General features: G+C 33.4%; 3 protein-coding genes across 5 annotated transcripts; 1 reads left to right on the forward strand and 2 right to left on the reverse strand.

Moving 5' to 3' along the window:
• Positions 1-8550: 8550 nt before the first annotated feature.
• LOC115699541 (DEAD-box ATP-dependent RNA helicase 14) lies at positions 8551-14227 on the reverse strand. Of its 2 annotated transcripts, XM_030627008.2 has the most exons (9): positions 14069-14227; positions 13013-13404; positions 12325-12507; positions 11928-11996; positions 11072-11341; positions 10324-10674; positions 9938-10215; positions 9364-9732; positions 8551-9240 (listed from the first exon to the last, which is right to left on the reverse strand). In XM_030627008.2, exons 2-9 carry the CDS (start codon positions 13376-13378, stop codon positions 8940-8942), a joined length of 2187 nt encoding a protein of 728 aa, XP_030482868.1. In that variant the 5' UTR covers positions 13379-13404; positions 14069-14227; the 3' UTR covers positions 8551-8939. The 2 variants fall into 2 exon arrangements, with proteins under 2 accessions (XP_030482868.1, XP_060958866.1); XM_061102883.1 differs by having other exon boundaries at positions 8551-9732.
• Positions 14228-24577: 10350 nt separating this feature from the next.
• Positions 24578-29919, reverse strand: LOC115699580 (DNA (cytosine-5)-methyltransferase DRM2). Of its 2 annotated transcripts, none has more exons than XM_030627066.2 (10): positions 29595-29919; positions 29236-29279; positions 28955-29089; positions 28480-28567; positions 28355-28401; positions 27337-27459; positions 27074-27173; positions 26647-26738; positions 25512-26237; positions 24578-25353 (listed from the first exon to the last, which is right to left on the reverse strand). In XM_030627066.2, exons 2-10 carry the CDS (start codon positions 29236-29238, stop codon positions 24919-24921), a joined length of 1749 nt encoding a protein of 582 aa, XP_030482926.1. In that variant the 5' UTR covers positions 29239-29279; positions 29595-29919; the 3' UTR covers positions 24578-24918. The 2 variants fall into 2 exon arrangements, with proteins under 2 accessions (XP_030482926.1, XP_030482925.1); XM_030627065.2 differs by having other exon boundaries at positions 29495-29833.
• Positions 29920-35731: 5812 nt separating this feature from the next.
• Positions 35732-37905, forward strand: LOC133030585 (uncharacterized). The gene is made up of 4 exons (XM_061103377.1): positions 35732-36123; positions 36596-36892; positions 37076-37309; positions 37620-37905. The coding sequence occupies exons 1-4, from the start codon at positions 35732-35734 to the stop codon at positions 37903-37905; spliced, it is 1209 nt and encodes a 402-aa protein (XP_060959360.1).
• The last annotated feature ends 34184 nt before the right edge of the window (positions 37906-72089 follow it).

The following is a 72089-nucleotide window of genomic DNA, read 5'->3' on the forward strand; positions in this document are numbered from 1 at the left end:
AACTTCTTTAAATTCTGGTGTCTTTTATTTTCATTTATTACGAATTCTGGCGTTATTAATTGCATTTATTATTGTGATTTTGGTTTAAATCTCATTTATTACGACTCCGCGTCGGTTGGCTAAAAATCCAGTCAACACTCACATACTGGTGATCTTATTATATATCAATATGACTAATTTTTGTGTAATTGAGTAATAATCCTTTCCAATTGAAATCACTTCTCCCCAAAAATTATTGTATGGTTAAATTACTAGATACTTCATATATATAGTAAATGTTTGGAGCTAAATAAATTATATTCTAATTGAGATATTATAATTAAATAGAGGTACACTACAAAAAAAATAACATAAAAAAATATAAAATATAATAACAATAATAAATAATCTCGTCGTTGTTATGTTTAAAATTTCGTTGATAATGTTTGAGCTTGACTGCTCTTGCCCCATGTTGATCTCTTAGTAACTGGGGTTGAAGCTATCTATTGTGACTGAGATGGAACATTGTTGAGGTGTAGTGGGTTATTTTTTTTTTTTTGTTTTTAGTGCTCAAGCATAAGTTCACTTTATGATCATGAGTGAGACGAATCACTGGCGATAAGTAGTGTAGAAAAACCCACCAGATCCTCTATATAGGGGCGAAATCACAGGTTGTTGGAGAACCTGATTTGATGATTTCAACTCATAGAACATTGTTAAAGAAAAAACTACTCCAATGGAGGAAAAAAAAGATAGATTGGATTAAACCCGTGCTAAGTACAGTGTTCCATACTTAGGAGGAGTATAGCCACTGAAAGAATACCACAACTGGGGCAGCATTCCACTCCCAGAGAGTTTCTTTAATCAATTAGAAAATATCTTCTGGATGTAGCATCCTTCTTCCAGAGAGCTTTCTGTAATTGATGATGCTTTTCTTTTCTTTTTGATTTTGTGGTCCAAGGAAGAACACATGCACTAGCACTTTAGATTTTTAAACTCAATTTTTTATATTCTTATGAGACCTCAAGCATTTAAATCATAAAAATTCTTAACTCTAACATGCAAATAGTTTGTATGTTTGGTTGTTCAACTTAATGAACTTATCAGCACTTGCACTAGCACTTTAGGATTAAAAAACTCGATTACTACGGATAACATTGACATTTAATTAAACTTAAAAAGTACTAACTCAGGTGTGCAAAAATTTTGAATGCCACTGCAACTCTAGCTCTCATATACCAGGGTAACACCCAGCTCCCGTATACCAAGGTGTATGTGACATACATGGCTATTGCGTACCATAATGATTTTTTGTGAATGCTCATGTGATGTGCATAACTCTCGTATACTATGTCTTATGCCCCCCGAGTGATTGAAGAAATGCCTTCATTGGTCACTTGCCATACCGAATCCCCGTTGGGCTTTCTTGATCATGGGTCTCAGGGAGTTGTTACATGTGTTAGCACTCTTCCACTTATTCGAAGATTCGTGGGTTAACAGTGTTTAACTCACTAAAGAAATAACTGTAGTTACCTCAAGACCAACTCTACAAGCTTTGTTCAGTGCTTGAGAGCATCATGTGTGTGAGCTGCAATTGATTAATACTAATGAAGTACCAACAAGATTATTACTCAATACTTTTATTCATTAAACAATAAATTTAATTACATCACTATGAGCTAAGTTGAAAGAAAAAGAATTTGTAGTTGCAAACTTTCGTTTTTCATCAAAGATTAGCTTAAGTGATCCCCACCATACTAATGCCATGTTTGACTAATAGTGTAGGGGCCATACATTAGCAATGGACCTCCTTTGTCGCATCTTGTTGCATCACCTACTCAGGTGAGCCCGTACCTACGCTCGGTACTCATATGTCACTAACGCCCATACCTACGTCTGGTACGTCGCCAGGAAGAAACCCTACTATAGTTTTATTCTATGCCATAATCTGGCAGGAAACCCAACAACATGCAATTTCATTCTATGTCATAACCTAGCAAGAAACCCTACAACTGTTTCAATCTATGCCATAACCTGGCAATTTTCATATCACTGATGCTCGTATTTACATCTCGCCAAGGGTATCGCATCACCTAATCAGGTGAGCCTGTACCTACGCTCGGTACTCATATGTCACTAATGCCCGTACCTACGCACGATACGTCACCAAGAGTATCACATCACCTAATTAGGTGAGCCTGTATCTATGCTCGGTACTCATATGTCACTGATGCCCGTACCTACGCTCGGTACGTCACCAGGAGTATCGCATCACCCATTCATAGTATCATTATGTTATCATTGCTTAACCAATCAATCTTTTCTTTATATAACAATATTAACCATATCTCAATCTCAATATTAATCAATTCATAACATTATTAATTGTATTACAATACAACGTACTATGCAGTACAATATACTTTTCTTACATTTAATCCAAATTCATACATGTCGGCCAACCCCAAGTGGAGAACTATCCCCGATGATCTCAGCCCTATGTCACAACAATAGTAAACCAATAAGTGTTTATCCCAAAATACTGCTTAACACTCGTGTAAGACAATCTAGGGTTTTCTACCAAACTCCACGGTATATATACACTAAAATAAAAATTATATTTTGGCTCTAAAACATACACCATATAGTAGAGCTCGCCGCAAGTTTTGAAACGGTATATTGAACATCCAAAACGGACACCCAAGTGAAAAGTTATGACCATACGATTTCTGATCTCTTAAGAATTTTTTAAAACGGTAGAATATGAAAAATTTCAAATTTCGCACTCACCAAAATGCTACCGAAACCTATCCAAATCACTTCAAACTTCACAGAGCACATATATACCAAATATACTACAGTCCCAACGTAACCAAAATTAAAAGCGAGCCCTTAAATGGAAAACGCCATTAACGTTCGGACTAAGCTTTAAAAAAGTTCCAAACTTGATTTCTAACCCAAAATCACCTCATTCAATTAGTAAACATCGAAATTAGTCCCATAGCTACCAAGGAACAATTCTACAAAGTCGGAATCTTCATAATCACTCTAAATCACAAAGCCACTATATAAAACCAATTATTTTTTACTTAAAACGAAATTAAAGTATACCTTAAGCTTTCGCTCTTCAAAGATTTGCTATCCCGCTACTACCATAGCTTAGATCGCTAGGTTTCGGGTTAAAAATTTAAGAAAATAAATAGAGGAGAATGAGAATTTCATTTAATTGAGAGAACAGAATTTCATTTCATTTCGTACTGTTATGATTTTAAACTTATAAAATATAAATATATAAACTTATCAAAATTGATGTGTTTTAAAATAATAATATAATATTATCAATAATATAATATTAATAAAAACTTTAGTAATAGTTATCCTATTATTTTTTTAGCCACTAAGAAACTTTTACTTCTAAGGTATTTGGTCAACTCTTAGTACCCCAAATTATCCCGGTATTTTTAAAATCAACTTACCTCAATAATCTCATTAATATTTTTAACTAATACCGTTGTGATATTTTTAACCTCCAATCGAGTCTCTAAGATCGCTAAATCTAAAAATATTTTATTTCACAAATAACTTACACTATATCCACATATTTCAAATAAATCTCTGTAATTAATAAATTACGCTTATTTATCCACTTATCGGGTCTTCAGGGTTACCGAATCTGAAAATATTTTTATTCTACATATAGCTCATATTACATTCACACATACTATATAAATCTCTGCAATTTATAAATTACGCTTATTTACTCACTTATAGAAAATTTAAATTTTATGCTAAAATAGATTAGTAGGATCATAATCCCACTTATTACCTGATTAACCCATAATATAATTATAAATCTTAATTATTTACCATTAGGCTTATCGAGATATTACAGCGTGTTCCTAGAAGCTTAGTATAGTTTCCCTTTTTATCAAATCGCACATAATAAGGAATTAACTCTCCTTAAATCTCGGCCAGAAGATCACATCAAGCTAAAAGGGAAAACTACCTAAAATAAAAATTAAGTAATTAATTCACAATTAATTATCCACAATTAAAAAACATGGTAATAACAACTTGATCGTGATTAATCTTCCTAGTCAGCAACTCATCGTCCCATAGGTTGGACCTCACGAATACAATCCTAACTTGTGTGTTTTCCATATAAACCCCCATTAGAGGAAAGGAAAATTAAGTATAATTCATGTATACTCAATAAATACTAACAAAAACCCTTTGAATTAAAGGTTGAACTTGCAATATTTGCTCAAGCGAAAATAGGAAACATATACTCATTGTATTCCAAAAGACTTTTCTAAATAAAGTACATAATAATATTGACTCGTGGACTAAGGCTCTTTAACGCCCCAACTACGTAAAAAACTCTAAGTGTTGTTCAGTTTTCACTTTGAATTATTAACTTCTTCAGTTCTAATTTCTTATAATTAGTTTTCTAAAAATCTCAGTAAATATTTTGGTGCTTTCATTGAGAACTAAAGGAAGCAGTGATACGATCTAAAAAATTACATTCAGTAATCAGGATTGAGATCAAATGATCTATGATCAACTAAGTGATGTTGACTTAAAAAAAGATATAATGGTAAATTTACGATATTTTTCTACTGTTAATATCGGTCCAATCTAATGTATAGGCAATACATTCGATCTTGATTTACTTTACTAATGCCCTGGAAGGTTAGACAGCTGTTCCTGGAAGCTTAGCACAACTTTCCTTTTTATCAAATTGCATAGAATAAGGAACTAACTCAACTTAAATCTCGGCTAGAAAATCATATCAAGTTAAAAGGAGAAGCTACCTAAAATGAAGATCAGGTAATTAATTCACAATTAATTACCTATAATTAAAGGACACGGTAATGACAGTTTCACCGTGTTCAATATGCCTAGTTGGTCCACTGTTAATATCGGTTCATTCTGATGTATAGTTGATACATCCGATCCTGATTTACTTTACTAATATCCTAGAAAGGATATTTTACTTATCCAAGTGTAAGCAAACCTTATCGTTGATTATTACGTTAGTGTAAATCCAGTGCACTGATAAATTGTGGGACTAAATAAATTTGAAACACATAATTATAATTACTTTCCACTGTGATAATATTACTGTAATTGTAAATAACTATTCGGGATTTAATAGAAATTATATACTAAGTATATAATTACGTATAAAATATGTGAACAAAGCATATGACAAAGTAAAGATATGATTTTTGATCTTTATTGGAAGTAACTAAGAGCTTTATTTATTAATGACTCGCTTATCGGATTTGAGGAGATGAGAGCTTTGTCAACCTAAGTCATTCTAAGTGATTCTAGCCTAAATGTGACAAGAAAAGCTCCCTTTATTTCTTTTTTTTTATTTTTCGAATATTCTATAGCTATTTCTCTCACAAAAATCGTTTTCTTAGTGAGTTGAGTACCAACACACACTATTCAATGTAGTACTTAGATCTTTGTAGAAAATTATATAGAACTATTACTTATCGAGTTTGAGGAGCAATCTAGATTTACCACATAGCAATACTCTGCTACAAAACGAGAATCGAGGATAGAATGATTGAACGAAAGGATCATTAATTTCCATTGCCACCAATGTGATATTTTTCAGATATTAATTATAATATATATAATTAAACATACTTGTTAGTAAATAAACGTTATAATAAAATAAATTTCAACATATATACAGTTGAATTTAAAAAGAAAATACATAATATTTTTGTCAAATAAAATAGTAGAAATTACACTACAGGGAAAATTATAAGAGTTTACTTTTTTATGGCATAAGTAAAGCTAAGGAGTCATGGATTTTTTTTTTTGTTTTCTTACATTTATGTGTGTTTTTTTTATGCCATATTTTTGTAAAAAAAATATGGAAATTTCATATTTGTAAAAAATAATACGTTTGTCCGGAAAAGTCACCTGAAAAGTCAAAGTCGTCGGAAAAGTCACTGTCACCGGAAAAAATTACTGAAAAAGTCACCAGAAGTAGATGTCTCAAATATAAACATAAATAGAACCGGTTATAATTGAAATATAACTTGTTCTGTAACACAAAGAATAAAAACAAATAAAAAAAAATAACTCAAACTAATTATAATTAAATTAGAACCGGTTCTATAACATAATGAATGAAAATAAATTACACAAAATAACTCAAACCGGTTATAATTGAAATATAACCGGTTCTGTAACATAAAGAATAAAATAAAATAAAAATAAAATAACTCAAACTAATTATAATTAAAATTAGAACCGGTTTTATAATAATGTTATAATGAATAAAAACAAATAACACGAAATAACTCAAACCGGTTATAACTAAAATAGAACCGGCTATATAGACATAATGAATGAGTATTTTTGAGGTAGATATGGTATAGGTGTAATTATTTGGTGGGTTGGAGCATGTTGAATGGATGTTTTTGTTAAGCTATTTTATTTAACTGATTTTTGTGTGTGAGTTTTTATCTTAGTTACTTTACGGAACCAATTTTTTTGTTTAAAATTTTAACTAGTTGATAAATATAAACTATTTCTTTATATTATATTTGAGTTATTGTGTGTTATTATTTGTATTTATTTATTTTGTTATGTAACTGGTTCTTTTCATATTTATGCCTCAATATTTTTTGAAATTGATCTCTATTTTTTAAAAAAAAATTATAATCGATTTTATGAGATATGATGTGTTATGAGGTTTTTTATTGTAGAACTAGTTTTGTTTTTAATTTATGTTTCAGTGTTTTAGGAACTGATTTCTCTTTTATTTTTTAATTGTAATCGGTTTGAATTATTGTGTGTTACGTGTTTGTATTCATTATGTTATATAACCGGTTCTATTTTAGTTATAACTGGTTTTGAGTTATTTCATGTTATTGGGTTTTATTCACTATAAAACTGTTATGAAACCGGTTCTATTTTAATTATAACTGGTTTAATTTATTTTGTGTCATTTACTTTTATTCATTATGTTACAGAACTGGTTACATTTTAATTATAACCAGTTTGCGTTATTTTGTGTTATTTATTTTTATTCATTATGTTATAGAACCGTTTCTATTTTTATTATATCCGAGATATTTGATCCCCACTTTTTTAAAAAAAAAAATATTATAACAAGTTTTATGAGGTATTATGTGTTATGAAGTATTTTATTGTGAAACTAGTTATGTTTTTAATTTATATTTTAGTGTTTTAAGAACTGATTTCTTCTTTATTTTTAATTGTAATCGGTTTGAATTATTGCGCGTTACTTGTTTGTATTAATTATGTTATATAATCGGTTCTATTTTAGTTATAACCGGTTTGAGTTATTTCGCGTTATTTGTTTTTATTCATTATAACGCTATTATAGAACCAGTTCTATTTTAATTATAACTGGTTTGAGTTATTTTATGTTATTTATATTTAACTATAATCGATTCTATAACATAATAGAACCGGATATATTTTTAGTTATATCTGAGACATTTAATTCTGGTGACTTTTCCAGTGATTTTTCCGGCGACGGTGACCTTTTCGGTGACTTTTCCAGTGGCGGTGATTTTTCCAGTGACTTTTCCGGTACTGATGACTTTTCCGGTAAAACTTATTGTTATTTTACAAATATGGAATTTTTATTTTTTTTACAAAAATATGGCATAAGAAAAACTCATATAAATGTTTAAAAAAAAAAAAAAAACTCATAACCCATAGTGTTATTTATTTTATGCAATAAAAAAGTAAACTATACCCTCAAAATTCTCATATTTATGAAAATTCCCCAATAAAATATACTAAAAATAAAATTAACAAAAATTTGATGTTGGTTAAAAATTCAATCAAGGAGCTACTCATTTAATTTAGAAATCAAATAACAAGGAGCCACTCATTAAATATAGAAATCAAATCAACTCTTGAAGGCTTGCACCATTTTGTTAAATGTTGTCCAAGAAACTTCACTCCAAGCCTTCTTTAAGGATTGTTAAAAGAACAACTAAGAGAAAATTTTAAAAATTAATTTAAATTGATTAAAAGGGTAGTTTCTTTTTATATCAATTAAAAGGGGTAGCTTTCAGAATATTATTTTTAACTAATTTACAAAATGTGGACTCTTCAAAACTAAAATAAAGACGATCTTAAATAAAAAGGAAGAGGAATCAACCTAGAATTTTCATGAAAATATAAATTAATTTTCTAACTGGTTTCGTGCCTTGGTTGAAGGAAACTACAGAATTTGGGAGCTGCTTCATAATTTTTCATCACCAAAGCTTGAACATCATTCGAATCGTGATTGAAAATTAATCACTTTAGCTATAATAGATTTTTTTGCATATATACATGGAAAGCCATAAATAGATAGATAACTTTATTGCAAGTCTTTTTATGATAATGAAACGTTATTACATGTCCCGAATGCAACAGCAAGCAGAATAACAGAATTTGTAAGAATAAGATGACTGGTCCAATGAAAATGAAAGAACGGAAGAAAAAATAAGGAGATAACTTCCATATCCATGTAGTTTTTGCACATCTAATAAATAATAAACAAATATTATGGTTAACAGGTTTTGGAAAGAAAAAATATATATATAAATTTAGTAACCAAAGTCTGCAAAGTCACAGAGGAACTACTACGTACGTACACAGGGATTAAATACATCCACGTGATTAGGCTAACTATGTTTGCTTCCTTCCCCGAATCCTTTTCTCTAGGGAAGAGAGTTAAGAGGAGGTGGTCTTGGTCTCTAGGAAAACCTATTGGCTAAATAAGTAAATAGTGTCCCCCAAAATCTAGTAACAAAAAATTTCATCTTCCAACACCACTGTAGGGGTCAAATCCACAAACCAATGTTTACCCTTGTAACAGGCAGTCCTCCCTACTTCCACTTACAGCATTACGAAAAGAAACAGACAAAAAATGCGGTGTAATGAAAGCTACCCCTTTTACCAGTTTTTTACTCGTCTTGGGGTATCATGCCTTCCTCTGCTTCTTCCCCGTAGTTAGCACACTGAGCCCCTCCTCCGTTAACATGTCCTGCTCCAGGAGGTCCTCCAAAAGTTTCCTTTTCGAAACCCGGTTTTAGAGCAGGTGAAGATAACTTAGCTTTTTGCATCATTGTTTCATGGAAACTCCGTACTGGTCGTGAAGCCCTGTCTGGGCTACGACTGCGTTCACGATTGCGACTACTCCAGCCTACTGGGCTTCGACTGCGACTACGGGCCCGATCATACCCATTCTGGTAACCACGATCAACCCTGGCCAGCCAAAAAAAGGATAAACCATCAGTCTTTATAACACAAAGCATCACACATTTCATGAAGCACACATACGAGACAACAAGAAATCTCAGGTGAGCAAAAAAATAAAACCTCATATACCTGTCACGTGAACCACTGTCAAACCCACGCCCTCCACTATTGTTAGAAGAGTATCCAAATCCACCTCCCCTTCCTCCATCTCTTCCACCATAGCTGGAATCACTGCGTCCCCCACGCCCACCATCCCGACCACCAGAACCCCACCGTCTAAACCTGTTCATCCCACCACCACGTGAGGCCAAGTCACGAATTTCTGGAGGGACTCTCTGGTTGGCCCCTTCCAACACTTTGATGAGATCTGAAGCATACTTGGCATCTTGGTCACCAAAGAATGTATAGGCCAGTCCACTAGCACCTGCCCTTCCAGTCCTTCCAATCCTATGAACATAATCCTCCACTCCCGTTGGGAAGTCATAGTTAATAACCACCCTGGAGAGAAAAAAGAAACAAACAATGTAGTGAGTGACACCATCTTCCCCTTTCTGGATAAAAAGGTATGGCTAAAGGAAGGTGTGATGTGAAAAAAATAACAGCACTGTTTTATTTCCATCTGTGTCAATGAGAGAGGACAAAGAGAAACATGCATGAAGCATTTTCTAACATAAATACGGGTTATAACCCAAGAAAGCCAAACCTGATGTCCTTAATGTCTAATCCTCTAGCTGCAACATCAGTGGCTACAAGCACTGGAGTCCTACCACTTCTAAATTGATTCAAGACAAAATCCCTCTCGCTCTGAGATTTGTCCCCGTGAATGGCAGCAGCTCCAAACTGGCGTGTAAGGTTACGAGAAAGTTGATCGCACATCTTTTTGGTTGAGCAAAAAATAATGACCTTTGATCCTGGGTCTTGAGAGCGCAGTATCTGTTCCAATCTTCTGTGTTTATCAAGCGGTGCCAGTAATTCAATATGCTGCAATTTCAAAAAAATAGAAGAATTCATTGAAAGGATCCAGCCAAAAATTACATTATATATGTGTGTATAAAAGGGAAGAAGTACAGCATGTTCAAGAGTCAACACCTGTGTGATTGACTTGTTTGCAACAAGCTCATCAACATTGCCAATGTTAACTTGTACAGGATTAACAAGTAGATCTGCTGCAATCTTCCGAACCTCTTTCGGCCATGTTGCGGTGTACATTAGAGTCTGGCGGCGAGTAGGCACCTCCTTCACAATTTTCCGTATTTGAGGTTCAAAACCCATGTCAAGCATTCGATCAGCCTCATCAAGCACAAGGTAAGAAACTTGATGGAGACTGATCCTTCTCATCTCAAGAATATCATTCAAGCGGCCAGGCGTGGCTACAACTATGTCTGCTCCTCTGTCTATATCTCTCAGTTGGGGACCTTTAGGGGCTCCTCCATACAAACACTAGCAGAGCAAAATATAAGCATGTGAAAATGCAAGTAATGGAACACCAAGACAGCACATGTCATAAGAGCTAAATAAATAACTTGAAGTGAAATATAATGGGAAAACAAAACGAAAACAGAAGATAATCATAATGATGTAAACAAAACTGACAAAAAACATAACTTATTCATCCCTACCAAAAACACATCTAATTTATGTTTGACCTCGTCAGTCAGAAAAGCAAAATGAACACTTAGCAACAGAGAAATGATGCATTGCTCAAAGAATTTATTAAAACTACAGCAGAAAGACATTTTTTAGAAAGAAATAGAAAGTTATCTAATAAAAGCACTGAAGACACTGGTCATATAATTTTTAGATGATACATGCTAAAACTACAACAGAAATTGCATACCACACATGCTATCCTTGATGTCTTTGAAAACTTCACAGCTTCATCTTGTATCTGTGTAGCCAACTCCCTAGTGGGTGATAATATCAGTACAGTAGGACCTAATCGAGCATCATTGTGACAGCGCTTAAGATGCATAAACCCTGGATACAAGTAACCCAAGGTTTTCCCTGATCCAGTTTTAGCAATAGCCACAATATCTCTGCTTTGAAGAGCAACAGGCCATGATTGAGCCTGAATTGGGGTTGGGGCAGAAAACCCTGCGTTGTGTACCTGGAAAAATCAAAAGTCCACCAGCTCCAATAAGCAGTTATACTGGTAGCAAGATGTCTGATCTACTTATTTCTTTTTTTTTTTCGTCTCTCACTCTCTCTTTTTGACTCAGTAAATAATGTCAGAAGAAGCATCATCCCCCATTGGCAGGTCACCATTGCTTGCAGATGCAAGCAGGAGTAGGAGGAAGCCTCTTCTTTCATTGGGACTGTGGGGCAGACTAAATCATCACACCAATGGAAGTCTCCGCCACAAACTTAGGTGATTCGGAAAGCCCTTCAATAGAATTGGTCCACCAAACAAGGGCGCTCCAAATTAAACGTAGGGCCCTCCCAAAAAGGGGGCAGCACAGCGTACGACATTAGCTCCTCCCAGGAGCAAACATCGCACCTGCGACAAAAAAAAAAAAGAGAGGTACAGATCTAAAATGAATTAACAAGTATGAAACTCTACATTGGACCTCTAGCATTGACAGAACTTTCACAAGTAACATTTTGGTTACATACCCTAGCAAACTTACAGGATTTCCTAGCCACCCTTGAAGAATAAAGACAAAATTAACAAATGAAAAACAAAAATCGGATACCTCTCTAAGCATCTCAGATGGAAAACCAGCAGCTTCAAATGATGTAAAAGGTGCTGGCACATTATCACCCTGAAAAAAAAAATAAAAGATAAAAAAAATGAGAGTTACTTGTATATGTATAATATAAACGGCCCAGCACAATACACTTACATAAAGGATTATAAAATATAGCATAGAAAAAGAAAGCATATAAACAGTGCAATCCCTCTCAGCTCCTGCATGGATTGTTAATGGTTCGAGGAAGCACCAAAAAAACATAGATAATCCAACTAATTCACATGTAAATGAAACAATCCACTTATATACACCAGTCACAAGAATTGAAATGGAAGCAAATAATTCAACTGAGAGAAAAAGCATGACATAGATAACTAAAAAGGGTTTTGTTAAAACTCACAGAAACAGATATTTCATGCCGGTGACGATAAGCCTCAGGAGACAAACCACTTCCCCCATCTGATGTTCCCTGTCCTCTAGAAGGTCCTCCAGGTCCAGTACTTAGTGTCCCATTTGGAGTGGTGGCAGAAGATACAGTTCCACCTCTAGCAGCAAATTGAGATGAAGTACTTCCACCGCGTGTCTAATACAAGCAAAATACAACATTTTTTAAAAATAAAAAAGAAACTAAGGAATTTAAAATAGAGAAAGGAAAAAAACCAAGCTTAACACAAGTTCTCAAATCCTTTTGAATAAGTCGCAGTTGTACAACTCAAAAGTTGAAAGACTATCATGTAGCAATCACCTCATGGCTAATACAACTTGTTACAATTGATTGATAAAGAAACACAATTGATTGATTTATTGTAGTTCAAAAAGCAAACTAGAAAACTTTTGAAACAAAGCCTCCAAAGAAAAAACAGACCCAGATTAAAACCATATAGGTGATGTAGCTTAAGTCAGAAGAAGCAGCTTTGACATGCAAATAACATAACATGCACAAACAAAAATAAAAATAAAACCGAGGAAACCGCAGCTGCGACAAAACTGAGTGTGACAGAAACAGGTCACTAAAGCGTGAAATCAAAAGACTCCCATAACTGCATATGGAGCAAATATTGAAGAAACACAAAGAGAATAAGCTATACCTGCTGACTCCTTACATCAAATCTTGACGAATCATTGTTACCCCTATCATAGTTATCCTTGTCCTCATTAGAACTAGCACCCAAACGTGGTCCCTGAGAAGATTGTTGAACGTGCACGGAAGAACTTAAAGGCGTTGAAGCTGACTTCTGAGAAGGAGCGGATCCCACGGAAGAACCTAAAGCCGTTGAAGCTGACTTCTGAGAAGAAGCGGATCCTATTGGCCTGTCATATTGGGTCACATTGGTCTCCGGGTTCCAAAAATAAAGATATCCAGTTTTACCATCAATAAGTCCTTTCCAAGGCTTGGGAAGACTTGGATCTTCCGGAGCATATCTGGGGCCTGAAGAAGCAGCAACAGCAGCCATGGCAACGAAAAACAAACAACAGACTCCTACAGAAAACAAGTACGAAAAAAAAAAAAACTGAATTTATATTTTGCACTAAAAGTCAATCCCAAAGAACCTCCCACCAACCAAAAAGAAAAAAAAAACAAGCATACTTGAATACACTAGCTTGAACAATCGCTTCGCTAGATTGCGCTTACGAATTTGTAGTGAGTAAACTTACTCCTACCTCCAAAAAAAAAAAAAAAAAAACCATGGCTATTGGCTATACAAAAAAAAACAAAACAAAACAAAAACCCTAAAGACAAGCAAAACCGGACAATGAAACCTAATTACCTAACAAGCGAAAAAACAAAAGTGGTAAATGGTAAAGTTGCATAATCCGACCATGAAAATCAATAAGTCTTTTACATAGCAATAAAAAAAAATATAATAAATAAAAAAGGAAACAACTTCAAAGATAGATGCGAAAAATGAAAACAAAGTGAGCCAAAACTAAAGCAACCCAAAATACAGAGCAGTCTGCCAAAATATATACATATATAACACCAAAACATGCAACGAAGAGTCCAACTTTTCCTGATCAACGAGCAAAAAAAACCCTAGATAATAACTTAGGGACAGAGACAATGGAAACTAGCAAGGAATTTGCCGAAAGAATAACAAATAAGATCCAAGTAGATGTAGAAATTGAGAGAATGAAAAGGTTACCTGAGTGAAATTGAGAAAAATGTCGAAGGAGAGAAAGAGAACTCTAAGAAATGGGATCTGAGACCGTACAACCCTTCTGAGAGAAAACTACGCTTCCGAAGGGTGAGAAGCGTAGAGCAAGAGAGAAGAAAAGCGCGTGGGCCTTTTTGGAAATTTATAGCAAAAAGTGGAAACGGGGAGATATTATTTTCGCTTTCGTTAGGTCAGAATTTTCTTTATTTTTTTTATATAAAAAAAAAAAAAAAAAAAAAAAAAAAAAACCTTGCTAACAATTAAAATCAGACCCAGTCGGAGTAATTAAGTTGGCTTTTGTTTATTCTCAAAAAAAAAAAAAAAAAAGTTGGCTTTTGTTTGAGTATAAATGGAAGGATAATTTTATTTGCACGCCAATTGTGCATCTTACTAATAAAAAAACATATAAATTTAAAATAATTTTAAAAATTACACTTCATATTTTTTTAAATTTAAAATCTTTTATAAATTAAATATATTTTTTTATATAAAATAATTAATAAAGTAGAGTATTAATTTTTCGTTTTAATAGAATTCATTCATTCAATAAACATTACATAGGATATGGCAAATCATATTGTATAACATGTCTCGCATAGAAGAGATTAACCTCAATCCATATGATACTAATTTTGTTAATCAAAATTTCATTGGCTAATATATGAGCAACATATATTACATGTCTCTCATGATTATAGAGAACAGAGCTCACGCTATTCTCGCTCTTACCAGTGTTGATACAGCATCAACGTTTAGCTTCAACATCCCATTGTTTGGAGGAGACAATGTAGCTTTATCCCGAGGTGTCCCTATCGTTTTACTGGTGTGGATTCCTTAAAAATCTGCCAGAAAATTGTTGCACTAGTCAAGAATTTCTCTCGCATGCGGATAACTCGTACTCCTTCTGACTCCATAAACAGGACACTCCCATAAGAAAAGTAAGAACATCTTCATGTCCCTGTCTTTGTAATTTTCCATGAAAACCACTCATCTTCGAAACATACTTATTAACCTGACATTTCCATAAAGAGTGAAACACGTTCTCATACGCACCTGATGCACATTAACTGCAATTTGGATTTGTTCGCACTCCTCTGCATGCAAGGGCTGAGTTGGTAGGAATCCAGGAATGAGCTATTTTCTACACAAAGTATTTAACTTTCGGTGGTATCTTTAACTTCCACATCCTCATCCACCACGCCTCCTCCAACTTGAGATCAGATTGCATCTCCTTAACTTGTGAGCTTGCTGCCATTTTATACCCACTACGAACTGAGTACTCTCCATTCTTGCTATAATGCCACATAATTTTATCTTCAATGTTCCATTCCGAAGTAGGGATTGGTAAGATTAATTTAGCATCATTTGGATTGAAGACAACTCTAATGAAATTCTCATCCCAGTCTCCATTACTTTGCTTTAAATCGATGACATACATTTGTTCTAAGAGTGGTGGTTTGTCATAGATCTTAAAAGTCACGGGTCTCAGTAACCAAGAATCCTCATGCAATCTAACTGATTTTTTATTACCTAAATGTCATCTATATCCCTGTTGGATGACTTTTTTCCCCCAAACTAAGCTTCGCCAAACAAACGAAGCATGGTTGCCACATTTCGCCTCCAACACCCCTCCATTTAGGAAATAACACTCCTTCAAAACTTTACTACAAAGTGAGTCTTGGAACCTTATGCACCGCCAAATTTGTTTAGCCAAGAGAGCTTGATTAAACAATCCTAAATCCCAAAAGCCTAGCCTTCTTTTTTTCTTAGGCTTACATAACACTAACTATTTTCACCAATGACTCTTCTTGTCTTTTTCAGACAATCCCCACCAAAATCTTGCCACCATTCTATGTATGCTATTAATAGTACTCTTCGTTAACTGGAAACAGCTCATGATATAAGTGGGGATGGCTTGAATAATAGCTTTAATTAAGACTTTTTTCCGACCGCTGAAAACAAAGTTCCTTTCCAACCTTTTAATTTATTCCACACTTTATTTTTGATTTCAGTGAATAGCTCCTTCTTTGTTCTACCCACAAAAGATGGTAACCCCAAATATTTCCCATAAGTTTCAACAACTTTAACTTCCATTATAGCTGCTACTCTAGCTCTAACAATCGCTGAAACCTGTTTGCCAAAACACATTTCAAATTTATGAAATTCACTACTTGTCCTGAGGCTTTGGAATACTTCTCAAGCAACTCTTTGAAATATCGACATTCAGCTTCAATTGCCTCAAAAAATATAAGGCTATCATCCGCGAAGAAAACATGTGACACAGTCAACCCCGTATTCCAAAAGTGATGCCTCGAATAGTCCTAGTGTCTTCGGCATGTTGAATAAGATTGGAGAAAGCCTCAGCACAAAACAGAAACAAGAAGGGTGATAGCATATCACCTTGTCGGAGTCCCTGCTGTGTTAAAACATTACCTTAAATTTCTCCGTTAAATCAAATAAGAAAAGTGGACTGAAGTAACACAAAGCATTATCTTATGGAATTATTACATTGAAAATATAAATTGACATTTTATTTACAAAAAAACTTCCATAAGGTAAATACAACATTTATACCTTTTATGTGATTTTAATTACCAAAATACCACTTACACTATCATCACTTACACAATCAGACGATGGTTGCAGGGTGGTTACTACGTGATTGCGCGGTGGTTGCATCAAACGAAGGTTTCAATCAAACGATGGTTGCAGGGTGGTTGCTAGGTGGTTGGCCGAAGGTTGCATCAAACAAAGGTTTTAATCAGACGAAAGTTTCTGGGTGGTTGCTAGATAGTTGGCCAAAGGTTGCATCAGACGAAGGTTTCAATCAGACAAAATAACTGTTAACAAAATGTTTATGCAAGTGTAATGCAACTGTTGTGAAACATTAAAAATCAGAGCAGTGTTTTCACGTACGTAACTCTATCTGCATGTCTCTTTATGGTTATTTTTGAACAAATTCACCATTAAAAATTTGGAAAACAACAAAAATACATTAGGATAAACATTTTACTATAGTACTAATGTAATTTTTTTTTTGGATTATACTTGAGTTAGATTGTTTGGGAACTCCAGTTCAACTTTTTGAAATCTGTCTTTCATGGATCTAAAAATTGAAGTCGGGACATTAGTTTTATGCAAATTAAACTGGATTTCCGGTTGAATTTTAGTTTCGTAGTAGTTTTTCTATACTTTTTTTATGAATTCGAAACAGCCCCTATTTTGATTGATTTTGGTCATCTTCTCAAGTGAAGTCACCAGAATTAATGGTGGTTCTTTTTCTAGTTAAATTTTTGTTTCGATTGTGTTGGGTTGCTGCGTAGTTGCACAATAGTTGCCCAGGAAGCATGGATCCTAAGTTAAAGGTGTGTGTAAGTGGTATTTGTGTAATTTTTTCTATTTAGGTTGTATATTTGTTTATTTGGCCAGCTGGAAGTATTTTTGTAATACTGTTACTTTTTTTGGTTAAAACTGAAAAGAGCCCTTATCTTATTAACCCAAGCAACAATGTACCCTAATTTTAACATCATGGCTTGTAAAAAAACACCATTCAACACGGTCACACGCCTTTGCCATATCGAGTTTCAATGCCACTTTTGAACTATTTTGAAATCTATTCTTTCGCATTACATGTAAGCTCTCATAACCAACAATGACATTATCATGAATGAGTCTTTCTTTGACAAAAGCACTTTAAGAATCCGATATAACCAAACGCAAAGACTGTCAAAGTCGATTAGCAAGACATTTCGACACTATCTTGTAAATCACATTACATAGACTAATCGGTCAAAATTCCTCTATACACTTAGGCTTGTCAATTTTCGGAATCAAGGCAATCACCATATCATTAATACAACTCAGATCAACCCTATGATTTAGCATACTTAAGCATATCTCAATGACATCTTTCCTCAGCTTTGACCAGAATTTCTGATAGAATAAGGTCGAGAGACCATCCACTCCTGTGGCTTTAGTCTAATTTATCTCCTTGATCGCTTTAACCACTTCTTCTTATTGAATTTTTACCTCCAAATCTGCATTCATAGCATCTGAAACCTTAGGTTGAACCATATCCAAGACCCCATCTAAAATCACATCACGCGTCTCAGTAGCTGTAAATAACTTCCCAAAATAATCCTTCATAATAGCCTGAACCAACACTTTATCATCTTGCCAAACACCCATATGATCTCGTAGCCCTTTGATGTCATTCTTCTTGAGTCTCGTTGTGGGTTTATAATAGAAATACTTAGTATTAGTATCTCCCATTGCAGCCATAAAGCTCTACTCCTCTGTCACAAATACATCTCATCATTCTCCAATAAATCATTCAGCCAACCTTCCATCCTTTTCACTTCCACTCACACCCCAAGCTGCTGCTTCAAGGTCAACTCGTGAAGATTCTTCTTTACTTTATCAATCTCAATTGTTAAATTTCTCTTTATCTTTTTATTCCATTTTTGTAATGCATTCCCACATCTATTAATCTTTTCACGAAAAGCTACAGTAGTACCTCAACCACTATGATCATTCCATTATCTCCTTACACTCCTCCTTCTCACACCAAGCTTCTTGAAAATGAAACCGGCTATTACGCTTAACGCAACCACACTTATCCCCCTACTCTTGAGTCGGTATACTAACCACTAAAGCTTGATGATCTGACTCCCACCAATCTGAAAGACTAAGATCCGCCCCATCAAACTGACTAACCCACTCCACCGTACATAATCCTCTATCCAACCACTCCATAACATTATTATGTTCATGCTTATTACACCAAGTTAATTCGTGCTTCAACGAGTTGAAATCCATCAATTTGCAGTCATCAATAACCTCTTTGAATTCTTCCATAGCTCTCGCAAAACGATCACGTCCACCCACCTTCTCAGCAAGGCCAATAATCTCATTAAAGCCTCCAACACATAACCACACTCCTCTAATCTCTGAACATAAATTTTGTAACAACTGCTAAGAGAATCTCTATTGGCTAGCATCGGGATTACCATAAAAGCAAGTCAACGTCCAAGGTGCAAACCCTTTACCCACAACAATAGCCAAAATATGGCCAGGAAAACTTGATAAAACCTGAATTTGCATCTCATCACGCCACATCAAAAGCAACCCACCCGCTCAACCCCACTCTGTCAACTGTCCAAAGGTTCTCAAAATGCAACACACTACTCACCCGCTCAGCTTGAGTACGAGTCAATTTACTTTATGCTAGAAAAATAATACTCAACCCAATATCACGAACATGGGATTGTGATGCTCGTAATGTCCAGAAATTCCCAATTCCTTAGACGTTCCACCTAATCATTTTCATTGTGCTCAGTGGCCTTGATCCACAAGGCTCGCCGCTTCATTAGTTACAAAAAGAGATGACAAATCCATATTAGAAGAAATACTTACCTCAACATTGATATTGTTTCTTAACTCCATTTTCTCCATTGCATCAGTAGCTCCAGCAATCATTTCACCTTCTTCCAGTGGCCTTATAGTCCCGTCTACCCCCACCGTAATTTTCCTTCCTTCATTCTCCTATCCTCTCGCAACCTGAGACCCTGACATCCCATTCTTGGCAGCATTTCTTGCTTTATTCTTAATCGAGATTTTTTTCCTTTATTTTTGCTTAGCCAACTCCCCTGGTGATTTTGCAAAATTGGCTCCCTATTACTTATTTGCTAAGATCTCTCTCATAGGATTGTCTTAAATATAGTCTCTCAAAGTTTTGACTCATCAAAGTTTGAAAGTTTTTATGTTTTAAAAAGCTTTAAAGTAGAATACACCTAAAGAGATTAATCTATGCATTCATAATAATATGCAGTCACTTCTTATGTGTATTGGTTCTCGAAGTGACAATTACACAATAAGACTGATATATGATCTTAATTGGTGTACTACATGCTTCTTGGTTTAATGGCTGCTATTATATTTTAATGTCTCCTAGTCTAAATTATGTGTAGTATACATATCTTATCGATATGATATCATACATAATTTATTTGACTGCATATTGCATGATGGAAATTAATAGGGTATTTGTTGATTTATTTGTCCAAATGGGAGAGATATTAGAATCTTGTATGGACTAATATAATCACAAATATAATTCTATATTCACAACCATATTAGGTGTTTTCTAAAGAGACAATATGATATAAGTTTCTTTTTGCAGTGACTCTCAAGATACTAAGATTCAATATCATATTATTTTATTTTGAATAGTCTATGAATATTGTGATTGATTAAGAATTTACATATAAAATTATTTCAAGAGTTCTAATGCAGAGAACAAGAATATAGTTTTTTTTTAAAAAAAAAAAATTATTTTAACATGAAATAAAAAAAAAAAAAACTAAAAATATGGGAAAGGATAATGAATAATAATAATAATAATAATAATAATAATAATAATAATAATAATAATAATAATAATAATAATAATAATAATAATAATAATACCTACTATAAATAAATTCATATAACCACAAGTTTTTTTATTTAATTGTGGCAAAATTTTTTAAAATTTAACTATGTTTGCAACTAACTTCCAATCAAATTTTTTACAATGAAATTCCCAAAACCACACTTATGTTAGCAATTCAACTTTATTTTAAAAAATAAAAAGTATTTTTTTTCTTTCTTCTTCTACTCTTTCAGTTGGCAGAGAACACACTCCCCCATTTTTTTCTTCTAGCTCATATTTGCCCAGGCCATCCCCATCTCTAATCAATAGCCCCAGCTCTAATCGTTGTCTAGCCCAATCTCTCTCTCTCTCTCTCTCTCTCTCTCTCTCTCTCTCTCTCTCTCTCTCTCTCTCTCTCTCTCTCTCTCTCTCTCTCTCTCTTTCTTTTATTCTTTGTTTTTCTCTCTATCACGGTGAGACAGATGTTGTGACGGTGTTAGTTTTTTAAATCTGGGATTTATGGGCACAAATCTAACTGAAGAACTCGATCTCTCGTCCCTCATCTTCTTTATTTACCCATTTTCAAATCTATCGTTTTTTATTATTGATCTCGTTTGTACCATATATTTGATTTCAAATCTGCCACCTTTGATAAAATTACTTCCAAGTTTGATTTGGCAAATGTTATTGAAGATTTTGTAGGAATTTTTCAAGCATCTATCACACTGGTGGCATTGCTCTCTAAGCCACACTCAATTCGATTCCTCTTATGGTTGCACTTGAAATGAATGGTGAGCTTCTAAAGCCTTTTTGTAGGAGCTGAAGTGGAGATGGCTTTGCATTCAATGGGACCAGATAAGTGCTCCCGTGATAGATGGAATGTCGGCTATGTTCTACTAAGAAAATTGGCACATTGTTGGTCAATTGGTTACTAAAGTAGTTTTGAGTGTACTTAATGAGGGAGCCAATCCAACTGTTCTGAACAGCATCCTGATTACCCTTATTCCAAAAATTAAAAAACCACAACAAATGAGAGATTATTGACCTATAAGCCTATGCAATGTCATTTCCAAGTTGGTTTTAAAAGTTTTAGTTACAAGATTCAAGCATGTGCTTCTGTTTGTTATATTTGAAACTCAAAGTGCTTTTCTACCCAATCGACTTATACAAGATAATATCTTAGTGACTTTTAAACTTGTTCATGCCATTAAACATAGGGATAAGGGTCGAAATGGTGTAGTGACTTTAAAGTTAGATATGAGCAAACTTTTGATCGTGTGGAATGGAATTTTTAGACAGCAATTATGAGAAAAATGTGATTTGCTGAACGTTGGATCTCTCTCATCATGAGTTGTTTAACAACAAATAGTTTCTCTTTCTTTTGAATGGAGACGTCACTGGTTTTTACTTCCAACGAGGGGTCTTTGTTAAGGATGCCCACTATCTCCCTACTTGTTCTTGATTACCTCTGAAGGTTTCTCCCAAATTCTTCAACATGAGAAATTGATTGGTAACCATAATGGATTCTCACTCACTAGAAGGGCTGATCTGATTTCACATTTTTTTTATTGCTGATGACATCCTCCTTTTCTGCAAAGCGAATGAAAGCTCATGTTTGGCAATTAAAAGAGTGCTAGATATATATCACCGTGCTTCTAGTCATCTTCTCAATCCTGATAACTTTGTCATGTCTTTCTCCCCAAACACAACCTTGGCTGCCTAGCTTTTTTTCCACAGACAACTTGCTATGCCATTTCAAGAGTATCTTGAAAAGTATCATACACAGGCAGAGATAAAAAAAAATAGCTTTTCAGTGGAATAAAAGAAAAGATTTGGCGTCTCATGCATACTTAGAATGAGAAACTTTTTTCAGCAGGGGAAAAGAAGTACTTTTAAAAGTCGTAGTTCAATCAATTCCCACCTATGTCATGAGTTACTTCCGCTTGACAGTTACTTTTTGTAATCAACATGAATCTATGATGTCAAAGTTTTGGTAGGGGAGCAATGAAAATGGAACTAAAATTAATTGGCACAATTAAAATTTGCTCTGTAAATCTAAACTTTCAGGTGGTATGGGGTTTCGTTCTTTTGAGCATTTTAACCAAGCTTTTTTTAGCAAAGCAAGCTTGGAGAATACTTCAAAACCCACATTTTATTCTCAGTAAATTGTTGAAGAGTAGATCCTACCCAAATAATTATTTTTTTGAAGCACCTCATGGAAAATCACTTTCTCTAACTTGGCAAGGTATTATATGGGATCGTGAGTTGCTAAAAATGGGATTACGCTAGAAAATAGGTGAAAGGAGATCAGTTAAAAGTGGGATAGATCCATGGATTCTGGGACACAACTCTTTTACACATCTTCGTTACTTTGGGCCTACACATGGTATGGTGGCTAATCTAATTATAGAAGAGCAGCAATGAAACTTTTTTTTTTGTTGCAGCAATATTTTTCACCTCTTGATGTTGAAATGATCATGACTTTGCCCTTGAGCTTTTTTCCAACTCCTAATGTACTTATATGGAACCATCACAATTCGGGGCACTATACTGTCAAATCAAGTTACCACTTGGCTGTTTCAATAGAGGATGTTGAAATCTCCTCCTCTAATTCTTTTTCTTCATGATGGTCCTATTTTTGGTCTTTGAATCTCCCCCAAAAAATCAAAATATTTGCTTGGTGTCTTATGCATGATGCTCTATTTATAGCAAAAAATTTGGTTAGAAAGAAAGTTATCACAGATGCAACCTAATTTGTTATCAAGCTTGGTAATCAATTGGGCACACCATGTTTGGTTGTAAGTATGCTCGAATAGTTTGGGGTGTTGCTGGTCAGGTTTTCGATTGGAATCGGTCTTGTTCTATGAGCAAAGGTGACTATCTTATCCACCTTTCAACTACATATACACAGTCAGAGATGGAGTAACTCTTTTGCACACTGTGGTCTATTTAGACAGAGCGAAACCGAGTAATTCATGGAGGTATCGCAAAACCAGCAAACTAGCAAACAAGGTGGCTAGCTTTGTAGCTAATTACTTAGAGAATTTCACAAAGGCTAGGGAAAAATTATGTCTTACTGTTAGTGCAACTCAAAGCTTCTCGACATCAGCTTCAGTTCGAGATCCACGGTTGCCACCAGCACCAGGAAAAACTCCATGGCAACCTCCAGCTCCTAGAACAATTAAATTAAACGTTGATGTTGCATTGGATGCTGACAAAAATATAATTGGCGTTAGTGCAATTATTCAGGATAAAACAAGTTGTGTTATTGCAGCTCTCTCAAAGCCTATTCTTGGAAACTTCGTATCTCATGAAATGGAGGCAAAGGCCATCTTTCATAGCTTAATTTGGATCCTTCAATTGCAATTGTCGATTAACCAAATAGAGATAAACGCATTGATGGTTTCAAATGCTTTGAGAAAACCTCTTAGTGCTCTTTCTTCTTTTAATGATATACTTGTAAATATTTCAAGTCTCTTATCCGCTTTCTTTGAAATTGTTGCTACCCATGTCAAACGTAGTGCCAATATGGATGGATTCTGTTCAACCACCTATATACCTATTGTTGTAAATGCCTCACACTTTTTAATTTATGATAACAAAATATTTCTCTAAAAAAAATCTAGTACCTTTAATCTGCTATTGTGATTAATTTTTGTGTTAGTATTTTGTGGTGGTTGCAGTGGTGTTAAAATTTATATCTGGGTTTTTTGTTTAAATTTGATTTGACTTTTTTTTTATATATGATTTTGATCTGAAAAATGGATTGAGGTGGTGGTGGGGAGTCAAGGTTTCAGTGCTGGTGGAGGATGTTGGTGTTGGTGTATTGTATGATGAAGAAGAAGAATGAAAGAAAAAAGCTGGAAAAAAGAAAAGAAAAAATCTGTAAGAAGGAATTGGGAAAAAATGAAAAAAAAAATAATTAAAAATAATTGTTTTTAAAAAAGTTTTTAGATTTAGCAATGCCAGTAATTTTAGGAGACATGGCAATAGCGTGTTAATCAAGCACTTGATCCATTAGGCCACGTAGTCAAACAACGAGATCAAATGAACGAAAGTAAAATTTAACTACCAGTTTACAAGAGTTTTACCTTAAATTTTAAAGGTTAATTACTAACAAAGTGAAACTATTGAAACCATGCGTTAGAATTATTATTCACATTTTCCGAAAAGAATCAGGAGATATTTAAACATCATAAAACAACTTCAAATCTCCTCCAAAGCTTCAGGTGTCCTTTATGATAAACTCGCAAAGAATTGAAAATTGTTTTCTTTGAATGTTTCAACTGCGAGTGGTGGTTAGTTAAAAAACAAAAAGAAGTTTGAAACAGAGACCTAAAGAAGGAGAACAGTCTATGGACTGTCGTCTGTGAATTAGCAACACCTATCAGAAATCATTTGCCTCTTTGCATAGATAGACACAGAACTATTCATTTCTTGTCATAATACACTTAACCAAGTCTAGAATTCGGAAGTAGTCATAGAAAAGTGAAGACTCCTTACCCTCAAGTCCATCCCTGTGATGTCTGTTACTGCCTGCTAAATTATTGCATGGGCTCCCACCAACTACAAGATCAAACCCACCAAATTTCCTCATATATTCTTCCAAACGATCACTGTTCAGTTGTTGCACGTCATCAAGGTGCTCCAAATACCCTTTCTGACTTGTTTGCTCCCACCAACTTCTCACTATGTTCCTGTTCACTTCTGAGATCTCAACAGAGACAACATTCTTCAGAGGGATACCAAGCCGGTGGAGTGCTACTTCCGCACCACCTATTCCAGAGAAGAGAGAAAGCATATTGATGCCATTCGGGTACAAGTCTTTCAAAGTAGATAAATGGTATGCTACAGTGTCAACCTGAAATGAGAGAAAATATAAGCACCAGATATAATGGCAGAAAGTATTTCTAAAATTAACATTTTCCAAAAAGAAGAGTTTAATCCCACTTCTGCAATCAAAAAGAAAATGAGCGAAGGATGCCAACATTGACAATAGAAAAAGGTAATATCAATTACCTGGAAAGAATTACCGAGAGATTTATATCTATCGGTTCTGCTGATTCCACCTCCCCTTGTATGGTTTCTTGGAAATCCCAGAAGCATCTCTATTTCATCTGGCTCAAGAGGTGCAACCTTATTCCTTCCAACCCAGACCAGATTCCACTTCCGGCATTCATCCATGACGTACTTTTGGATACTCATAGGTGGTTCAGAATCTGGATACTCTTCAAGAGCTTTCCGAATCCTCTCTGTTAATTTTGCACTTCCAATGCATGTCTGCAAGCAGTTAAGCTTTGTTCTTGAGTCCCATGAAGGCCACCATTTCTTAGTTAATGGTATTGCTTCATGTATGGTGCGTGCAGGAAGGGGAAGAAGAGGAAATCTGTTCTCAATGGGAAGATTGTGAACATAACCTCTTTTCCTTGCGGCTGCACAGAAATACTTGGAATCAACAAATTCCGGTTCTACATCATATAAGAACCGAGAGATGGTGGTCCAAACTCCTTTGGGGGCAAGTGCCACATTCTCATAATAGAAATATGGAGGCCCTATAGCAGCTTCTGGTATATCTCTCCGAACCCGCCGGAATGAATCAGTTGGAACCCCAAATCCAATCATTGGATTTGGAAGACGAATTGTCTCATCATCTTCAGTCAGAATCCTCTTCTCCAACCTCCTTTGTTTAGAACATTCAAGAAGTCTTCTTCTTTTGTGATTAGAATAGTCACCATTAAGTCTTGGCTGTGAAATAAATAAAAAATCAGTTATTACAATGGGTCTATTTGGCATCACTTAAAAGTTCTTCAAGAACCTAAAATTAATTTTTAAATGTTTTGGATGAATTTTTAAAACTGCTTAATGTGTTTGGAAGCTTCTTTGATAAAGTATCCACCAGTTTCACCCACAAGCTCTCTCTTGACAAACCAAGGTTTCTTTTGAAAAACTCTTTTAAAATAGACTATCCAACAGTAATTAAAGAAACTTTTTGTGTTTACTGCTATATTTTACTATCTAAAAGACTAAAATTAAAAACAGAAGTTATCACAAACAGGGTCCTTTATACTCCTAAACGTGTTAAAAACTTCCTAAATTACCAAGGGAAAGTTCCCAGAAACTTCATATCAAATATTCAAAAAAGGAGAAAGAATACCTTCACTTCAAGGGGATAATCCCCATCTGCTGCCCTTGCCATCTGTGCAGCACATATAAAATCAGTCAATTCTGCAAGTGAACAGTCACGGCCTGCAATGTTTAAAACAGGTCAAATTAGAATAAAGTTAATATATATTTATATATGATACATAATTGACTAGTATAATCACTGAAAGTTCAAGAAAAATACCCCCACATTCTGCATTTGCCAAGTACGAGTGCATTTTAATATTAATAAGCAGAAATAAATTATATTTATGCAGTGCCCAATATTTCAAGAATACCAGAGCTCTATCTATGTTCTAATAGATAGGAGCAGCAAAATTTGATATAACCTCATAAAGTTAACAAATTGAGATAACAAATTAACAAAATGAGATGACACATCAAAGCTTTGAGACATTATTCATCATGAGAATGCGCACCACATCTTTCTAGTGCGATTGCAGCCTCTTCTTTAGAATATCCCATAGCCAACAGGGGCCTAATTTTATTCTCCTCATCTGAACTAAGATTTGCAAGATCCTGGAAAGCAGATCAAATTAATAGACAGTGAATACATGTAACATGAACATATAAGAGCCACAAGGTTCTTAAATTAAAGTAACCTGTCAAAATTTACAGAAGGTGCATAAATTGGTGGGATAGATAAAACAACCACAAAACTAATAATTGAAGTTTTAGATACCTCATTATCAGAACTATCAATATCTGAGAAATCACTCAAAAAGCTCCCCTCATAATCACAATCTGAAGAAAAGTTATCAGGTTCGTTATGTTGTACTTGTTCTTCAGGAGATTCTTCAAGAGCCTGCCAAGTAAGAATGTAAGAAAAAGAACTCCAAGATTATTAAAAACAAAACATAACTACAATTGATTTGTCATGAAAGGAGAAGGTTGTATCAATATGTGCAAGCTAATGTTTCACAGTAACAGTGTTACCACAGTATAAATTTGCTGCGTACCATAAAATTCCATCAACAGAAATTCTCCTTAAACAAAAAAGAACAAAAAATCATTGGACCAGCAACACAGTAAACTGCAGATGAATCCTCAAGAAGAAGGATCCCCTTAAGCAAAAAAGAACAAAATTAAGGAAATAAACAAGAAAACATGCCTCAACAAGAAAACTAAATGACCATTTTATTCCACCTCCTAATCTGCTCTATCCAAAAAAGCAAACAGAACATATATTGCCATTGTTTGAAATTTCTAGTCCAAAGTAATCCTAATGCTGTATGTAACCTAAATAGGCAAAAGCAATTTAGCTGATCAAGGTATTGAACTATTGATGAATTTCGAGCAATTTCTTGAAAGTGAATAGCTACTGAGATGTGAATTTCCCAACCCGACGCACACAAAGTAGAAAAGCCAATCGAAGTACAATGTCTAAGCGATGGAGAGAAAGAGGGAAAAATGAAACCAAACTAGCAAACAATTTATCTAGGTGTGAAATAACCACAAAAGAATTAGAGATATTAACTCACTGATCAAGGTATTGAACTATTGATGAATTTCAAACAATTTCTTGACAATGAATAGCTACTGAGATGTGAATTTCCCAACCCGACCCACACAAAGTAGAAAGGCCAATCGAAGTACAATGTCTAAGTGCCGGGGAGAAAGAAGGAAAAATAAAACCAAACTAGCAAACAATTTATCTAGGTGTGAAATAACCACATTAGAATTAGAAATATTTAACTCACCGAATATGTGAGGAGTGTCTCCAAAATAGTATCTGTATTCTCCTCTCCTGAGTAAAAAACATATTAATAACTGAATAAGCCACAAAACAATTCTTATTCGCAAGGATAGCAGACAGAACAATTACCATGTTCTTGAATTACTTTTGCCACCATCTTTTCAGAGAATCCCATCCCAACAAAATGATCAATTGTCTTGGAGCATGAAGGACCCGCCTTTAAGAATAAAACAATTACATGTCAGTCTTTACCTAAAGTTTACCATCCAAACATCATTCACACAAAAGAACACATGCGTGTACACATCAAAGTAATAACAAAGTATGTTTCTCAACTCCAAATGAAAACAGCATAAAGAAACACAGATTGAGGGGATGCATGTAAAACCAAATCAGTGAATGCCTTCAAAATGCAAGGAGTATATGAAATGAAAGTGCCCATTTGATTCCACTAACAAACACATTGCTTCTGTGAAACTAGTATGACAAAATCTTTGTATAATTTAAACTCAACAAATTTGGGCAGTAAAGTAAGGTCTTCAAATACATTTTGCATTTATAACTAAATTAATAAATTTAAAAATGCTTTGCAAACATCGCATACCTCCCCAGAGCCAATTGTAGCAACTCCACCAGGAACTGTCAAACTTGAACAAGATAAAGGTATATTACCAATTTCAAGTTCATCTTCAGTATCCCAGTCAAAGTTCTCCCCATCTAAATCAGAAGTATTCTCAACCTGCCGAAATTTGCGCAGGGATATCAACAAGAAAACACATTATATTCAAGTATTAAAGTTGTTCTTCATAAAAATAAATAATAAATAAAAACACTTATTTTCTTGATCGGCCGTTACAAGTAATTTTGAGATGAGAAAAAAAGTACCATTTCGCCCGAAGCTTTGGCTGGCCCAGTCGAGAGACTTTTCGCTGTTCAAGATAATCATAATATTAATAATTTAGAAATAAATTAATTATAAAAAAGCACAAGAATTCAGAAGCTCACCTACTTTTCTCATAATAAATCAAACAAATTGATAAATAAACAAAACGAAAACACTCATATCATCCAGAGTAACCAAACAAAAACGAAAAATTGATTCCCTATAAACGCGATTAACAACAAAATAAACAAATCAAATTACCTTGCTCAGAAAAAAATTTCACCACTGCTATGTCCAAAAAAAAAAAACGTTTCTAGTGTTTGAAACAATATTTTTAATATAGATTAATGTTAAAAAAAACCTGGATGGGTTGGGTATCTACAGTCAAATTTGCAGAGCTAAGCCGTAGAAGGATTAGCAATGCAAAGAAAGAAGATTAGGACTACATGCAGAGACCAAAGAATCAAGAAAGGGAGCAAGAGTGATTTTTTTTTTTTTTTTGTGAGAAAATCTGGTGAGATTTTGAAAGAGTGATTGGGCTCGTTTAATACCAAATGAGTCAGATTTTGAGAAACGGCAAAGCAATAAACGCCCACTTATGCTGTCAATGAATTTGGTACTACTTGCTTTACTTTTAGGGCCAGTTTGGAAAGTGACAGTGTAATTATACAATTTCTAGAAAATTCTACATGAATCCCTCCCTTTAAAAAATTGATGTATGATATATTTTTGATTTTGTCCGCTTTCACAAAATATATTCGTGGTATATTAGATAGGTCTCAAAGTATATTAAATAAGTGTCAGGTACGTTTTTACTTTTTAACCTTAATTACCCCTAAATCAATCTCAGCCGTCAGATCAAATAACTCCCTCATCTGACGGCTGTCGTACATCACAGATTACAATCCGTGAAAGTACAGTGACAGGACAAAATTATATCCCTTATTTGTTTTAACATTTGAAATAATTTTTTAATTATATTATTTTATAGTCATGTACATTATAATTATTTAACATATTTTGTAAAATTTTAAAAATTTAGAAAAATTTAACACGTCGAAAATAAGGTTCAAAAAGTGTGTTGCACGTCTGATTATTTTATTTTATACATGTGTGAAATAGATTGTTTGAACATTGCTTTTTATATTGTAAATTATTTCGGATTTTTTAAAATTTTGTTAGATATCTTAAATAAATATAATGTAAATGATTATAAAAAAAAAATAGACTAAAAATTTTTTCTAGATGCCAAAATAAGTAAGGGTGCATCTATACATTGATTATAATTATATTATCTAATTATTATAAATTTTTCATTTTAAATATAAAGTACTAAAAAAAATATTATTTTACTGTGTAATTATTATCTATTTTGTCAAATATAATATTTAAAATTCATTTGTAACTAACATCTTATATCCAAACACATCTTGTATTTTAAAATATAATGTAATTATTAAACTGTGTAATTATTTAATAATTACACTGCCTAGTAATTAAATATTTTTTTTAGCAACAATAATTATCTTATTACTTCTAAAAACTCTATTAATACTGACTTTCTTTAATATAGAGAAATTATATCTTACATCTCAAAAGTAGGTATACTAATGTATTCGTTATTTTTAGAGCATGTTTAAGAAAGCCAAAATAAATTAGATTTTCTTTCAACAAAAAAAAAAAAAAAAGAAATTAGATTTTTTTAATAGAAACTTACTGTATTATTAAATAATGGTGCATTTGGTAATATTTTATTTTCTTAATTATTTTTTTTGTTTTTAAAATTTAAAAAGTGATTTTTTTTTTCTAAAATCATGTTTTATAAAACTATTTTTACTTTTCAATTTTTTTTAATTAAGAATTTAAATTTAAAAACAAAAAAAATATCACTTTTAAAATTTTCTTAAACAATTTTTTTAATCAATATTTTAAACTCTGACCCCAACTTAGACCTTGGAAACTAAACCCGAACTCGGCCCTAAACTTGGTCTCGCCCTCGATCCCGACCTCACTGGACCCGACTTAAATAAAATCAACAAATGAAAATAAAAATGATATTTACAGAACACATTTTTATTTTTCGTTTTTAAAATTGAAAATTAAAAGTAGTTACAGAACACATTTTTGTTTTTCAAAAATAAAAATTTTACTTTTATTTTTGTAATTAAAAAATTTTAAAACAAAAATGTTACCAAACGCGACCTAAGTAAATCAGCTAACAAAATTATTGAAAGATCAACAAGAACAAACTCCCCACTAAATCGATGATCTAAAAACGAATAAGCAAACGTGTCAAATAATTGGTTGTCTTATTCACAGATGGTTTAACAAAGACAATAGCATTATTGTTTAAAGAAACAAGTAGATGTTTACAATTAGAAATAATCAAACCAAAGGGATAAGACATTTGGTGTGTGATCAATTACATGAACAACTATATGAGGAATGTTCTGCTCTTTGATCCATCTAAGAACTTCTTTGACACCCACAACTTCATCCATACTCGGTTGAACACAACCAGACAACAATTTTGACTCGGCCTCAATGAAATTACCAACATTATCACGAGCTATCCAACCAACCCCAAAGCTATTGTTTCCACTAATTACGAAAGCATTCGCATTGATCTTAATCATGTTATCAAGAGGAGACCTCCAATGCTCGCTACTAACAATAAAGGAAGAACTAGTTGTTAAGATTTTATGCCCTAAATAGTGGGATAAGTACCTAAAGTTTTAAGTTTGTAAGCGGCATAAATTCAATGTTTATTTTTAGCAGTATAAGTACCCAATGTTTGTAAAACTGTAATTTTCCTCTAGTTTTGTTAGTACAGACTTCGTTTTGGATTTATTAAATGAACATTTTGAAGTAACTGATACTACATGTTTCTGTCTAGACCTAATGATCAAAAATCTAGACCTTATATGTGATCTGTTTAAGAATATAACAGAGTTTGTATTGACGAAATTAGAGCACGGGTTCTTTGACTTGTTCGTTACCAGCTTACGCGCGGGATTAGGGCTGAACATTTAGACCTGCAAACTTGAAAACCCGACCACCAACCCTGACCCGCTACCAAAAAAGCCAAAAAATTGAAAACCCATGTGGTCGAGTCGGGTCCAACCTGAAAATACTCCACACGAGTGTCGAGTTTGGGTTTTTAAATATAGGGTTTCTTTAGTCGGGTTTTAACCCGATACCCATAAAGTTAAAAAAATCAAAATATTTTTTTTATTACAATAAAAATAATATTAAAATTCATCTCAAATCACTATCAGACAAGACAACAATATTATATTTACTATTCTCCTAAAAAGGTAAAAACCCTAACAAATAGAAACTCCTCTCTCCCAACGGCGATTGGGTGCTTCTTCTTTGGTTGGGGTCTCATTCCAGTGATCGGTTCAGTCTGACGAGGTACTCCTCATCCCTAACATCCAAAGCTTCCTCTGCTCTCTTCTGTTTTTTCGAGATCTAACCGTCCGTACCCCGCCCGTGCCTCCGCCTGTGTCTGGCCGTGCCCTGTCCGTGTCCGCCCGTGCCTGCTTGCTCACTACCGAGTACCGAGGTATCTCTTTCACTTTGTTGAGTTTGTTTAGTTCTTATTAAATTATATATACATTGTACACTACATGATCATAACTTATATTATTGATAACTCTATGAAAATAGAGTTATTTATATCTTTTTGGACATTAAATTAGTTTTGTTCTCAAGTATTTTTAATTTATTTTAGTGATTTTATTTAATTTTACTTAGTTTTGCATAAATATTAGTTTTAGTATTTTTAGATTTATTTTAGTTAATTTTTGTAATATTTTATCAATTTTATTTAGTTTCCCATTTTAAAAATATTATTCTTAATATTGTGTATATTTGATAAGAGATCAAATGTAAATTTTGGACTTATTAAGTGTCAAAATGGTCAAGATAGAGAACAATTTAAATTATGTGGTTGATGTAGTTTATTAATTTACCAAAGTCCAATTAAAGCCCAAATATCTTTTTCTAAGTCCATTTTATTATTAATGGGCTAATATGCTTTTAGTGTGATTAAATGTGTAAAAGAAAAATACAAAGCAAAGAAAAGACAAATGAAAAAAAAAATAGGGGTGATTATTGTTTTGTTTTGTAAAAGGGCTTGCATTGAAGGGTTTCATTATCATTGCATATATATATATATATATATGCATAGAGGGGAATTGAAGAAAAAAGGAGGTCACTGGTCTACTCCAACAAAAATAAGAAAATGAAGAAAAAGAAGAAAAAGAAAAAGAGAAAAAGAGAGAGTTTTATTTAGGGTTTTAATTTAGCATTTTTATTTTAGAGATTGGCAAAAATCAAGAGGAAGAAGAAGAGGATTTTGGCAAAGAAAGCTTGGAGTATTGTGACAACTCCAATATAGGTTTTTCTTTTCATCCTTCTCTTATTTGGAATTTTGTAATTTTTGCAAAATCTATTATGAGTTAATTTTTCTTTTGCTAGAATTATTTCATTGACTTGAATTGTGATTTGATATTTTATTGCTATGTTTTAGTGAATTGATTTTGTTCATTCAAGTGTGTTTATTGTGCAGTTGCTTACTTTTGCTTGATCATCATTAGTAGGTACTAGCTAATCTTAATTTTGAAAAAAATAGGGTTAGTGGAATTGCTTGAATGATGCATGAATATCAACTTGGAAAAGTGTGATTTGTAAATAGCATAGGAATGTGTTATTTACTTTGTATGACTTGAAGGAATTGTGCTTAAATTGGTATTCTTAAAATTAATTGGGCATAGGAATATGCTAATTAATTAGAGAATTCAAACGATAAATACTTTGGAAAAAGGATTATGACATTTTAGATTCCTAGTTGACATCATCAATTTACAACAATACTCATTTGCACAATTATATCAACTTTGCATTTTTAGGCCAATTTAATAATTCTAGCTTATTTTCTTCATAGTTTGCGTTTATTAATTTTTACATATTCTCAACAATTTATTTTATTTTTATTTGAACCAATTTGTGAATAATTAGTTTTATAAATTAATTTCTAATTTTCAATCCCTGTGGAGACGATACTCGATTTATCACTTTATTGCTTGTTACGATTGCGTACACTTGCGTATACAATTTTCACAATAATTATATATATTATTCAATTAATTTTTATATAATATAATATAATAGCTAGTTAGCTACTATCTACTACAATTATATATAATATATATTTTTGTAAATAATTTTTTTTGGTTAGTATTGTCAATAAAAATGTTTAAAATTCTTTGTTAATAAAATTATAGAGAGAAGATTATGCATTTTAGACTGAAAGTGACTGAGATTTAAGATAAGAAAAGAGTAAATATATTATGGTAAACCTATATCTCATTTTTAATTTTTAAATTAAGACTAAACATATTAAAATTGGTGGTTTACAAACCGCCCAAATCAAACCGAATAAATCGACAAAAAATACAACCCGAAATAATACAATGAAAATCCAAACCGCCCAATGAATATATTGGGTGGTTTACAAATTATTCTAAACTGCCCAATTAACCCGAATAAACCGAATTAAACTGATTTATATATTTTTATAGATATTATATCACATAAATTACATTTATTAGTTAAACTATTTTGTATTTAAAATTTAGACATTTTAGTGTTTAACTTGAAACTTAGACTTTATAGTTAATAATTTTTATTGTATATGGATATTGAGGTTAATTAAAGTTTAAAATCTCTACCATATTTTATTCAATTATTTTATGTTTACTCAATTATATTTATCTTATATTACGGTTCTTATTAAAATTAATTTAAACTATAGTATTTTTTAATTTGAAATATAAATAATATATTTTATTTTTTTTAAAATCTAATTATTTGAATAGTAGAAATTAACAATAATAATTATAAAAAAAAAAAGTGAAGAACGGTTTGGACGGGTTAACCCGACCAAACCGACGAAATCATTGGGCGGGTTGAACTTTCTCTAATTTTTTATTGGGCGGGTTACGATTAAATATTTGCAACCCGATATTTATATTGGGTTAATAAAAATATGCTACAACCCGATTAAACCGACTAACCTACACCCCTATTAGAGAGTTACCAAATGGGGAGAAACAGAATAGAAGGTGGTTGATATATTCAGTTTCTTTGAATAAAGTATTTTGTTTCTGTTGTAAATTATTTGCGAAGAAATACCTTTTAGCTAATGAAGGTATGAATGACTGGCATAATATGTCTGATCGACTAAAAAGTCATGAACGAAATAAAGAACACATTGAGTGTATTGCTATTTGGATAGAATTTGAAAATTGATTAAAAATGAAGCTAACAATTGATGCCGGTTTACAAGAACAAGTCAACCAAGAGAAAAACCATTGGAAATAGGTGTTAGAAAGAATCATTGCTATTGTTAAACGACTTGGAAAAAGTAATTTAGCATTCCGCGGAGATAATGAAAAACTATATACAAATAGCAATGGAATTTTCTTACAAATGATAGAGTTACTTGCTGAATTTGATCCAACAATGCAAGAACATTCTCGTCGTATCCTAAAAGGTGAGACACATTATCATTATTTGAGTCACAAAATTCAAAATAAAATGATACAACTATTGGCATATGAGGTGAAAAGCGCAATAGTTAGTAGAGTTAAAGATGCAAAATATTTTTCAGTCATACTAGATTCTACTCCAGATGCAAGTAATGATGAACAAATGTCTCTTGTTTTAAGATGTGTGAATGTTTCAGAAAGTCCAATTTTTGTTGATGAATATTTTTTAGATTTCATAAAGGTTCATGACACATCAGGACTTGGTTTGCTTAATGAACTTCTATATTCATTGAATACTCTTGGACTTGATGTTGATAACATAAGAGGACAAGGGTATGACAACAGATCTAACATGAAAGGAAAAAACAAAAGTGTACAAGCTAGGCTACTTGAAATAAATCCTAACCATTTTACACTCCTTGTGCCCGCCATTCTCTAAATCTTGTTCTTTTTGATATGGCTCATTGTTGTCCTAAGGCAGTGCCTTTTTTTGGTGTGTTAGAACGTATATACTCATTATTTTCAGCTTCTACAAAGAGATGGAAATTTTTTACAGGTCATGTACCAAGTTTCACAATTAAGCCATTATCAGAAACTCGTTGGGAAAGTCGTGTTGTTAGTGTTAAAACGGTAAGACTTCAAGCTCCACAAATAGAAGAAGCTTTTAATTGCTTGGCAAAAAGTAATGAAGATGCCAAAACAAGGAGCAATGTAGAGACTTTAGCAACATATAATATTCATAATTTTGAGTTCTTGTTAGGCATTGTTATTTGATATGATTTGTTGTTGTTAATAATAATATTAGCAAAGCTCTTCAAAGTGAAAATATGCAAATTGATGTTGCTGTCAAAGAATTAAAAAACCTACTTTTATTTCTTCAAAAGTATAGAGAAACTGGTTTTGAGGAAGCTATGACAGAAGCTACTAAAATTGCAATTAAAATAAAAGTTGAGCCTGTGTTTTTGGAAAAGCGAAAAAATAAAAGAAAGAAGAAGTTTGATGAAGTTGTCTGTGAAGAGGTTGTACGGTCAGCAGAAGAGTCCTTTAAAATTGAATATTTCATCTACATAATTGATCAAGCTATTTCACCATTTAAAATCATGTATGAATACTTTCATGTTGTTCATTTAAAATTATCTTTACTATTCCTATCTTATTAATAAAATAATTCTTGTTTAACTAGGTTTGGACAATTTCAGAATTTTAGAGAAAATTTTGGACTTTTGTTTGATTTTAAGAAATTAAAGTCTGCAAATAAGGATAGCTTGAAGATTTTTTGTATTAGTCTTACAAATTTAATGAAGCATGGTGAGAAATCTGATCTTGACAGTGAAGACTTATACCAAGAGTTACTTATGATGCGTCAAAGTTTACCAAATGATACCAAAACAACTATAGATGTCTTGAGCTATATAAAAGAAGTGGATGGGTGTTATCCAAATGCCTGGATTGCTTATAGAATTTTGCTAACTATACCTGTCACTGTTGCCCATGCAGAAAGAAGCTTTTCCAAATTGAGGTTGATCAAATCATATCTCCGTTCAACAATGTCTCAAGAAAGATTAAGTGGTTTAACTATGTTGTCCATTGAAAATGATATGGTTGAAAAACTTGATTATGCAAATTTAATTAGTACTTTTGCATCTAAGAATGCAAGACGTATTATATTTAAATGATATAATAAAATTAAGTTGATAATCATATGAAGTAGAACATTTTTTTGAAACGAATTTATTTTAAGGTTACAATAAAATTGTGACTTTCAAATAATATTTACATATATATGTCATTTATTTTTTCTTTTAAAAAAAGGGCCCCAAAATGTTCAGGGTCGGCCCTGAGTATGACAAGTATTGGAGGAAGCTTAATGACTGTAATGAGGCACTTCTATTTGCCTTAGTTCTTGACCCTAGATATAAAGTTGATTATCTCTATCATTGTTTTAGCTTTACTCATACGAAGTTAGAATGCAAAGAGATGGTGAAAGGGGCGGAACAAATGATTCACAGAATGTTTAATCAATATAATGATTCAGCATCAAGTATTGATTCCTCAATCACTCAATCACAAGCTCAACCTATCGATGACGTGGTTCTTCCTCATTCATCTTTCTAGTCGACCTAAAGGCAAGAAGTCTCGTAATGTTCATGATGAGTTCGTGGCACGAAGAATGGAGAAAAATAGCAGCAAGATGAAAAATGAACTTGATAAGTATATTGAAGAGGAAGCTAAGCAACCAACTCAACGATTTGATATTTTAGGATGGTGGGCTAGTAGTGGGTGAAAATACAAGATACAGTCATTCATGGCACGTGATGTGCTAGCTATATCGATTACCACTGTTGATTTTGATGAGTCCATATTTGTCTTATAAATATGATTAATTTGTGTATTAATTGTTAACGCAGATTTTCTGAAAAACCGTGTTTTTGCAAAATGTCAGTTATATATAAGAAAATATAAAACTGTAAGCGTTTGCAGAAGCAGAAAGTAATTTTGCTACAGCAAAACAAAATAGGCAGAATATAAAATATTAACAGAAAAATAAATAACTTGACACAAGAGATTTATACGTGGTATCAGTGTTCTCCCGAACACTCCTAGTCCACGGGGCCACGCCCAGAGAATGAAATCAATTAATAAAGTATCAAAATTACAAAGATAATTGACTTAAACAAGTTTAGACTCCCTCTAAAGTATTGCCGCAATCCTTTGTAATCCACTTTATGAATTTGACTTCTTGAAACACCTTCAAGCCCGAACTCCCTTCGTCTTTGAAGTGTGAGTGCTTACTTCCTCCCGAAGTAAGGCTTCAACAAGTCTTCTCCCGAAGACCAAGTGCTTACTTCCTCCCGAAGTAAGGCTTTATCAAGTCTTCTCCCGAAGACCAAACTCTTGTTCAGTCAAGTAGTTCTTCACAACCTCTAGGACAGAGTAAGAACAGAAATAGAACAACTAGAACCTAGATGAACAACTAGGCTCTCACAAAACAAAGAAACACTCTTCTTTCTAAAAGATAAATGCAAAAAATGAATATTGGAAGAGTTGATTTGAATGGTTGCTCTCTAGGCTCTATTTATAGAACATAGAAACCAAAGAGGCAACCATAAGTTTGAATCTACAGCTGTACAAAAACTTTCCTAAGAAAACACGATCTGCTACATCAGAATCGGATGCTGATGCAGCAGATCACACCAGAATCGGGAAACTTGCTAAAACCGGGTCCGATCTTCTATCAAAGCTTGATTCCTGCCAAAAACAGATTAGATATTCTGATTGTATCAAGATACAATCGAAATTAATAAGGAAAAGGCAATAATCAAAGTTTCCCTAAAAAAGACAACTTTCCAAAAGAGAATTTCTTCTCTTTTAAGAAGTTTTCAACAAAGGAAAGTTCAGCTGAAAGTGCAACTTTCCTAACAAGGAAAAGGGCAACTAAAAACCGAATTTATAAGGTAAGAATCCGAATATGAATGCTCAACAATCTTACCATAAATGGAAAAATTATTTTGTCAACTAACTTGCCAAAAAAAAAAACTTTACAATCTCCCCCTTTGGCACTTTAGATGAACAAAATAATTTTTAACATAAAGTACGCGCAAGGCAAAGTTAGCAAGAGCAAAAGAAACTACCCCCCCTGAGTGACACAATCGAATATCACAAAGAAACCAAAAAACAAGCTAACTTTAAAAGATATGTTCACAAGTACTAACCAACCACAACTCCCCCTGGAAAAAGGGTCCAGAGTTGCGCAAACAAACAATTAAAAATAAATATCTCTCCCCCTTTTTGTTTATCGGAGTGCCAAAGTAAACAAAGAAAGAAAAATAGAAATAAGTTCAATCAAAAGCAAAGAAAAACAACTTAGTCTCGGTAGAGTTTAACCGAAGAAGTCAATTGCCTGGACATCTCATGCTGAAGTTCTTCCATTGCTGCAAGACGATTGTTCACATGCTGAACTTCTGACTTGACTTCCAGGAGTTCTGCTGCAGCAGAACTTGAACTTGCAGCAGCACCAGCAGCAGCAGCTCCAGCCTTTGGCCATTTTTGAAACACTCCATCAAAGTATTCAGAGGGTTGGAATGTAGGACCAATGATAGGGGGCTCAAGTGTTTCATGTGATTGGGCCACATTCTTCTGAGAAGATAAAACCTTATACATTAGATTTGGAAATACAAGTTTAAAGGTTGACTTTTTACCTCTTCGGAAGGAGACAATCTGATTCAAAATGTGTGAGGCCAAATCAATTGAAGTTCCAGAAGTGATGCGGTATAAGAATGATGCCACATCTTGAGACACTATGGTCTTGTTGGAGTTAGGAACCCAATTGCTTAGAGCAAACCACATAAGAGATGCATGAGCAAAAGTGAGATGAGTGATTCGAAGACTCTCCCCTGGTTTCAATTCTGATTGAGCACCCGTGAGTTCAGAGAGCATCAACTCACGATCCATGGACATCACTGCATTGGAGACATTCTCGGGCAATTGCAAAGCATGAGCAATGTCCTTTTCAGAAAAAGAGAACCAATGACCCCTAATATAAACTTTTCGATATAGTCTAGAATTCTTATCAAGAAAATCATCAGTGAGATTAGCATAGAAATCCTTACAATGTTTGCAATGTATCCAATGAAACCAGTGAGAGTGTTTTCCCATTGATGAAATTGAATAAACTTTACAATCCCATAAACCCGATGAGCATGCAAATCATAGTTCCTCTCACTTTCAAACTTACGGTTTGCATATAAATTCCAGTCACGTTCATTATCACGATAATAAAATCGAGGGCAGTGAGAAAGAGATGAAGGAACATTACCAGAAGAAAGCTCTTCCATAGGCTGCTTGCCTTTGGCAGCAGCAGAAGCCTTTGCTGCAAAAGCAGTTTTTGACAGAGGAGGCTCTGGCTCGAGTTTTGTGTCCTCACTGTCTTTTTCTGAATGAAGAGAAACAGATTTATCTGAAGAGACTTCCACTGGATCTTCTTCTTCTGAACTAGAACTTGAGGAAGCCGAGGGAGGATTGGTCTTGAGTTTCTTCTTGGCTGGAGGGACTGCCTTCTCACGACTTTGAGAAGCTCGAAGTTCCTTCTCTGTAGAGGCTTGTTGGGCTCGAGTTCGAGTAGAGGGGCCTGTTGGAGTGGAGGCAGGGACTGATGCAGCAGGAGGAGGAACTGCCAACGGTGGAGGAGATTCCTTCGAAGATTCAGACGATGAAGACCAGGTTCGAAGAGGTCTTACCGATTTGCGAGCCACTTGCTTGGGAGGACGTTTTGGCTTCTCGGTTTGAGATTCACGCTGGGGAAGCGATGAATCTCTAGGCTTTGCAACAACAGGAGGATGAACTGAAGCAGCAGGGGGTGCATTGGAAGGAGTTGCAACGGTTTCTTCCAATTTTTTAGTGTGCCCTAGATTCTTGGTTCTCACCATTTTGGATCTGAAAGAGAAGACGAACAGAAACACAAGGAACAAGAAAATAGGTTCGGGTAGGTGGTGAGTTAAATGACAAAGATTGGTTTATATAAACTTGGAAGAAAGACAAGAAAAAGGAAACCAATTTTGAAAATTTAAATGGAAACCGCCAGCCCTTGAACAACTAAAGGAAACCGCCCACTCCTCAACTCCTTTCCTTTTTTTTTTTAAAAAAAAATAAATAAATAAAAGGAAACTAGAATTACCAATAATATTTCCAAAAATAAATCAATCTTTCAAGAATAAAGACACATTACCAAATAAAGATTAATCTTTAATTGGGAATATATCAAAATAAATCAAGGAAGAATAAATATTGATACTTACCATTTAAGCACAAGATTTCCTTGACCCATGAAACAAGTCACACGCCTCCCTCTTTTTTTTTTTATTTTTTTATGTTTTAGAAACCGAAAATAAAATACAATGTGTACAATATATATATGAGATTCGAAGCAAGCAATGTAATCAAATATCATTGAAAATTGACAAAATAAAATACATGTTATGCTTTTAAGGAAAATAACTAGTTAGTATCTCAAGAAAAATCATACTTAATTGATGTTGTGGAAAAGGATATGCATGTTACTAAAAATTGTGAACAAGGATTATCAATTTAATTTAATAGAGGAGACTTACAAATTTGAACACACTTGTCAGACATAAGTGTGTGCATTGAAAATAGGATCATTGTCCTTGGCAAGATTTTTCATTTTCGCCTTTTTCAATTTGATCCCGCAACTGGATGCCATCACACCATACTGAAGGTAGCCCTTTTCTATGGTAGTTCATCCTCATCATAGTTGCTAATTACAATGTTCCAGCTTACTCAAAAGATGGCTTTCACACCTCAGTATGGGTAGCTCTATTCCAGCAAGGGGTCTGACAAGACTGAAAAAAATTGCTCAACTCTGTAAGAACTTTATTTAATCCTAGACACAAATAAAGAGTAACATGAATCTTTTAACACAACATCACAAAGTATGATAAGAATGAGATCCTAACTAATTATAATCCAAAAGCATAAACATGATTTGTCAAAATACAATGAAAGAAGATTAAAAGCTAGAAAAGAATCACATAACAATATTGTACAAAAATATGAACAAGAGAGATTTAAACAATGCAAACTCCCAAAGACTTTCTGAGGGAGTCAAAGCGACTTGCATCTACGGCCTTTGTGAAAATATCAGCTAATTGTTTTTCAGTTTCAACATATTCTAATTGCAATGATTTATTTTCAACAAGTTCCCTGATAAAGTGATGCCTTATATCAATGTGCTTCGTTCTAGAATGTTGAACAGAATTTTTGGAAATATTTATGGCACTAGTGTTATCACAAAAAATAGTCAAAGCACCCAATTCAAATCCATAATCAATCAACATTTGTTTCAACCATAACAGTTGAGTACAACAACTGCCAGCAGCTATGTACTCAGCTTCGGCAGTGGACAAGGAGATGGAATTTTGTTTCTTGCTATGCCAAGATACTAGATTATTCCCAAGAAAGAAACACCCTCCACTTGTGCTCTTTCGATCATCAGCATTGCCTGCCCAATCTGCATCACTAAAACAAGCAAGATTTGAATTAGTATCTTTCGAGTACCAAATTCCATAATCAAGAGTGCTATTAACATATCGAATAATCCTTTTTACAGCTGATACATGAGATTCCATAGGATTACTTTGATATCTAGCACAAACTCCCACACTGTAGCAAATATCAGGACGACTAGCAGTTAAATACAAAAGACTTCCAATCATGCTACGATAAAGTGTAGTGTCTACCTTTACTCCATTCTCATCTTTTGTCAATTTCAATGTGGTGCTCATTGGAGTACTTACCTGCTTAGCCGATTCAAGACCAAATTTCTTGACAAGGTTCTTAGCATACTTACTTTGAGATACGAATGTACCTCCTTCCATTTGTCTTACTTGAAGACCCAAAAAGAAAGTAAGCTCACCAACCATGCTCATTTCAAATTCACTTTTCATTTGATCAACAAAAACCTGCACTTCATGGTTAGATGTGAAACCAAAAACTATATCATCAACATAAATTTGAGCAATGATAAAATCAGATTTTATATGCTTGATGAAAAGAGTTTTATCCACACTACCTCTTTGATAATCATGAGAAAGTAAAAATTGAGTCAACCTTTCATACCAAGCTCGAGGAGCTTGTTTCAGACCATACAAAGCTTTTTCAAGTTTGTATACATGGTCTGGAAATTGAGGATCTTCGAATCCTTTTGGTTGCTCAACATAAACTTCCTCATTCAAAATACCATTTAGGAAGGCAGATTTCACATCCATTTGAAACAATTTAATATTCAAAATACAAGCAATACACAAAAGTAAACGAATTGATTCTATTCTTGCAACAGGAGCAAAAGTTTCATCAAAATCAATACCTTCTACCTGTGTGTACCCTTGTGCCACCAAACGAGCCTTGTTTCTCACAATTGTACCGAACTCATCACTTTTATTTTTAAATAACCACTTTGTTCCAATTATATTTATACCTTTTGGTCTTCGGACCAAAATCCATACCTTGTTGCGAACAAATTGGTTGAGTTCCTCTTGCGTTGCATTGAGCCATTCCTCAAAGGTCATGGCTTCCTTCACATTTTTCGGTTCATATTGAGAAACAAAACAAAAAAAGCTGATCAGATTAACATACCTTCTGCGAGTTACCATGCTTTCTTCGGAATTTCCAAGAATGAGATCTTTTGGATGATTCAATTTGACTCTGGTGCTTGGTTCTTTCTGAATAGAGTCAGTGATGATGTTTGGATGAGTCAAGATAGACGATTCTGGTTCTCCAGTCTCAGTTGCAACAGCAGATTCGTCATTTGCAGTATCAGAAATGGGTTCTGCTGCATCATGATCTGCTTTTGCTGCTTCTGGAGGAGCATCCATGAGACCATCTATCTTGGCTTCTGTGGAAAACTCTGAAAAATCTTTAAAATCATCAACAACCACATTAGCTGATTCCAAAACAGTTTGAGTTCTCATGTTATAAACACGATAAACTCTACTGTTTAAGGAATATCCAATAAACACACCAACATCACTTTTAGCATCAAATTTATCGATATGCTCACGATCTCTATAAACATTTCACACACATCCAAAAACATGAAAATGACTTACATTGGGGCGCTTACCTTTCCAGACTTCATAAGATGTTTTTGAGGTACCTGGACGAATAAACACTCTGTTTATTATATAGCAAGCTGTGTTAATAGCTTCAGCCCATAAGCGCTTTGTCAACTTCTTTCTATTTAACATCACTCTTGCCATTTCCTGTAATGTTCGATTCTTCCTCTCAACAACTCCATTTTGTTGAGGAGTTTTGAGAGCTGAAAATTCATGAGTTATACGTGTAGACTTGCAGAAATCATCATACACAGAATTTTCAAACTCCTTACCATGATCACTTCGAATTCGAACAATTTCCCCAATATTACAACCTTTCTCAACTCTTAATCTCAAACAAAGAGTTTTAAAGGCATCAAAAGTGTCAGACTTTTGTCTTAAGAAATCTACCCAAGTAAAATGAGAGAAATCATCAACACAAACAAAGATATATCGTTTACCATTCAAACTTTCAACTTGGATTGGACCCATAAGATCCATGTGAAGCAATTCCAATACTTTTGAGGTATTGATATCAGACACAGGCTTGTGAGTGATTTTTAATTGCTTCCCAAGTTGACACGGTTCACACTTACCAACACTTTCCTTACCAAGCTTGGGAAGTCCTCGAACAATACCTACATTTGACAATTTTTTCAGGTTTTTATAATTAATATGCCCAAGCTTGGCATGCCACAAGTCTGTGGTGTTGTTGATAGCTGAATGACAAGTAAACACAGGGGTTAGAGTGTAACAGTTATCATTGGATCAAAATCCTTGCAAAATACATTCATTATCATCACTCAAAACATAGCAATGATCACTATCAAATGAAACAGTAAACCCTTGGTCACAAATTTGACTAATGCTAAGTATATTAGCCCTCAGTCCTTCAACTAACATCACATTTTTCAGTCTAGGTAACCCTTCAAAATTTAGAGTTCCCATACCAACAACTTTTCAGATAAGCCATTACCAAAAGTGACTTCTCCACATTGCATAGGCCGAATGTTAGTCAAAAAGTCCTTGTCACCTGTCATATGTCTAGAACAACCACTGTCAAAATACCACATTTGAGATGCAGCAGTTTTATTAGAAAAACCAGCTAGATAATTCTTTTTCACCCATATTTGTTTCAAACCTTTATGTTTCTTTTGAGGTTTTTCCAAATTATCAAAATAATTTGTTTTAAACAGATTTTTCAACATGAAACATTTAGGTCTGATATGTCCTTTTCTATCGCAAAAATGACAAGTGGGAACAAATCTTTTTACCTGAGATCTTACTCTTTTCGAAAATCCTGGAGATTTTGCAGCATCAGAAACAGCTCTTGCTGCAACAGGCTGTGACATTGTTACAGCAGACTTTGTAGCCTCAGAGTGGTTCGTTGGAACACTAGATTTTACAAATTTCGTGACTCCAGAACTTTCCATTCCATTTGAACCAAGGCCTGCGAAACCTCTTTGACCTGCATTCTGAGCTTTTTCAAAAATAGAAGATCCAGGGTTAAGCATTTGAACATTTTTCTTAAAATTTTCAAGTTCCTTTTTTAAGAGAGTGATTTTTTCATCTTTATCACAAACACTTGTCTCATACTCTTTTATTTTCAATTCACACATTTCAATTTGATGAGACAATTTTTTATTCAATTTATTCAACTCTCTATTTTCAGAAGCAACCTGAATCCATTTTTCATACATGATTTTGTATGATTCAGCAAGAGACTCTTCACAGATTTCAGACTCATCTGAATCTGATTCCTCTTGTTCGGTGGTATTATTCAGACATACCAATTTAGCTTTTACCTGTGAATCACACACCACATTAGTCAAAACAGAGGTTAGGGCAACATTTTCAGAATTATCTTCATCACTTTTGGTTTCATCATCACTCCAAGTGACATTGAAACTTTTCTTATTCTTTTTCAAAGTATTTGCTCACTCAGCTTGAATATGCCCAAAACCTTCACATTCCCTGCACTGAATTCCCTTTTTGTTAGAGACAGATGGTTTAATAAAAGTATTACCTTTTGAACCTTTCGAAACGTTCTTTTTATTTCCCATCTTTTTCATATATTTCTGAAAATTCTTAGTTAATAAAGCAATCTCATCATCACATTCACTATCAGAATTTTCATTATCAGCAACTTTCAAAGCAATACTTTTACCTTTATCAGCAATGGATTTGGGTTTGTCCTTTTGTTTAATCTGTTGATTTAATTCAAAAGTACGTAAGGAACCCATCAATTCTTCCACCTTCATTGTGCTAAAATCTTTAGCTACCTCCATTGCCAAAAGTTTAGTATTGAACCTTTCTGGAAGAACTCTAACAATTTTTCTCACAAGAACAGAGTCATCAAGCTTTTCACTAAGAGAAAAATATTCATTAGCAATATCAGATAATTTTTCATAGAATTCAGTTAAAGTTTCATTATCAGACATTCTAAGCTCATCAAATTTAGTTTGAAGCATGATAAATCTAGATCTATTCACATTAGAAGTTCCCTCAAGCTGAGTTTGAAGGATCTTCCAAGCTTCCTTAGCAGAAACACAAGATGATATAAGTTTAATGTAACCTTCACCTACACCGTTAAAAATAGCATGCAAGGCTTTGCTATTGTAGGCAGAAAGATTATCATCTTCAATAGACCAATCCAGTTCAGATTTTATAGAAGTGTTACCTGAAGAATCTGTCTCAACTGGAAGAGACCAACCTGATAGAACCATTCTCCAAGCTTTCTCATCTTGAGATTTGATGAAGGCCCTCATTCTAACTTTCCAATAAGGATAGTTAGAGTCATTAAGTAACAGTGGTCTAGAAATAGAACTTCCTTCTGCAAAAAATGACATTTTAACACAAAAACGTTATAGGACCACACTAAGAGTTTAGTGTCCTGCTCTGATACAAATTGAAAAACCGTGTTTTTGCAAAATGTCAGTTATATATAAGAAAATATAAAACTGTAAGCGTTTGCAGAAGCAGAAAGTAATTCTGCTACAGCAAAACAAAACAGGCAGAATATAAAATATTAGCAGAAAAATAAATAACTTGACACAAGAGATTTATACGTGGTATCAGTGTTCTCCCGAACACTCCTAGTCCACGGGGCCATGCCCAGAGAATGAAATCAATTAATAAAGTACCAAAATTACAAAGACAATTGACTTAAACAAGTTTAGACTCCCTCTAAAGTATTGTCGCAATCCTTTGTAATCCACTTTATGAATCTGACTTCTTGAAACACCTTCAAGCCCGAACTCCCTTCGTCTTTGAAGTGTGATTGCTTACTTCCTCCCGAAGTAAGGCTTCAACAAGTCTTCTCCCGAAGACCAAGTGCTTACTTTCTCCCGAAGTAAGGCTTTATCAAGTCTTCTCCCGAAGACCAAACTCTTGTTCAGTCAAGTAGTTCTTCACAACCTCTAGGACAGAGTAAGAACAGAAATAGAACAACTAGAACCTAGATGAACAACTAGGCTCTCACAAAACAAAGAAACACTCTTCTTTCTAAAAGATAAATGCAAAAAATGAATATTGGAAGAGTTGATTCGAATGGTTGCTCTCTAGGCTCTATTTATAGAACATAGAAACCAAAGAGGCAACCACAAGTTCGAATCTACAGCTGTACAAAAACTTTCCTAAGAAAACACGATCTGCTACATCAGAATCGGATGCTGATGCAACAGATCACACCAGAATCGGGAAACTTGCTAAAACCGGGTCCGATCTTCTATCAAAGCTTGATTCCTGCCAAAAACAGATTAGATATTCTGATTGTATCAAGATACAATCGAAATTAATAAGGAAAAGGCAATAATCAAAGTTTCCCTAAAAAAGACAACTTTCCAAAAGAGAATTTCTTCTCTTTTAAGAAGTTTTCAACAAAAGAAAGTTCAGCTGAAAGTGCAACTTTCCTAACAAGGAAAAGGGCAACTAAAAACCAAATTTATAAGGTAAGAATCCGAATATGAATGCTCAACAATCTTACCATAAATAGAAAAATTATTTTGTCAACTAACTTGCCAAAAAGAAGACTTTACATTTTCGTTAACCAAATTTGAGTCTCACGATGATAATTCAACACAGAAAGAATAAAAACTATAGAAAAATAAAATATGAACACCGGGTTTTTTACGTGGTTTTGCAGTTAAAATTCTACATAGTCCACGAGTCAATCTTATTTAGATTTTGGCGGTTAATATAATAAATATAATTAAACAAACCCATCAAGACCTGGCCTTTTCAACTCATGAATATTAAATAAGACTTTCTTAACATCAGAGCTAATAAAATGCTTAATCAACTGAACTTGTTGATCAATACTGAGAGTGGCACCCATAGTCAAACATTCATTCTTGATACTCATAGAAGATGAACTTTGACTTCCCATAAAACCTTTAAAGTGGTTCAAATAATGGAAAACTACCTCATCATAATCATCCACCAAAGTACCGTGTGTATTAACAAAAGAGGCAATTCGATTGGCTTTTTTCTTTTTTTTTAATGCTAGCATGAAAGAAAGCTGTGTTTTCATCCCCAAAATTCAACCAGTTAACTTGCTTTTTTGCCTCAAATAACTTTCAACGATCTTAGTACACGAACTCAAGGTCATTTTTATTTCTTTCTCTTCCTTGAGTAAAATCGCATAATGAGTGTGATATTGTATCTGTTGCTGGTTCCATTCAAAACAAGCCTTAGCTGAATTGTAAGCTAATTGAACATTCCCCACCATGTTCCTATTAAAATCCTAAAGCAGTTTCCTCACTCTGTTAAGCTTAATCATAGTCTGGAAAAGATCTATACAATGAGCATCTTGATTCCAATTCTCCAATACTTTTTGCTTAAAGTCACGGTGCTCTGTCCACATATTGAAAAATTTAACAGGTTGAAATCCCAAATTTTAATTTAGAGACTTCTAATAATATAAAGACAATGATCAGACAATGGATCCCATTGGTAAAAGCCAAGCTTCATTCTTAAACACTGAATTAATTCTATAATAAATTCTACCATTGTCATGCTTGTTGTTCCAAGTAAACAACGAACCCAAACTCTTTAACTCATCAATAAAGCCAATAGACAACCAATTACACAAATCATCAAGTTTAGGGGAAGCAATAGGACGACCACCTACTCTATCTTCTACATCAAAAACAACATTAAAGTCCCCCATAATAAGCCAAGGTTTAACAGGGAAAGGAAGCAAATCAAAACCTTGCCACAACTCCTTTCGCTTCATGATAGAGTTTAACCCATAAACCACAATGAGACAAAAATCATCTTGGAATCTAGAATGTCAAACCAAATAGGATAGAAACTGTTTAGTCTTAACCAAAATAGTAATATTTACAAAAGTATGCAACCAAAAGAGAAGAATTCTACCTTCTACAACAAAACTAGAATGAAAATGCCAACCATTGAAGCTAGTCTTCATCATATCATCCACTTTGTCACCTCGAACCTTAGTTTCTTGTAAAGCTCCTATCCCCACTTTATTCAACTTACAGAGAGTATAAACTTCCTCTTGTTTATTCCTTTTATTAAGATCCCTAAAATTCCAACATAGTAGATTGCAGCACTCCTTATTTTCTTTAAGAACACCACCAAACTAGGCTGGTAGTTGCCCTCGATTTTTCCTCTTTGGCATCTCCCAGTTACCACCAATGTCATCAATTTTCTCGATTGGTTGAATAAGTTTACCCCTCCAATTGAATCAATGGTTGGGTATTAGTATTGTTCTTCTCCATAGCCTCAATCATGGTAGTATTCTAAACATCAGTAGAAGAAAGATCCACTACCAATGTCTCTTCTAATTTAGCATCATTTTGATTCATAGGAGCCAATGCAATTATCTCATATGTATTTGTATTTTTAGCTTTTAGTTTATTATCATTTTTTTAATATTTTCAGTAGCCACACCAACAATATGAGCTTTTAGTTTCCACACCTTTTCACTTCTTTTTTACAAATAGTTGTATTATGTCCATATTCCCCGTAAGCATTACACTTGGTAGGGATCCATCGAATTCAATTGGCACCTCAATAATCTGACCCATTCATTTTCAAAGGAAATAAAATTGGAAATTTTCTTCTTGATCTTCATCTCAACAAAAATGCAACAAACTTAACTAGAGTCTGTTCTTTGGTAACATCATCGATTAGTATGGGTTTACCTATAGTGCTAACAAGGGCACTAAGGCAATTAACACCCCAATAATGAAGACCCAAACCTTATAATCAAACCCATACTAGAACCGATTGCACTAACCGTAGAGAGTCTAAATTAGTTGTCCAAGAACGCACAATGACAAGCTTTCGAACAAATTGAATAACTCCAACTTCCAAGATCACATCTCTGGTAACTATGTCTTGGAATTTAACAGTTGTGAACCTATAATGACTCCTTCCATTCAGATCTCTAGCCTTTGATTCCTTTCTGTAGTAGAGCATAATCAAGATTTGAACCTGGATCTCTTTCTCTCCTTCTTTGATGTTGATTTTCCATAGTCTTACATACTATGATTGAGGTACCACTTGATGTGTGTGGGCACTACTCATTCACTCAAGGGATTTCGAAATTAAGAGAGGAAAAAAGAGAGGAAAGTGACGCTCAGGAATTCTCTCTGAAAAGAATGAGATGCAATTGTGTGTTGTTTCCTGAAGCCATTACTTTCTATTTATAGAATGCCCTCTAGGTTTAGGTTAGAATTGTGTGACATTAAAATAATGGAAAAATAAAATGGTAAAAGCCTATGCATAGTGGGCGGCCCATATAAGGAAATTGGGCCTCACTTTGCAACTTTCCCATTTTGTTATTTCTCATTCCCATTTTCTCAAAAATACCAATTTTCTAATTTAACCATTTAAATGCCAATTATAATTATTTAATAACTTAAAAATAATTATTAAATAATATTGTCATTTAATATATTTATTAATTTAGACATATAAAGTATCTTAATTAATAAATAAACCTAGAATCTCTTTTCTTTGCAATTTCGCCCTTGCTTAGTGAAAATTCATAAAGTAGACATAGTCTAACTTTTAGAATTATAATTGATTAATTAAAATCAATTAACTGAGTCTTACAAGCAGTATGGTCTCAACTAGTATGGGGACCATGGGTCTATATAACCGAGCTTCCAATAAGTCGAACTGAATTTACCAAGTAAATTCCCTAACTAATTAATTCCTTATTGAATCCACACTTAGAACTTGGAATTGCACTCTCAGTCATATAGAACGTTCTATATGTTCCATGATATAGACACGTCATTAGTTATCCATTGTTATAACCAAATGTGATCAATGATCCTCTATATAGATGATTTACACTATAAAGGGATTAAATTACCGTAACACCCTACAATGTATTTTATCCTTAAAACACTTAACCATGTATAAATGATATTTCAGCTAAGTGAAATGAGATCTCCACCATTTATTTTCGTTTGGTTAAGCTCGAAGGAAATCATCCTTTACTTTCTATTCGCCATATAGAAGCTATAGATTCCATATCTGTGTTAGCGCTCCCACTCAATTGCACTACCATGTTCCCAAAATGTACGTATCACCCTGACCCAAAAGTAGGCTTAACTAACAAATCAAAGAACACGAATAACACTCTTGAGATTAAACCTAACCATATCAGGATTAAGATCATTTGATCTAGGATCAACATGTGATATTGAATTGAATGGATATTACGGTAAGTTTTAATATATCTAATCAAAGTTCAATATCGGACCCTTCCGATGTATACTCCATACATCCAATGTGACAGTCAGTAGTCCCGTGATCCGTAAGGGAAAATACCGGGTAAGCTGTACAATCTCACACCGCCTGGGGAAGGTTAAGTGGGATGATTCTAAGACTGTGTAGGTATGGGACTACACAGTTGAATAGAGTTTAAATGGATTGATTGGTACTACCTATGTCAACAAGGTGCATCTTGTTTTTCGGTATCCCATCTCGAAAGAACTCCACAGTTAAGCGTGCTTGGCCTGGAGCAATTTCAAGGATGGGTGACCTCCTGGGAAGTTTTCCTAGGATGCGTGCGAGTGAGGACAAAGCACGTTGAAAACACTCGTGTTGGTCTGTAGGGTCAGTCATTAGTCCATGAAGCAGCCAGAGTGACGTACTCGTGTATAAGAGCCATTCATTCCGTGCGTGTAAGGACCCAATGGAGGCTTGAAGCGGGGACGTTACATAATGGTATCAGAGCATTGACCCAGCCAGAAGTGTGGTCGACGAGGACGTCGGACCCCGTAAGGGGGGGTGATTGTGATAGTCAGTAGTTCCGTGATCCGTAAGGGGAAATACCGGGTAAGCTGTACAATCTCACACCGCCTGGGGAAGGTCAAGTGGGATGATTCTAAGACTGTGTAGGTATGGGACTACACAGTTGAATAGAGTTTAAATGGATTGATTGGTACTACCTATGTTGTAATGACCGCTCTAATAATTTGGATTAGTAAAGGCAATTAGCACTAATTTTTATTATTTTATTATTATTTGTGAATTTATTTAATTTTGGACCCCAATATTTAGAAATAAATATTAGAGTTATAATTTCTCAATTCCGGAGATTTTATTAAACTCTAGGGGTATTATCTAGCTTATATGTGTAATATGTTATTTTTGTAATTTTTGTTCGGCGACAACGGAAAATGCGATGGATGGCTAGATTGATCACATGGGTAAGTTTAGAACCTTATTTCTTAGTGGGAAATATTTTAAAGGAAATATTTTGTCGGGATTGAGCGGGGTTATAGAATTGACCATTTTACCCCTAGCTTTTGAGTCACCTAAGTTGTTAACTTAAAGGGCAAAATGGTAATTTGTTTGGGGTTGTGTGGCTGCCTAAAAGTGTGGCACGTGGCCACTTGTTTTCAGCCAAGGGAAATGGATTTTCCCTAAATGAATTTATTTCATTTATCCCATTTAGAAATTTAGAAGGAAAATAAGAAATTCAAAGGAAAAGCTTCCTTCTTCTCTCTCTCTCTTCGTAACCAGCAAGGGCAAGGATAAAGGGCTGCTGAATCTTGGTGATTTTAGCAAGGAACCTTGGAAGATTCAAGTTAAGGTAAGCCCTAGTGAACCCCTCTTTAGTTTTTTTTAAGTTTTTGCTTATTTTGAAATGGTGAAATTGTGTTAGAGGAGCTGTTAGAGTTTGATGTTAGTTTGGTTCGAATTCTAGGGTTAGGTTGAGTTGAATTTAGCCTATAGCAGCTGGTTTTGAGTTTATTTGGTTGGTTTGATATCACTTTGAACATGGAGTTCAAAGCTTTAAGCTTTAATGGCAAATTGATTTTGAATGGTTTGTTCTGTGAATTGTTGGCTGGAATATATTGTTTATGCCCTAATTAGGTACTCTGGAAGGTTTCATGGCATTTGGTGGAAGATTGAGCATCGAATGAAAAGTTTGGGGAATACTGGTGCAAACCGGCTAGCCGGTTTGCAGTGCCACAAAAACCGGCTAGCCAGTTTTGGCAGGGTTCCCCGGGCCTTTCATTTTCTCAATTTTTGCCATTTCGATGCCTCGGTTGGGTGTTTCCCCATTTCCAGAGTTAGAATAACCCATTAAGAGTATAGCAGAACCTAGGGTTTTGGTTTTGGGTTTCCCGGGATTAGGGTTTTGAATCATGTAACTTACCCGGTTTCAAAATGTGATTAGGGCATCCATCTAGCACGAGATTTCCGTTCAGGTCGGCCAGCACGTTTGAATTCGGAAAACAGGTAAGAACTGAATATACCGTGTGATATAAATATCTGGGTGTATGTATATGTATGATATATATATATGCATGCTGTGTGTATCCTTGTATGTGTTTGGGTGATATCATAGCGACACAACCATTGTGTCGGTTCAGCAGTACAGGCATCGTACTGGTTAAGAGTGTTATTCACCCTGGAAAGTATGTTTTGGTACTATCATAGCGACACAACCATTGTGTCGGTTCGGCGATACGATGCATCGTACTGGTTAAGAGTGATATCATGGCCAATCATACTTTTGGATGCTATTGATGCTATCATAGCGGCACGAACATAGTGCCGGTCCTACAGCGCGATTATAGTGCTAGTAGGAGTGATATCATGGTCAGTAGCACAAGCAGTTAGAACGTTCTTGCTCATCTGTTAAGCCCTGTAGATAGGTGTATGGGCGCCTATTTACAGGTCGGAATTTGTGTGATATGTTATATGCATTTCTTACTGAGTCTGTTGACTCACAGTTTCTACTTTCATGTGTAGGTAAAGGAAAGGCGAAGGCTGAACAGGAGTGAACCTGAGCTCGGGTGAGATTGTACATGTCAAAGCAGCGCGACCTGGAGTGTTCGGTCTCGGGACATCTGGGAGTTGTATTTTGAAAGTCGCTGTGCGACCTGTAAATATGTATATTTTGGAATGTATGCTTGAAAAGTAAATTTTATAAAGTTTAAAAAAAAACGGGATCCCGGCACTTGTAAATATTTTATTAAATTACAAAGTTTAGTATTTAATGCAAAAGTTTTAATTTGACACGTTTTTCGAGAAATTTCTTTGATTAGCAAAGATTGCACAATAATTAAAAAAGCACTGTAGCGTGCCTTAGCATTAGGGCGTTACATATGTCAACAAGGTGCATCTTGTTTTTCGGTAGCCCATCTCGAAAGAACTCCAGCGTGCTTGGCCTGGAGCAATTTCAAGGATGGGTGTGTTGGGTTTTATGCCCTAAATAAAACTCTGTTTCAATGTAATCCAGATTATTCAATATCAATAAAGTAACAGAAGTAATTTTTCATTCACTTGTGTATGTTTTGGTTCACTTAATCAATTGCTTGTCTATTTGATTTATAAATTCATCCAAACCCCTTTTCACATACTTGATCATGTTTATTGTGTTGTCAACACAGTGGAAAATAAACATGACTATGTGAATAAAGTATTCCTAGATTTATCAAAACACTGGGTTTTACTGATATGACAATCTACAACAGAGTTTACTTACATTTGGAGAAATGTTATGTTCTTTCCAGAACATAAGTTAAAGTAAAGCTCAGGTTGGATGCATGGAGTATGCATTGGAATGGACCGATATTGAACTTTGAATTAGATTTTGAAACTTACCGTAAACATCTATTCAATTCAATATCATAAGTTGATCCTAGATCACATGATCGAAATCCTGATATGGTTAGGCTTAATTTCAAGAGTATTATTCGTGTTCTTTGATTTGTTAGTTAAGCCTAATCTTTAGTCTGGGCAATACATACATTTTGGGAACACGGTAGTGCGATTGAGTGGGAGCGCTAACATAAATATGGAATCTATAGCTTCTATCTGGCGAATAGTAAGCAAAGGGTGATTTTCTTCGAGCTTAACCAAACGAGATAAATGATTGAGTACTCATTTCACTTAGTTGAAATATCATTTATACAAGGTTAAGTGTTTTAAGGATAAAATACATTGTAGGGTGTTACGGTAATTTAGTTCCTTTACAGTGTAAATCATCCATATAGAGGATCATTGATCACATTAGGATTATAACAATGGATAACTAATAATGTGTCTATATGGTGGAACATATAGAGCATTCTATATACTGAGAGTGCAATTCTGAGTTCTATGTGTGGATTCAACGATGAATTAATAAGTCAGTGAATTTAAGTGGTAAATTCTAGATCTGCTTATTGGAAGCTTGGATATATAGACCCATGGTCCCCTCACTAGTTGAGATGATATTACTTGTAAGACTCATTTAATTGATTTTAATTAATCAATTAAAAATTCTCAAGATAGACTTGTCTGTTTGAGAATTTATCACTTATTAAGGGCAAAACAATAAATAGAGATTTTGAAGGGCATATTTATTAATTAGGAAACTTTAATTAGTTTCATTATTAATAAAATAAATGATAATATATTATTTGATAATTAATTTTAATTATTAAATAATTAGATTTGTCATTTATGTGGTTGAACAATGGAATTGGCAGTTTTTGACAAAACAGGAAACTATCAGTGTAGGAAAATGAAAGTTGGAAAAGTGGCAAGCCTTGTTTCCACAATGCCTAGGCCGGCCACTTAGCTTCCTTTTCTCTTTGATTTTTTCAATTCCAAATGTCAATCATAGCCCTGGGTGGTCTTCTATAAATAGAAGGCAAAGGCTTCAGAGTTGCATACAACTGTACAACCTTTTCACAACATTATTCTGAAAGAATTTTCTCTCAGAAAATTCTCTCTGAGCCGCCACCCTCTCTCTCTCTCTTCCTTCACTGTTTCAAAATGTATAAGTGCTAGAGTAGTGCCCACACACATCAAGTAATACCTCAATCATAGTGAGGAAGGCTGTGTAGAATTCATAAACTACAAAGAAGGACTATCGGGCTCAGATCTTGAATATACTTTGCTATAGAAAGGAATCAAGGGTTAGAAATCTGAGTGGGAGGAGACATATATTCCGCTGCAATCACTGTAAGATTTTTGATACTCTTATGTGTTTAATTTTCTATCGTTTTAGAAGTTCATATTTAGGTTGTTAAATCAACATACTTGTGAGTAGATCTAAGATCCTGGTAAAATAACTTCCAACAGGGTGACCTCTTGGGAAGTTTTCCTAGGATGCGTGCGAGTGAGGACAAAGCACGTTGAAAACACTCGTGTTGGTCTGTAGGGTCAGTCATTAGTCCATGAAGCAGCCAGAGTGACGTACTCGTGTATAAGAGCCATTCATTCCGTGGGTGTAAGGACCCAATGGAGGCTTGAAGCGGGGACGTTACATCCAATACTGGTAAACTTTGCCAATGTCCTGGAAAGGACATAACACTTTTCCAAGGTGTAAGAATACCTATAGCTGATTATACCATGTCAGTCTAAATCCAGTGTTCTGACAAATTAGGGAATAAACTTTTGAACATATACTTAAGATTATATTCCACTGTGCTGACAACACTATAATCTTTAACAAACTCATATGTTCTGGACTTAAAAAGAATTCATACATTATATACATATAATCATGAAATAAATCATGTGAACCATGCAACATAAAATGTTATTTCTGATCTTTATTAATAAGTAAATCTGATTATATTGAAATGAGTTTTATTTAGGGCACAAAACCCAACAGGGTTTACCTATAGTGCTAACAAGGGCACTAAGGCAATTAACACCCCAATAATGAAGACCCAAACCTTATAATCAAACCCATACTAGAACCGATTGCACTAACCATAGAGAGTCTAAATTAGTTGCCCAAGAACGCACAATGACAAGCTTTTGAACAAATTGAATAACTCCAACTTCCAAGATCACATCTCTGGTAACTATGTCTTGGAATTTAACAGTTGTGAACCTAGAATTCAGTCACACAGTTCGATCAATACCATGCTTTCCCTAAACACATTTAATAAATCCCTTCAAAATAATGGTGGGTTGGCACTAAGGACCATACATACAACAACAGAACTCCATAATTCATATTCTAATTTTACTTCACAAAGATCCAATTTTGCAAAATACTAACCTTCTTTGATGATGGGTTAGGCGTAGTGAAGATGAGTACCCACGTTGCTAGCTTGAGGCTTCAGTTTAGAAAACATCATTTGTGATTGGAATTGTAATCGGTTCACCTGGTCCTCCATAATGTCTGCCCCTAAACACCGTGAATGCTCATTATCAATCACTGGTTTCTCACCTGCGGACAAGGGCGGAGCTATATGGTAAGTTATAGGGGCCTTGACACCCCCTCGATTCTCAAATTGTATATATTAGTTTATAATAATGATGATCTAAATAATTTCATATATGTTGTAAAATAATATAACATAATATAGAATAGATGAGAAGAAAGAAGAAGAAGAAGATGAAGAGAGAAAGTGTAAAGACCGCTTAGTTTAATTTGGAAATTAGCAGTTAATCACGTTTAAATATGAAATTATTTATAGCTATTTAAATAATTTATTATACTGTTATTATTGAATTCAGTGATGCATTTTTATGTCATGTAGTAGTTTGCATAATTTTGCATTCCGGTGCCCGGTATTTTGGAACTCGGTGTTTGGCTCAGTAGATATCACAACTTAGTATGTAAGTAGTTTGGGACGGTTTATTAGACATTGGGAATGTCGGGTGTAACGTCCCCGCTTCAAGCCTCCATTGGGCCCTTACACCCACGGAATGAATGGCTCTTATACACGAGTACGTCACTCTGGCTGCTTCATGGACTGGTGACTGACCCTACAGACCAACACGAGTGTTTCCAGCGTGCTTTGTCCTCACTCACACGCTTCCTGGGCAAACTTCCCAGGAGGTCACCCATCCTTGAAATTGCTCCAGGCCAAGCACGCTTAACTGTGGAGTTCATTGGGCCCTTACACCCACGGAATGAATGGCTCTTATACACGAGTACGTCACTCTGGCTGCTTCATGGACTGGTGACTGACCCTACAGACCAACACGAGTGTTTCCAGCGTGCTTTGTCCTCACTCACACGCTTCCTGGGCAAACTTCCCAGGAGGTCACCCATCCTTGAAATTGCTCCAGGCCAAGCACGCTTAACTGTGGAGTTCTTTTGAGATGGGCTACCGAAAAACAAGATGCACCTTGTTTTTCGGTAGCCCATCTCGAAAGAACTCCACAGTTAAGCGTGCTTGGCTTGGGGTAATTTAAGGATGGGTGACCTCCTGGGAAGTTTTCCCAGGAAGCGTGCGAGTGAGGACAAAGCATGCTGGAAACACTCGTGTTGGTCTGTAGGGTCAGTCATCAATCCATGAAGCAGCCAGAGTGGCGTACTCGTGTATAAGAGCCATCACTCCGTGGGTGTAAGGGCCCAATGGAGGCTTGAAGCGGGGACGTTACATCGGGAATGGCCGGGAATTTAGAATTTCCCAAAAATACCCCTTTAGTGTTATTTATGTGGTTTTAGTGTGGAGGGGCAAAATGGTCTTTTTGCCCCAATGATATTTTGTCTTTTAGTGAATTTGTTAATTGAAAAATAAATGTTTATTTAATTATTTGTTGGCTGAAAAGAATTCCTTTTATTTCATTTTACTCTTCAAAGCCTCATTTTCAACACTTAGAAAAAATTGGAAAAAATTTCAAAGAAAACACTCTCTCTTTTCCTCTCTTTCTCTCTCGGCTGGAAGGGTGTTCCAAGGGCTGGGATTTTTGATTTTCAAGCTAGCTTCAACCTAAACTCTAGTGATCTCTTGATTGTGGTATGTGATTTCTAGCTTTCTTCCTTTATTTTCTTGAATAAAATGTTGAAAAAGATGAGTTATGCATGGATTAATTGGATGTTGTTGCTGCTGTGTTTTGTTGTTAGATTCTGTAATTTAAGCATGTTAATTTGAAGTTATCTAGGCTGTTAGTAATGCATGTTAATTGCTTTGTTTCAAGTTTGGAATTTTTTAGCTCAAAAATATAATTTTTGAAAGAAATGTCTTCAATCTGTTGCTGTGATATTGTTGATGTTTTTAGTTGTTTTCAGAGGCTATATTATGCATGTTTAAGTAGATTCAAGCTGGTTTGATTGCATGTTAGCTAGGTTTGCTCAAGTTTGAGTTTAGAACTCAAAGCTTGAGCTTTAATGGTGATTTTTGATTATGTGCAATCTGGGTGGTTTTGATGCCTTAGAAATGTTATTTGGGTCATATGGAGTAGGTCTGGAAGGTTTGAATTGATTTGGAGTTGATTTGAGCAAGATATGAATTTTTGAGTTTGCTGCCTGCGAGGAACCGGAATTCCGGTTGGGCATCCGGAATTCCGGATGGGGTTCTGAATTTTCCCAGAACCGGAATTCCGGTTGGGCAACCGGTCTACCGGTTGGGGAAAATTCTGAAACCCTAGATTTCCTCGATTTTATGTTTTAAGGGGTATTGCCATGCTTTTTATCGATAGGGAAACTTTTAGTTCCTAGTTTAAGTCCCCGGGAAGTGTTTTAGCATGTCACTTATAGTGTTGTGATTTTTATGGTTTAGGAGCCTGTAATCCGCCGCGCAGATAAGTTCCAGTCAGGTTGACCGACACACCTGAATTCGGAATCGAGGTAAGATTAGTATAACAGTATGCATATGTAGAATACATGTTTACCGTGCATGTAGGAAGCCTGTTAGATTACATTAGTTATGTATGTTGGCTTCGAGCCATCCAACCGTATCCCGTCGGTACAGGCTGGAGTATGACCAGCAGCCGGAGTATGACCGGTTCGACCGATCAGGCGGATACTGTGTCACGTCGGTACAGGTTGGAGTATGACCAGCAGCCGGAGTATGACCGGTTTGACCAATAAGGCTGACACTTAGGTTGGTGGTTCCGTACTATTGACGTATCCCGTCAGTACAGGCTGGAGTATGACCAGCAGCCGGAGTATGACCGGTTCGACCGATCAGGTGGATACTGTAACACGTCGGTACAGGCTGGAGTATGACCAACAGTCGGAGTATGACCGGTTCGACCGATCAGGCTGTTACTTGTCAATAGTACCGTCCCTATGAACGTTCAGAACTCAGTACCGTGTTGGACACGGCAGTAGTGGGACTCAGTATCGTGTTGGACACGACAGTTAGGGTTATGATCAGGGGTATGGGCGTCTGATCATGACCGGGATTTATGTATGAGTATTATTATGCTTTTCTTACTGAGTCTGTCGACTCACAGTTCTACGTTTATGTGTAGGTAAAGGCAAGGCTAAAGCTGATGGACCGTGAGCGAGCTTATGAAGATTGTACATGTCGGGGCGGTTAGGCCTGGAGCGTACGATCCTCGGGACAGCAAGGCTGATTTTTGTAACTAGTCGCTAGGCGACAATTATTTTGTATGAACTGTAAACTTTTGTAAATGTTTTTTTTGTAATCGGGATCCCGAGTCTTTTGTAATTATATTTTACAAGTTTAATTAAAAGGCAAAAATTTTAATTAATCACGTTTTCCATAAACCTCGTTGATTAGCAACGAGTTGCACAACATGTTTAAAAATCACGTAATACGCCTATGTTAGTTAGGGTGTTACAGAAAGAGAAAGTGAATGAGAATTTATGAGTTGTTTATTCCAATGGGGTGAACCCCTATTTATACAAATACAAGAGTGAAATATTAAGAAACTAAGAAAAAGGGAAACTAAGAAAAAGAGGAATGTTGATTACAATTAATGGTAATAAATAAAAGATTTGGACATCCACATAATTATTAATATTTATAACACTCCCCCTTGGATATCCATAATAACTGCCTTATTAAAAATCTTGCTGAAAACTTGATCAAAGGAAAAAGAGTATAGTGTAAACTAACTCCCCCTCATTTAAGCATTTGTGGAGATCTTCTAATCGACGAATTTCGATCTTATCTGTCGTCTTCTCAAATGTTGATGTTGATAATAACTTTGTGAATAAGTTTGCAAGATTGACATTTGATTGAATATGTTGAACACCAATATGCATTTTCTTGAAGCGTATAAAGAAGAATTTCGTGAAATGTGTTCTAACTCTATCTCCTTCAATGTACCTCCTTTTAGTTGAGCGATGCAAGCAGTATTATCCATAGAGAATTGCTTGGGTTACTACTTCTTTATTGAGTGCAATCCATATGTTTCCCGAATATGCTATATCAATGATCTCACTCACACACATTCTCTACTTGCTTCATAAAATGCAAGTATGTTAACATGATTTATAGTTGCCTCGTTAAAAACCTTGCCAGAAAAACCCAGTGGGACAAAATCTGAGCTAGGGAAAAGAGTACAATATATATTTTATATTCATAATTATTTGCAAGTTGCCTCGTTAAAAACCTTGCCAGGAAAACCCAGTGGGACAAAACCTGAACTAAGGGAAAAAGAGTGCAACATAAATATGTCTCCCCCTCATGAACATATGATCCATAATTCTTTTGGTGATAATAGATCTCATAAGATTATTGTTATCACTTTTAAAATATCACCATATACAATCTTTGATCATATATTTTCTATAACTCTTTCAGAGTATGTATGGAATTATAGATGAGGGGTTCGTGGAACATTTGTCTTTATCCAACTAATTGTATCATTCATGTGTGTACACAACTTTGTTCATACGATAATTTAAAATTTCAAGTAGATATGAACATAACACATTAATGGTACTATAAATTTTTATTTGTGACAATGATGGTACTCCAAGACCATATCTTTATTCCATCTTGTTGTATGATCTTAATTTCCATATCAAATGATCATATATCTATAATTCTTGATACATATGAAGTACTTCAGTGTTAGTTTTTATGCCCTAAATAAAACTTCATTTCAATGTAATCTATTATATTCAACATCAATAAAGAAACAGAAGTATTTTTCATTCATTTGTGTATGTTTTGGTTCACTTTATCAATTGCTTGTCTATTTGATTTATAAATTCATCTGAAACCCTTTTCACATACTTGATCCTATTTATTGTGTTGTCATCACATTGGAAAGTAAATATGACTATGTGAATAAAGTTTCCTAGATTTATCAGACATAGGGTTTTACTGATATGATAATCTACAACAAGAGTTTACTTGCATTTGGAGAAATGCTATGTTCTTTCCAGAACATTGGTTAAAGTAAAGCTCAGGTTGGATGCATGGAGTATGCATCGGAAGGGACCGATATTGAACTTTGACTTAGATTTAATTAAACTGACCGTAAAATCTATTCAAGTCAATATCGCCAAGTTGATCCTAGATCAAATGTTCTTAATCCTGTTATGATTAGGCTCAATCTTGAAAGGCTATTCGTGTTCTTTGATTTGTTAGTTAAGCCTACTTTCAGGTCAAGGTGATACGTACATTTTGGGAACACGGTAGTGCAATTGAGTGGGAGCGCTAGCATAAACATGGAATCTATAGCTTCTATCTGGTGAATAGTAAGCAAAGGATGATCTCCTTCGAGCTTGACCAAATGAACATAAATGGTGGAGTACTCATTTCACATAAGCTGAAATATCATTTATACGGGATCAAGTGTTTTAAGGATAAAATACATAGTAGGGTGTTACGGTAATCTAATCCCTTTACAGTGTAGATCATTCATATAGAGGATCATTGATCAAATTAGGATTATAACAATGGATAACTAATGATGCGTCTATATGGTGGAACATATAGAGCATTCTATATACTGAGAGTGCAATTCTAAGTTCTATGCGTGGATTCAACGAAAAATTAATAAGTTAGTGAATTTTAGTGATAAATTCTTGATCTACTTATTGGAAGCTCGGTTATATAGACCCATGGTCCCCGCACTAGTTGAGATAATATTGTTTGTAAGACTCATGTAATTGGTTTTGATTAATCAATTATAATTCTCAAATTAGACTATGTCTATTTGTGAAATTTTCACTAAGTAAGGGCAAAATTGTAAAGAAAGAGTTGTTAGGGGCATATTTGTTAATTATGATACTTTGTATGGTTCAATTAATAAATATGATAAATGACAATATTATTTAATAATTATTTACAGTTATTAAATAGTTAGAATTGGCATTTAAATGGTTGAATTAGAAAATTGGCATTTTTGAGAAAATCAGATACAAAAGTGTTAAAATTGCAAAATTGCAAAAAGCAAGGCCCAAACCCAATAATCCATGGCCGGCCACTTTTGTAGGCATTTTAAACTGATATTTTTATTATTTTAATGCCAAATAATTCAAACCTAACCCTAGTGGAATGCTATAAATAGGTAGTGAAGGTTTCAGGAAAATTACACTTCTGAATTAGAAAACCTGAGCCTTTCTCTCTCTACCTTGGCCGCCACCCTCTCTCTCTCTTCTTCCTTGATAATTTCGAAACCCTAAGTGATTAGAGTAGTGCCCACACACAGCAAGCAATACCTCAATCATAGTGAGGAAGATCGTGAAGAAAGATCATCAGCAAAGGAGTTTCAACATCAAAGATTCAGAGAAAGAGATCCAGGTTCAGATCTTGATAATACTCTGCTACAGAAAGGATACAAGGGTTAGAGATCTGAACGGAATGAGTCATTTAATTCCGCTGCACCCAATGTAAGGTTTCTTAAACTTTATACGTGTTTATTTCATCGTTTTAGAAAGTTCATATTTAGGGTGTTAATAAACATACTTGTGAGTAGATCTAAGATCCTAGTAAAATAATTCCAACATTCAGTACTTCAATACTAATGAACAAACTTTATACATTTAATATTTCTCGATATACAAAAGAAATAAAAATTTGTTCTTCAATTAATCAAAAACTCTTCAAGAGTCTATCTTAACGTATAATTTACGTATTTATATTGCATAGACAAGCATACATATTTTTCAAACAATAATTTACTTACATGTCTTTATTTCATACAAAGATCTTTGTCATATAGTGCGCGCGACTTAGAATTTATATCACTTAAGACATGTATTAAATTCTTCTAGAATTTTTAGATAAGGCTTATTTCAAGTTCTCACTATATTAGGAGCTCCAAATGAATAACTTTTGTTGCAACATTTATGTGACGCTTATAAATACTCATAAAATATATTCCAGGCTATAATCAAATCATGATTATATTTTCTCAATATTTAAGCCTTACTTCAATCAATCTCATGTCTATGCAAACTTTGTACAACAATTCATTATGTACAAATACATATATGCGAATTTCTCATTACAAATATTTATTTGCACACCCTACAGGTCTTACTTCACTTTATGTGAGTAAATTTACCTAGACTGCGTCATAATATTTTGGCCAAAAACAAAATATATGTCAATAATTCTCGACAAATCTAATACCATGATCCTTGCTATCTCATGTTAGTTTATTTCATATGCACACATTCAATATTTATTGTCGACAAAAATTTTATTATATGATAATTTCCTCCCATATTGACATAACTTTTAGAGATCTCTTTAAATTACATATTTTTCAAATATGTTTATCATTTATAGGTACCTATATAGAATCAATTCAGGGATTCAATTATGATCAAATGTGTTATGTCTAACTTCTCTTGGGAGTCTCTTCAAGTACCGTTTTCATCACGGTTATCATTTTAAATCATCAATACTTTATAACATTAAGGTATCTTCATGAGTACCTCTAGTTTTAACAACTTTAGGATAAATCAAATGAACATTTATTAATAATTTCTACATTGTTCATTTACGCTTTGGGCGTTTTCAACTCATTCTATCTCAACTTTGAATAATATTGATTTGCAGTTGGTATATATCATTTTGAACTATATTGTTCTTATATACTTTGTGCAATGATCATTTTTCAAAAATTATCATCGATCCCAACTGCTTCTCTCCCCCTGATCGAGAGAATTTTTAAAAATTGTGATATCTAATAATATTAATGTACCTGTAGGGATTTGAATATATCACAATGAATCAATATTTATTTAACTCATATATACTATATGACATTGAACTTCAGGTTCAATAAACTTCAGTTTCAAGTTCAATCCTTATGAACTTAATTCATTTCTAAGAATGAGTCATACGTGTATAATTAGAAATACATAAATTTACACATTTTGTAAATGCATGATCATATAATCTTATCACATCGATAAGAAACTATGCAATAAAAATCTAACAATGGCTCAAGATTGTTAAAGAAATATAATTTAAATATTTTTTATGTGCAAATATATGCACATTCTTCTTTTGAACCTTATAAATTAACAATGAGAAGAATCTTCTGTTTCTTCAACAAAATTTAGTCAAATCCTTTGACAATTTATTGCATATGATTGATCATGTCAAAATAACTCAATTCATGAACTTCAGGTTCACTATAATTTGTATTTCAATGAAACTTTCAAAAAGTAATGTAAATTCATTACAACATAATCATTACAAGTTTCATTTTTATATACACGAATAATATAATTATATTATTCTCCAAAACATATACACTCTTCAGGAGTCACTAGTATGTTTATCAAACTTTATATTTCTTTAGGAATCACTATCATCAATTCAATGATGTGTATAATTTAAAAGATACATGACAACTTCATCATGTTATTGTAATGGTCAAATAGATATAACCATAATATATCATTCATTTTTCCTGGTATCTTTTTAACAAGTCGTCTAATTTATTAATAGACTATTCATCAGTCTAATTATCATGACTTGATATATTATATATTTAAATGTACAACAAGTACATATAATAAGTTATTTATTATCACTTTCATAACTAGATAAAAGTTATACATTTAGGTACATACAAAGATATTTTAGTACTCAAAGTAGCAATTGTATGTAAGACTTCTTCAGGAAGCTTTTCAAATAATCATTTTGTGATTCTTTATCACTTTGATTATATTGGATCACTAACAAATATTAGTAAATTATATATCCACTTTTGGGAATATGCAAAATGAATTATATAGTAACTATATATATACATATCCTGTACAACAATAGTTTGAAACTATTAATTTCAAGAAATAATAAAATATGTATATATTAATTTGCTTCCGGCATTACCAATATATGTGAAATCTATATTCTTTGAAATAGAATTTCATGTCTATTCATTCTCTTTAGGTAATGATATTTAAATATTCTAAATGTACATTAAGTTTATACAATTCACATTCTATTAAATAATCAAGTATACTTTTATCTTGATTATAAGTGTGTCCGTACTACAGGTACGCGATCACTATTATTCAATTCCACACATGATATATAGATTTCATGCACTTTGATTGTGTGTGGTATCTCATCTTTTGGTTGTTTCCACTTTTTTCTGGAAATATTTGAGTAGTAAATAATGTCATTGATTATTTAAAATCATTACATTCACTTCGGGGAATGACGTTGAACAAGTAGAACATTATTATAAATTTCTTAAAAATTTATTACTTGTTCATCCATAAAAATATAAGAAATTATTCAACAATTTCTTTTACGATATTTCAAAGAATATATGAATGCAATTTTTGCATAGTCTCCAAGATGTATGCAAAATTTAATCTTTAATATATGTCAGATTCAATAATTTCCAACATTGCAAGTAATAACAATGTATAATAACATGACTAATACGAGGAATCTTTAAAAGTAATTGACTTCAATTCGTATCATTCTCTGCAGGAAATGATGAACAATAAATACATGCCTCATGTATTTAAATAACATTAGTCATGCTCATTGTTATTCTTATACTTTGATGTTTCAATGCAATTTTTTTAATATTCTTTTTTTGGGTATTCAAAACCCACTATAAAATTGCATCAATAATAATCATTTTTAATGATTCTTTAGTTGTATTCACATAAATACAATCATTTTTTTTCGATAAATATAAAACATTTACTTCAGGAAATGTTTGTCAAAATCTATATCGATATTAGATAACTTTTCATTGTCCTCAAAGAATACAAGAACATATATATAAATATGTATTCATCTCTTTCATTATATATCCATCAACTATATAATGAATATTACGTTTGCATAATCTTCAGGATATATGCAAGATTTTATTGAAGACGCATAATTTTCAAGATATATGCAACATTTTATCGAGGATGCATAATCTTCATGATATATGCAATATTTTATCGATGATGCATAATCTTCAGGATATATGCAATATTTTATTGATGATACATAATCTTACGTATCATCAGGATATATGTATATAGTTTCTCTACTATATCAAAGACACATATATTGTAAATAATAAATATTATGAATAATAAGAATATAATATATATATGTGAAATTAATAATAAACATATAAAAATATATACATACATATAGAATATATAGATGTATAGATAAAAAAAACAAATGATTCTTGAAATTATTTCAGTCAGATAAGTATATATATAAATATATATTTAGTGTATCGTGACTTTGAAACAATTCAAGAACTTTTAACAAAATACTTACATTGGGACTTAGGCAGAGACTCATGCTTGAAGCTTGGGCAGAGACTCGTGCTGATAACGTGTTGTAAAATAATATAACATAATATAGAATAGATGAGAAGAAAGAAGAAGAAGAAGATGAAGAGAGAAAGAGAAAGTGAATGAGAATTTCTGAGTTGTTTATTCCAATGGGGTGAACCCCTATTTATACAAATACAAGAGTGATATTAAGAAACTAAGAAAAGGGAAACTAAGAAAAAGAGGAATGTTGATTACAATTAATGGTAATAAATAAAAGATTTGGACATCCACATAATTATTAATATTTATAACAATATATATATATTATTAATAATATAAGATGAGCTATATAATTTGTGGTCAAATTACACACTTACCATAGTAGAAAGGGGATGTGGTGGATGGGGTTAGCTTATTCAAAAATCATGTATATACATAAAAAAATTTATAGGGGTCGTTTGTAACATCATATTAGGTCGTATTGTATTGTATTATATTGAATTGGATTATATATTATATTTTTATATAATACTATGTTAAACTTTAATTTATACTAAAAAATCTATTCTATATAAAATGTGGCTATATAACTGAATTCTTGGTTTATGAGAAATTAGTGGGTAACTTTTTTTTTTAATTTTTTATTCAAAAATATATTTGAATTCTTGGTTTATGAGAAATTAGTGGGTGATTTTTTTTTTTTAAAGTTTTTTATTCAAAAATAACAGTATAATAATAAACTAATAACTTATTTTTTATATATATTTTATATCAGCCCACGAGAAGAATAGTAATTGAACATGAAAACCAGAGGCATCCATATAATGAATTGGACATGGAATATGATGTTCACGAAATTAACCATTTTCACATTTGCAATCCACACCGTTTCCCAATTACCATAGAAGAAATTATTAGTTCAAATAAGCACACGAAATTCACAACATTAACAAAAATAATTGACAGATTTTGTTATATATTATTGTTATTATGTTGTTTGGTAACAGTCAGACTTCACTCAACTAAGCATCCATAACATATAAAAAAGAAAAACATGTTTTTCTTTACCAAAAAAATATATAAATTTTTACAGCAAATATCCTTACCTAATTAATGTTCTTTCCATCAAAAGGGACATGGCCGCATAAAGGAAGAAGATAGCGGCTAGCCAATGTGGATATTGGGATTCGCGGATGAGAACGTCGCTTCTTAGGTTCCCACTGTTGTCATTTTTCATCGTTGGGCCAAAAGATAGAGAAACAAGGGTGATCAGGTAACGTCGCTGTTGTCATTTTTCAGTTTTCTGCCATAATTGTTTCCCTTAATTTTCTTCTTCTATATTTGCTTTTCTTTTCAGCAAATTAAATGATTTTTTTTTATAAATTTAAGCAGATTAAATGATTAATTTTACTTAAAATTGTTTTTTTTCCAATTGGTCAAGGCAATCTTTTAAAAATCTCCATTAATATTTGGACATTCGTTTTATTATTTGTGGTTTACCACTTCAATAAAAGAATCATGTTGATATCAAACCACCACAGACAGATGAAGCAATATTCGCCGTTCACCACTTCAATGAAAAATTTAGATTATAAGTGTTGTTATATGTATTGTCATTTTTTATTAATTCTCAGGATTTATTACTTTTATATTCAATTAAATTAGGTAAAACTTAATCTTTTACTGCCGAATGACATCATTCATGGTGATATTAATATTTTCTAAAGATGGCCAAAGAAGAATATGTATCATTCTGCAAGGTGAGAAATTAGTAGAATTATAAACACATAGGTATCTCTGCCTTTATATGTTATTAATATTAATATATAATTTAACAGCTTATATAATTATTTTTATATAATTTAATATTATTATTTAGGTGTTAATTTGGAATTATAGACCTTTTTCACGATCTTCAATCAATCAAGTACTTCTCTATCTTTCCTTAAAAATAATATTATTAAAATAATTTAGATATTTATTTATCTCAAAACTAATTTTTTATTATATAAAATAAATAAAAGAAAGAAAAAAAAACAATTATTTTGCGGACTTACTTAAACTAGAAAACTTTGTTTTATTTTGTTTATTTTTAAGTTAATTGTTGATGTGCTTCTGTACTTGTAACTAGATGAGCCTGAATAAATTTATATGCCTGTTACTATATAAATAAATAAATGTGGTATACAATTAAGATATTACATAAATATTTGGCTCGTTTGGTACACCGTATTACACTGTATTGTATTATATAGTATTATATTAAATTATATTTCATGCAATATTTTTATGTAAAATTATATGTGGTATATTGACTTGTATGAGTACATAAATATATAATATTTTAGTATAAATTAAAATTTAACATAGTATTATATGAAAATATGATATATAATCCAATTTAATATAATACAATACAATACATTACGACCTAATACCACGTACCAAACGAGCACATTGTGATATCTACTTATTGCGAATATTAAATGCATGCATTTTAAATTAGGCTTATAATAATTGTAACAAAAATTTATATAATTTAATTTTTACAAACATAATAAACAATAGTTTTTCTTTTATTACTTTATTTTATACAGTGTTTTCCTTAATTTTTAAAAATGTACACAATATTTTTTTATATTTTTAACAGTTTGCAAATATCATGGAAAAAATGTACACAATATAATTTTAAATAAATTAAATAAATGTACTTGACTATCATAAGTAGATTTCATATATTAAATTAATTATTTTGCACTATATCTTACCATTTTACATGAAAAATAATAATTTTGTCGACACTATCATATACAAAGTATCCACAGAAAAATAAATAATTCAATTATATGCAGATCCAGATAGAATGAAAAGTGCAAAATACAAATATTACACTGCTGTCTCGTAAAAGAAAATTAAAACTCAACCATTAAGAGTATCCTTATTTTTCTTTTTTACAACTTTTAGACATGTGTTATCTTTACCTATCAACAATTTAGAGATTAAATTTTAATATCTTTTATATTTAACTCAAATTTAAATTGTGTATATGCTTTTTTTTTTTTTTGAACATTGATTTTTGATTTATTTTTGAATTAACTTAAGAACAAATTGCAGTTAGATTATCAAGATTTCTTAAACATTCATATTTGTATCCAGCATTTACTTTTAATTATTAACAATATTATTTACATTAATTGAATATACATATTAATATTAATAATCTCAAACAATAATTAATAATATTTTTTTTAATTATTTATTGTAATATTTTTAAATAAAGCAAAACACATCTAGCATAAAACTTAGTATATATACGTGCCTCGCACGTAGCATTCTACTAGTTATATATTAAGTGTCCATAAAAGTTGATACCAATTATAGTTTTACATAAAAATATTGCATAAAATACAATTCAATATAATACAATACAATACGACCTAATACATTGTTCCAAACGAGCCCATAATAGTTTTTAAAACAAAATATATTGTACTCTCCTAAATTTAAATGTGACATAATATATAATTAATGTAATTTTTTAACTAATAGTAATAGAGTAAATATTAGTACTATTAAATTGGGTTCCTGACACCTTAAAACATCACTTTTAAATTTTCTAGTTCCTTATATAAAATATTTATAAAAATTAAAAATTATCATATTTTCTTCAATTTTGTATGCATTGTTCGATATTGGCTCCCCTACTATCTTATTCTGGCTCCGCAGAGGGAATCGAGTTCTCACCCAATAATGGAAACTCTCCATCCATCACATCTTGTGCATCAATAGATTCAGAGGTGAGATCAAATTCA

Source organism: Cannabis sativa, chromosome 8, assembly GCF_029168945.1.
Source record: "Cannabis sativa cultivar Pink pepper isolate KNU-18-1 chromosome 8, ASM2916894v1, whole genome shotgun sequence".
In the NCBI taxonomy this organism is placed as follows: domain Eukaryota; kingdom Viridiplantae; phylum Streptophyta; class Magnoliopsida; order Rosales; family Cannabaceae; genus Cannabis; species Cannabis sativa.

Excerpts from the sequence above, each read along its gene's own strand:
- LOC133030585 (XM_061103377.1), top strand. The coding sequence starts at position 35,732 with ATGATAGAGTTACTTGCTGAATTTGATCCAACAATGCAAGAACATTCT. Across the intron at positions 36,124-36,595 it reads GATAACATAAGAGGACAAGG|CAAAGCTCTTCAAAGTGAAA; the intron begins GTATGACAACAG and ends TAATAATATTAG. Across the intron at positions 37,310-37,619 it reads AGAAGCTTTTCCAAATTGAG|GGTCGGCCCTGAGTATGACA; the intron begins GTTGATCAAATC and ends CAAAATGTTCAG.
- LOC115699580 (XM_030627066.2), bottom strand. Across the intron at positions 26,238-26,646 it reads ATTATCCCCTTGAAGTGAAG|CCAAGACTTAATGGTGACTA; the intron begins GTATTCTTTCTC and ends TTTATTTCACAG. Across the intron at positions 25,354-25,511 it reads CTCTCGGTAATTCTTTCCAG|GTTGACACTGTAGCATACCA; the intron begins GTAATTGATATT and ends CTCTCATTTCAG.
- LOC115699541 (XM_061102883.1), bottom strand. The coding sequence starts at position 13,378 with ATGGCTGCTGTTGCTGCTTCTTCAGGCCCCAGATATGCTCCGGAAGAT. Across the intron at positions 12,508-13,012 it reads TTGATGTAAGGAGTCAGCAG|ACACGCGGTGGAAGTACTTC; the intron begins GTATAGCTTATT and ends TGCTTGTATTAG. Across the intron at positions 9,733-9,937 it reads TTAGACATTAAGGACATCAG|GGTGGTTATTAACTATGACT; the intron begins GTTTGGCTTTCT and ends TTTTCTCTCCAG.